Source organism: Phragmites australis, chromosome 4, assembly GCF_958298935.1.
Source record: "Phragmites australis chromosome 4, lpPhrAust1.1, whole genome shotgun sequence".
Taxonomy (NCBI): domain Eukaryota; kingdom Viridiplantae; phylum Streptophyta; class Magnoliopsida; order Poales; family Poaceae; genus Phragmites; species Phragmites australis.
Window position 1 is genome coordinate 44,487,010 of NC_084924.1, and position 72,089 is coordinate 44,559,098.

Here is a 72,089-nt window from a genome sequence, read left to right on the forward strand (position 1 = left end):
GGTCCGGTTCCCCTCTAGGCACATGGCCTAGGAATCATTGCAGGTGCCCAGAACACGGGAGCCTTCGCTACCCCTCATTGCATGAACTATCATGCAAACTTCCCATTGAGCCTCGGAGCCTTTGAACTCCAATTCGGTGTCCCATACCTAGAGCACACCAGGCTCATCTTGGTCGTATCCCATGATGAATAACTCGTGGTGACCGGGGTTCTCAGAACTGGACTCATCGGTTCCTGTGGATTCGGCCATGAGTAGCCTAATCTAATCTCCAACACTTACCAAAATGTATAAATACACCCCTTACCTGGCGCGCCAACTGTTGAGGGTTTGTGAGGAACTGTCCAAAAAATATTCTAATTAATCATTAAGTTGATCATTTACATAATCATGACTTCAATGATTAACAAAATATCATCCCGGTAGTCTCGACACGTGTTTTGTGCCCAAGATCGGAACACATGCCTTACTAACATTTAACATCACAACACAACTTAATAAAGAGCGAGTAATTAAGCTTATATTACAAGTTCTTAAGCATTTCTAAATTCTCACAATTTACAACAAAAGAGTTAGGAGGATACTAAACTAATCAACCCCTAGACAAAGAGAAACTATACAGCGGAAGCTAAAGCTATAAAAAAGAGAGGATGGAACCATATGCCCTTAGGCTCCATCACAAAAGCACAATCTCTGAGTAGTTTCCTACTCATTACCGCCACCCACCTCGGCAGGCATGAAGTAGCCAAAGGCTAACTCCTCCATGTCGGTAGCACCTGAAAGAGCAGCGTGAGTACGGAAGTACTCGCAAGAATTAATCCATAATGGATACTTATATATAACCCGACTTCAAGGATTATGCATTTGGATGTTAGCAAGTAAACGACCGCATGGCTAAGTAGATTCATATGTGAAAGCAATTTGATATAAACATGTGAGCAGCTATACTATACTAAAAGTATCATTCTATCATGTAACTAATATCATGAACATGTAAGTAATTGGAACCATATTAGCGTAGCTGAACAGAACCACCTTGACCATACCAACCCACAATCGTGACTCTACGATCGATGCAGATGGACAAAAGCATACTCATGATCGAGAACGTGGCAATTTGAATTGATTTTATACCTTGCAGGGGATACTCCTTTACGCACATGCCCCAGGTCCATCCTCTTGGCCCCTGAGGCAACCTTTCTCATACCCGGAACTACCCACTCGCACATGCTCCTATGGCACTGGAGTTACCACGAGCGTGTACCGGACACCTCCGGCTCCCCACCACATTACTTCTCCTCATTCATTTTCATACGCGTCATAGGGTCGCAAGGGGAGCGTTAGCATGAGTATGGTACTAGGCTTACCTTACCATTAGATCAAGATCAACATGTGATGAGTACGGGAAGTGCTAAAGCTAACGACACCAACATATGGTGCTTAACCGATGTAAGCGGTCTATAGCATTTGGGTTCCTTTTCTGACCTACCTCTAGCACTGCCCACATCTCGCCTCATCCTCACACTCCAACATCCCAACATCTTAGTTATATCCTTTGTGAACAAGTAAGTAAGCCCTAAGCTCGCGAACGGGGATTGAACCACCGCTTGACTTCTACCTAAAGATCTATCTATTCTAAGCATTTCGAACGACTCTTAAGTTAGACGCCAACAATATTACCAATGCTACAAGGATATAGGTTACCAACAATATAAGGAAAGATAATACATCAACATAGGTTTTACCCATATCAACCCGACACTCGACTCATTCCCATGCAAACATACATAAAGCATAGTTGATCACAATAGACATATTGATCCAAAGTACTGAAAAGAGTATGCTTAGATGCTTACCTTACTGCTCTGGTGACTGCCTAATGCTACCCATGCAACACTTGTAGAACTCTGGTAGATTGGCATCGCCTTTGCCCACGCTCGTGTCTTGTTCCAATTATTTGGTCACTAAAAAAGAACACATGCAATGATGAGCATGAATGAGGTGCAACAATGTATGCTACAATATGTATAACAATATATTAAGAGTGCAAGATATGCAAAAGAATAACAAACTTTGCGATTGAAACAATGCCAAAAAACTAACATGAGGCTGGAGATTCCGGGTTAAACTCGGAGCATCCGGGTTCCGGAACCTCCGGGGTGTACTCTAGACCGGGGTTCCTAGTTAGCCATTTTTGGATTAACTTGGAAGTTCTGGGCTGAGTCCGGAACCTCTGGGTTAGGTCAGAATGTCCGGGTGAAGCTCTGAGCAAGGGTGCTTAGTTAAAAGCACTGCAAAATACCCAGACCCTCCGGGTTCAACCCACAATATTCGGGTTGGGTAGACTTGAACTTTTCGATGACTTTCCTCGGTCGAATTGATTCACATGTTAAATTTATCCTATATAGATATGCATGCACACTATACAAAGATTTCTAGACCCAAAATGCACCCTAAACCCTAACGATTAACGAGTACAAAACTGGGAGGCTTTCCAAGTTGCTGCAGAGAGGTCTTTTCATGGGAAAAAATTACCAATTTCATTTGCAAGCTTCCTCGATCCAAGGAGAAATTTTTTTGCACTAGTTCATAGGGTCTAGAAATCACTCACTAAGTAGCAACTCGATTTCCTAGCTCAAAACTTATCCAAAATTCTCAAATTCGTTCCAAGGCTCAAGAACATGAGGCGCTTCACAACTTTACAACCGAAGGTCCAGACTCGGATTTCAACCAACAAAACCACGTATTCTTGCAATGGGAGCCTAGGAGACTCACCCAAGATGCTTTGCCAAGGTTGGTGACCATCGGTGGAAGGTGAAAAAGCTCAAAAAGAGGAAGAACGTCGGTACTCCTCGTGCTTCAACCAAGAACACCAAAAGACACCAAAACTGGCTTGAATCCTTCAGGAAAACAAAAATGAATTGGATGGATGAGAAGCTTAGGAGCTAAGGAACGCGTGAGTACCACATGCATAGCTCGATTTGGCTTCTAAAAGCCAGATTCGAATAAGAGAGAGAGAGAGAGAGAGAGAGAGAGAGAGAGAGAGAGAGAGAGACCGGTTGGAGAGAGCGTGGGGGAGTGAGGAGAGAGAGGGAGCAGGTGGGTCTGTTGCCCAAGGGAGAGAGGGAGTGGTTGGCCGCCCATGTGGACCCCACATACTAGAAAAAGAAGCTCGTTTTAACTGCGAATTCTATTCTTTACTCTCCCGAATTACTTTCTCTCAACCGACTTGACTCTAAATGAAATACTCTAGCATTCCAAAATAAAAATTACACAAAATTAAATATAATGCTTATGAAGTATAATTATGCTTAATTACATGATTATGGTTTCGGGACATGATAGGGTTAGTCCCTGACAATGATTCCAGAGTGTACCGACTAATGGGCACGCGAACAATGCTTGTGGTGTGCGTATGTTTCTGATGAACTCAAGAATATAGGGATTATCTAGGTTCAGACCTTCCGAAGGATAACAACCCTGCGTTCTGTGTATTTTGTTATCGGTGTTTGTGAACAAGTTACAGATGAGTCCCTCCCTTAAGCTAGACCAGCTCTTCTATTTATATATAAGAGAAGAAGAACTTACAAATAGGCTAAAAACAATCGACCAATCCCATCTAAGCCTTCCACTCTTAGGCTATTATAATGGACGACGCATGTGCTCCTTTTACCCTAATGAAGTTGCTGACTTCGTTCCATCTGCTGGACACCTCCACGGTTACCTCATCTCGGTCAGTCGGTCTGCCCTGTCCAATCATCGGTCTCGCACGAGCGTGTGTGAAGCAGCTTGACACGCCTGTTGGCCCGTCCTGTAGCGTTTAAAGCTACAGGATGAGGAATGAAACCTCTCCGCTGACCACGACCTGTCCGCTGGAGAGGAGTGACTAAGGAAGAAAAAAACATTTGAGTGGAAAATATTTAATGAGAATGGACAGGTTTGTTGAGTTGGTCACGGGATCTTCTTATGTGATAAGGATATTGATCGCGAAGGCACATTCCCATAACCAGCTTATCAAACCAATCTATTCTCATTAAATATTTTTTTACTCAAGTATTTTTCCTTACCTATATACTCTTCCTCAGCGAACAGACCGTGACTGCACCGAGGTGCCATGCCGCGCCCCCATACCATTAAACGCTACTGTGAGTATAAAAAAGAATCGTCCACGTGAGCTTTAGGAAGGTGACTGTAAAAAAGAAGAGTGGAGAGCAATGGGTGCACGTTCACTATCGCCACTTCAGATAATGTATTCTAATTGGGCTGAGGTTTTTTGTTTTTTGTTTTTTGAAAAACTGCCTTCTACCTTCTTAGTTGATGGCTGATAATATTTTGCTATTAGCTTTGGTAATAAATTTTTAGTTTCTTCGCACGTTAAAAATCAGAAAAACTCCTTTCTACCAGTTTCTCAACTTTTAATTTATTTTCTCGTAAACTAGTTTTTCAGTTTTTTAAAAATCCGCTCCTCAACAGTCTGTTTAGTTAAACTTCTAATTTTGAGAAACAAAAGCTAGAAAAAATCGAAACAAGGCCTTAGTCCTATGACACTCGACTCCGTGCCTCACATCATCGATCGACCGCGCTGGTCCTCAGTGCTCCGAGGAGCGAGCGCAGAAACCTTCTCGTCCGACTTCACATCGCGAGCGCGGGCGCGTTGCACCGATCCACTGCGTCAACCTGCCATCACCCTTGCATCCTCCGGCACTAGGGCACCTCCCTCACGTGCCGCCACCATCTCGTCGCTGTCCGACTCCCGGCTCGTCGATACCGGCATCTAGATCACCCTCCTGAGCTTGTTTTTTGCCACTACAGGCTCTCTGTTTTTGAGGTCGCCGTCTTTTCAGCACTTGGCACCAGGCTGCTTCTTCTGCCGTTTACAGCTGTTTTCGAGATAAAACGTTGCTACTTTATACATAACTAACTTTTACAGATCGATTTTCCATGTGACCGGGACTCTACAGATTTTCAAGTACTTACTTTGTGATGGAGACTGCTGCCGTTTTTTTACTCATCGTTACGCTGATTTTGACATTGCAACACACCCTAACCTAGCCTGTTCCAGCTAGCTTGTTGCTACCACGGCTTGTATCTATGCTACATCGACCGATCACTACGTGAAAAAAATAGATATAGGTGACGGTGATGGATTTGTTATCTGTCACTTTGAACATGTTAATGATGATTAGTTATTAGTAACGGGTAAGAAATCGTAATTAATGAGGTTATCAGTGATGAGTTATAACCTCGATCCATCATTTTTTAGCGTCTCTCATGTGCTTTGGTGATAAACATAAGTGTCAGGTAAACTTTTAACTTGTCACTTATGTCCTAATATAAGTGACGGATAACTAGGTTACCCGTCACTTATGCCCATCACTTATGTCAACACACATGTGCTGGGAGAAATATATAAGTGACAGATAAGCTAAGTTACACGTCATTTATGTTTATTCCTGCTAGATTGGCTTGCTTCCTGGTTGCAGCCTGGAGCGTAGTCAAGATTTGGCAGCCGTCTTCTCCCTGCAAACAACAGCAATGCATCCAAATTCATTACGACAAACACATTTATAAAAGAACTCACTTCATCACAAAATCGTAAATGTTACAAAATTCTAATCTATTCATTACAGAATCACAAATATTATAAAGTTCCGATCACTCATATTACACAAGACATCATAAACTAGGGATTATATAGTGAAACTTGTCGTATGGGCTAATGACTTTAGACACCATGAACTTGACGATCCGTTATCGAATCTCCAGGATTGCACCGTTGTCGAAAAAAGAGCGTCAAATCCCTAGCATAATTTGACACGTAACCAATGTCATGTTGCCATATAATTAAACTAATTACTAAACTTAGTTAAGAATCATCTCGTTACATCGGGGGATTTGAGATCCTTTATGCGGAGCGTGAGGAGCATGTTCCAAGTAAGATAGAATCCGCAGACGTTGCCTGGTGGTTGTTAGTGGCACTGCTGAACATAAAATTTAGTGATAGATCAAAAGGAAAAAACAGCAACAGAGAGTTTGCTAATCTGTTAGGTAGTACTTACTGCAAACCCAGTCTTATGTGTCAGTCTGCGGTCATCTTTCTCGTTGTAGTTAGGTTGAGTTTGAATGTACTTATAAAAAACCATGCATAAAGAAGGATTGATTAGGGAGCATTTGAATGTTAGAAAAGTTAAATATGTAAACTAAGACATGCAGAAATTACGCGTCGAGAAGTCCTTTTACAGTGTTGTAATCACACTCTCCAAGTTTGCCTTTTCATCCTATTGGTTTTGACGAGTCGAGGTACCACACCAAGTTCCATTTGAGGCAAATAACCAGTGAGATCCAATAGCCACCGGTGTTGTGGGCACCCAACATGTAGTGTATTTTAGAATATTGTTGCATCCCTGGCCACTTGGTCTATTGTGAAGTTAGGGTAAAGTTTGATGACCAATATTGTAATGGTCTCAGTGTCAAGAAATACGATGGAGTCATTGCTCTTCTTTATTTCTTTCATCAAGTGTCTACAGATAAGAACACGGTTGAATTCAAGATTTAGTGGTATTAATTAATGAATATCTAGTTTCAAAGGACTTACAATATGAAGACTCGTAATAACGATACGTCCATACCATCAAGGTTGAAGATGTCGTATAAGTCATTGAAACCCGTAGTGAAGTAGCTGCCGTATTTACTTAAGAAGTGTATTGATCTAGCTCTGCATACTCTCCACAAAACAAGATACAATCCAGCTAACATACATATATTTTTTCTATTTCCAATCCTAAAGGACAAATTATCTTCTTCACGTCGTAGATGCCCTTAGGCACCAAGTTTCCTTCCTGTAGCATGTCCCTTAGCAGATCCAGCAATGTTTTGAAACTCTTGTCAGTCCAACCATGGGTCGCTTTCAACTGTAGAAGCTTTAGGTTCCCAAATATCCACGTGTACTTCTCCTTATAGTTGGGATAAAGGGGCGTCTTGGAATCCCGCATAAATTCCTCGAATTTAGCAAACTCGTCATTGTTATACTCGCCGTGCCGCTCGACATCCCGCACCATCTGGTCCACAGTCTTCACAAAATCCTCGAGATCATTATCATTCAAACCTAATATGTCATCATTCCTGATATCATGATACATTTTACTAGGTGTAAATCATTGATCCACACTATCAGCATGGAGGGTCCGATCCACCTCTCCTTATTAAGGCCTTTATCGTCATGTTTGTTTCAATATATATAATTCTCTTTAAATCCACTTATGACCAAATGTGTATGGATATTATCTAGTTCAGAAACTTTTTTCATTCCTACATTCGCGATATGGACAATACATTGCCGTTTTACTACGATCTTTCATATCCGTCAAGGCAGCACTCATGAAATACTTCACCCCGCTCATGTACTCCGGACAAGTCTAGATCTCAGGGTACATTCAACTTCTATCCGTCATCTACAATTAATATAAAAATATTCATTCTTCATTAACAATTACCTTAATTTTATAGTTAAGCATGTGATTAAAAATTCTTTATAGATATATTAGATCTGTGGCATGTCGTGGTAGATCGGGCAAACCTAGTATCGAATCTAACATAAATACAACTCACTTGTACTAAGATTTTTAATAAAGATACAAAATGAATGATTACCACTCAAAGCACAACAAATTCACCAAATAGGGATTAGAGAAGGAGGAAAAGAGTAGAAAAGGAGGAGATACAAACCTTTAAAGATCTAGCACCAATTCAAACTTCAAATCAACAAGATATTAGAAAATCTCTAGCGGATCCAGTAGAAATCGCTAGCACTATGCGGACGGAGCTGTTGAGTAATTGTTCGCCCGTACAGTGGCTGGCCAGGTCTTAAAACAGATCTAGGTAATAAGTGACAAGTGATAATATCATCCATCAATTATTATTTGTTATAAATGACAGGTCATATTACGACCTGTCACTTATGATTGGTCCAGGAAGACCTATCACCTTTGCTAAGTCATAAATGACGAGTCATATTATGACTCGTCACTTATGACCGGTGCAGAGAGATTCGTTACTTATGACTTGGTCATAAATGACGGGTTGAGTCACTACCTGTCACTAATATTATAGGTGATGTATCACTTATGACCAAGTCACTAAAGCAAATTATCAGCTTTCACCCATGTTATGACTTGTCACTTATGACTGGTGCAGAGAGATCCGTCACTTATAATCAAATCATAAGTGACGGGTTTAGTCATTACCCGTCACTAATGTTATAGATAATAGGTAATATTATGAACCGTCACCTATTACATGTTATCTATAACGGGTAAATACCCGGTCCCACCTAAGACAACTTAAGTGACATATCGTGTAATTACTCGTCACTTATATATCTCTTTTATCTATTTTTACGCAGATCTATATGAAGCCCGTACCTCCAAGCGTAATCCTCACGCCATTATTGTGTCCATACAAGTGATGAGAATGTGGGGGCAATCTGATCAGATCACTGCTTGTGTCCATTGTTCAGCCAGATCTCCATGGAACGCATGACTCCCAGCGATGCCACGCGCTCTAACAATGCGGAGCACCTATAGCAGACGGCACAAGCATATGTTTTCTGATCCATTGTTCATCAGCGGCAAGGCTCTTCTGCACCGTGATGTCCACATGAGGCTCTTCTAGCACTCTTTAACTACTCATATTTGGACAGTTTTCGTCATAGTTACTAGTTACTTTCTTGAGCGCAACTGAATCAAAGTAACTGTCACCGACACATAATCTTGTTAAGAAAGGTAAAAGCAAACGTAAATGTAATCGGAATGGTCGAAACCACATTTTGTTTGGTGCAACCAGGAATGGAATGAGAATCCATTACAATGTTCGGTTAGATTCATCAGTATCATCTATCAAGAAACATGTAGCAAATATCTTTACACAAGGACTGTATTAACCAATTTAATCAGAAATTAAGACGAACACAATCTAATTAACTCACATAAAAAATTTGGCGATCTAGCATCGAATTCACAAACCAAATCAACAAATTGCTTGCCACACACTTGAGATTGCCGCAAGAGAACCACCATCCATGGCACTCACATTCCACTTCCCAAGCTCCTCTATCATGGTTCCATCTTGTTGCTCCCGCCGCCGTTGTAGGACAAGCTGTGGCCAATACACCTCACTTCCACACTTGACTTCGATGCTGCCACACAGCTTTCTTCGCGCGCCCTAACAGAAGTGTGCGTCGTGTGGTCATTGAAGGTGGGGAGCTTGCCTCCAACAAGGCTGCCACCGTGGCGATTTAGTTTGAGCAAGCAATCGAGAACTCATTTTCAAGTGTGGTGGGAAGCGAGTTGAGGCAAGGCGAGTGGAGGCGAAAGGGGGTTAGGCTCACTCGGTGGAGGCGACGAATGCAACAATGAGAGATGAGTATTGTTAACATATTACGCTTGGATGGGAAGGATATCAAGCTTCCACATGCCCATATCCTATTACACGGTAATGTATTACAACATGCATGAAACAAACATGGTATAACAGAATCAATTAACGCTATGATCTGATTACATTACAGAAACTTGAACCAAACACTAAGCTACTAGAACTGAATCAAACAGTTCGCTTCTAGAAATAACTTTCAAGAAGTAAAAAGTGAAAAAAAAACTGTAATTATTACTTGAAGTCAGAAATTGATATAGAGTAGCTTTTGTAACTTTTAAAAATGATGTTCTAAGAAGTATTACACATATTATATATTTTATCTTCATCAAAAACCAATTTAAAAATAATTTTTCTATAAACAACATTTCAATAACAGTTTTAAAAAAATATTATCCCAACCAAACAGCCCCGGAGACTTTTTCCCAAGAACCTGACCAAGTTTTCAATTCAGTTTTGTCAGGAATTATTTCTGTGACAAACGCCCCTGTCCTGTGTGGTCGGAGAGGGGCCCAGCCGCGCCAAATTGGTGAAGAGGCCGCGATGGAACAGAGGAGGGTGGTCCATGAAAGCGCAGCGACGCGTGTGTGGCGTCCAGCCTCTCCATATCAGGCACGGTGGACTTGCCGTGCCGGGCGAGAGGGACGCTCCCAGCCTGGCGACCCGGCCGTGCCGAGTCGCAGGGAAAGGACATGGGGGAGGAGCTAGCCTGCCCGTTTCAGCCTGTCCATTTGCCATTACTGATGCTTGACCCATATTCCACTGATTTTACTCCCGTTTCATGGCGATCTCACATTCTCACCGGATCGCGATCACACGGTTCCATCTGGTCGCCTATCTGGTGTACTAGCTGCGCTACTCATTTGACCCGCGGGGATTCAGAATCTTGCCACTGAATTCAACAGTCCAGCCTACCTTGCCTCGGGGACTGCAGGATCACGACGCTATTTTTTCCTTCTTCTACAGTAACGTTAGAAAATCGACGCTTACGTTGAGCCTGCCACTAAGTTCGCACCAGTTACTTCCGTCCACGTTGTCAAAAAATTCACTATCAGCGTTAGTTTTTCAAGGTAGTAGATTGAAACCATTGATATCTAAATTTAAATTTGCTATCTAATGCTTGAGCTTTGACACCATGCTACTCCACCCACATTGTGCCATAGTTTTTCTTATCCAAATCTAAGCATGGAGCTCCAGTAGCAAGATAAATATAATATGGTAGTTAACTAGTTATAGATGATTTGTATTAAGTCTTATGGGTTGTTTATATAGAGTACATGATGACTTGAATCTCAAGCAATCCTAGATATGAGATGAAAATTAATCCTACCATATTATAACAGTCGGATCCTTATGGATCATTTACCATATACTCTAACAAACCTGCAGTTGTATCGTGAGTAATACGGACGCTCAGACTGGAGTGAAAGCTGATAATTTTCTCAAAATGATAATAACCCTTTTGGTGCTGAGGTAACCGAGAGCAAGGTGACCGAAGTCGTAATCATGGAGGAGGATGCAGGCCTAAAGCATCAACATGAGCACATGCATACATAAAGTTAGGTTGATCTACCCGAGTACCTCGATGGGGTGGCGGTGGCGGCCTGAAGGTGTCAGAGGAAGGCGTTAACTCGAAGCGATATCTGGTGTGGTGATGAGGACAAGCAGCATGGAGTGGAATCACTGCTTGGGGAGACGGCGACCGCGACGATGATGGCGTGACTATGAGCGCCGGCCCTACAACCATGATGGGTGATGCAGCGATAGACTCGTTCTCGGTGGTGTGACATGCTTGTGCTTGCGGACGATGGGTCGGCAACGATGATTCGACGTGATGACGATGATAGAAGGGGAGCTCGAAAGGCCATGGATAAGAGCCATGTCAACGAAGGAGAGGATGACGATGAAGGCATGTCACATCTAGTTGTGGCGCCATCGAAGGAGAGGATACGCCAGAGTGGGTGACACAAATTGATCTATTGATCGGGAGAAAAAAAGTATAGAAAGTCCAATCTAAATATGATTAGGGAAAACTCTAATTGGTGGTGATTTATGGATCGACAACACAACTAAACTACGAGTTGTGCAGCCCTTGGAAGAGATCATGGAGATCACATCGCGACAGAAGCTATGGAGAAGACGACTTAGGAGATGCGTCGCCTTAATATCATGTAGAAAGATAAATATACTATGATAATTATGGATGATTTATATTGAGTCTCATGAGCTATTTATATAGAGTACATGGTGATCTTGTTCTCAAATAATTATAGAGATATGATGGAAACTAATTCTACCCTACCCTACCAACCGAATACTTACATATCATTTATCATATACTCTAACTGTAACATCATGAGTTTTAGCATATTAATTTATAGCAAAATTCACTCTAAATTAAAAAAAATTCTAATCAATTAAACCAAATAAAATCAAGTATATATATATATATATATATATATATATATATATATATATATACACACATACTTGTATGTATGTATGTGTGTGTGTATGTATATATATATATATATATATATATATATATATATATATATATATACACATACTTGTATGTATGTATGTGTGTGTGTATGTATATATATATATATATATATATATATATATATATATATATATATATATATATTCATATATATTAAATTGGCTAAGTATTCCAAATGCACTACATTAATTTCTAAACCTATCCATGCATTAATTGATTCATGTGCTTGGTTTATTGTCTTATGGTTCTTTGAGTGGAGGTTTGAATTTGAATGTCTCTCAAATTTGAATCTACTCTTAATTTCCATTCAGCTCAAATCCATTTTCAATTCAAATATTTTGGATTCAAATCTTCTTCCAAATCTCAGAGCTTTACTCCCATTTCATAATTCAAATATCCCTATTTGAATTTATACCAAGTCCAAAATCAAATCCAAATTCAAATGTCTCCGTTTGAATTTAAACCCAAACCCTTTTCTTTTCTTTTCTCCCCAGGCCTAATCTCTCCCCCTCTTCCCTTTTTGCGTGGCCCAGCCAACCGGTCAACCTAGCCGGTCGGTTTCTTTGCCCGTATCTTGCACTTGGGCCGCAAACGCGCCGCCGGCCTAGCCTCCCTCGTGCGCGCACGCCAGCCGCCCACTCTATCGGTCTCCTGCCGACGCCGTCATCTCCCTCGTCCCACACCATCGCACTGGCTGGTGCATTAAATGCACCGGCAATTTGCCTCTCTCGCGTGCGCGCTCTCCTGCTCTTTCTCCCCCTCTCAGCTCTCTCTCTCTCTCCCACAGCCTGAGCTCCTGACACCACTTGACATCCACAACCCCGCCCGTGTGTCACCGCTACAGCCCTGTCACCACCATAGAGCCACCATACCATGAGAAATATCGCCACTACCGCTGTTCAGTTCACCGAGGACAGCACAACGCGCAGTACCGCCTCTTTATTCACACCCTCCTTTTATAAATAGAGCAGTCAGTCCCCTCCATTCCCCTTTCTTCCAATCCACCCCCCACCTATCGCTTCCACCATTCCTCTCTGTTGCGACCTTGTCATCGTTGTTCCAACCCCACGAGCTGCCGAAGAGGACTAGGAGGTCACCACTGTCCCTATGCACTATCCATCGACCAGAAACCCGACAGGAGCGCGCCCGCACCAGAAGCCGAGCCACTCCGCCACCACTGCTATGTCGCTTCAACGGCCACCATCCTACCATCACCATTTTCGAGCTCAGTGAGCATCCTAGTCCCCTCGCGCAACCTCCTAGCTAGCATGTCAACGTCCTAGCGCTCTCTCTTTGTGTAGCAGTGTGCAACCTCGTGTTTTTGCTCCACCGTCATGCTATGGTTGTCGCTGGCATGCTTATGCCCTCAATGTGTGGTCTGGCTGTGTGCCGTGTAGCTAAGGAGCACTAGAGTCCTTTTTCCTGCAGGTTGACAACACATATTGTAGGGGTGTGCTGCCCAAATTCTTGCCACCGCCTAGACCTACTCTGGCCGTCGTTTGGTGCCACTCCAGGCACAACCCACTGTTAATAAGCCCATAGGCAAGTTCACCGTCGAGAGGAGAGGTCTGGCGACCATTCATTCCCCTAGCGAGAACGTGATTCCGATGAGCTCACTGGCGCGGCTCCGCCGTGATTTCTTGCCGCCCTTCCCCCTTCGACACGCAATCATGCGCCCGCGCGCGCATGGCCGGGCCCGACTGCACCACGCGGCCTGGCCGAGTGGACCGTGACTCAATCGTAGGTGGGCCAGCCTGCTAGGCCAGTTCAGTCCCGCATCACGCAACTAGCCGGCTCGACTTGAGTGGGCCAGATATTGTGCAGTCCAACACTGTGCGGCCTAGGCCCAATTCGAGCCCATTTTAACCCTACCGATTACTGTGCATGTGGGTCCCACTAGTTATTGTTCAGTGGGTCCCAGTTACTATTCATTGGATACCACTCGTGGGTCCCACCTATGAATAGTATATTTTCATATTTTTCATATATAATTTTGTGTTAAATCTTCTGGGAGTCATAACTTCTCTGTTCAGGTTCCGATTTCGACGATTCTTTCATCAAAATTCATCTAAATTCAAGATCTACCTATCTATAATGGTATGATATCTATTAGGCCTCATTTGGTTTTACATTTGGTGTTATTTGATTCTTCTCTAGTATAGTTTATTATTGATCGTAGTCGTGTTTGCAGAACCACCAGAGTTTTGTGAGTGCTGTGCAAGAAGCATCAGGAGTCTGGAGGATCCTGAATGCGACAAAGGCTTAGAGGAGAACTTAAAAGAAGGCAAGTCCTATCTACTTGATCATATTGAAACTATGCTTTCAAATAATCTACATGATCAATTAAAACTGGACTTATTATCGTATATATTATGTATTACGTTTTCTTTCAAACTACTTGTAGTAGTTAATCCTATCAAGCAATTGCCGTGCCTTAAATGTTATCATTCAAAATACATACCACCCTAGGATTTACCTACCATTTTCTATATTAACATCGGATGACGCTATGATATCTAGCAGGCTTAAGATTGAATACGTCTCCTCGGAGACGTTGCCTTGAAATGCATCTCTTCGGAGATATTGTTTCACTATTTATCAAATTAACTCATATACCATGAATCATTAATGGTTGTGAATTCCGTGATGGTTGTCGAAATCATTGATTTTGTGTGGGATATGGAAGGTGATGTGTAAAAATGGGTGAAAATTATTTTGACGGGGGCAGGTAGAGTAGTACTCTGGATGAAGATGCTCTTGGGGGCTTGAGTTACCTTTATGGTATTCATTGCCAGAAGGTGCATGTCCTGGTCGCTTAAGGACTGAGTCATTGCGTCGTCATGCTTAGCTATCTCGATGCAACCATGCATCCTGTATGAGCAGGATTTGACTTTTCTTTCACCGGACTAGGTTGGGCATCATACTTGGAGGCTGATGGAACAACGAGGGGTTAAGCGACCATCTGTCCCTCTATTTGAATGTTTCGAGAATTGGCCAATAGCTTAAAAGGGGGCTGACATTTAGTACAAGGCCTCTGCTACTTGGGTATCTCGTAGAAAAGCCTGACATGAAAGGTGATTGAAGTGCCTCGGGATGATTCGCTCTTCCACTCGCAAAGGATGAAGGCTGAGTATATCATGTGGGTACAATATACAACCTCTGCAGAGTGTCAAATTATTCGAATAGTCGTGTCCAGGCTCATGGACATACAAAAACAGTAACTTTCTTGATTAGACTCCGAGTGTGTCTTGATGAGTGAGTGTGTAGACTAGATGTCCATGTGATAAGGTTTTTGGCTTAATCTGCTAGGATCCGTGTGGTACTAGAGGTACACCAGATGTGATGATAGAGACTGCAGAGTGAGGTGTAGCCCCTCTTAGTATCAAAACCACCGGATATGACTTGTTACCTAGTTTTGAACTATTTCAAAATGTTTTAAAGTTAACAGTAGAGTATACAACTGAATCCCAACATAAACTGCTTTGCGTTTAAAACTAATCCGTAAAGCCTTATCCTTGAAATACCCTTTATACATCTATCAACTATTTGAATTAGTATAGGGCTTATTGGGTACCTTTCATACTCACTCTTGTTGTCATTCAGATGAGGAAACTGAAGCCGGCTTCGCTGGAGGAGAAGGCAAGGATGAAGAGTAGACTTAGAAGTCGTGTCCACACCCTAGCTGCTTGTAGCTTTGGGTTTTTGTCTTCCCTGTGCTTTTATTGGCCGTTAGACCAGGTTTGTAATTTACCATATAGTTTGTAACCTTTTGTGCTCTGAACCTTAATATTTATGTTCGAAGTTTGATTGTAATATTACAATTGTTATACTATACATATTAGCTACTTGATATATGGACTGATACAAGAAACATAGGAGATTCCGGGTTCGGTGTCTTACACTAACACTCTCAATCAACAATGTTACAAGACTATAACTTTACTCAATGAAACATTGATATATGAAGATGTTGTTCTGGCTTCTTACATCATCATACATTGTAGGACAGAGAATGATGACTAGAGGAGGTGAATAGGTGTCTTACCAAATTCTTTCAAGTCAGATAGTCTTCTCCTTTGTTTTTCAGCAAACGCACCTCAAAACTCAAGCGAAAGCGAAAGCTGGAGAGAATCAAGTTGCAATTAAGAACACAAAGGAAATCACAGCTCTCATGTTTGTATGTGAACTCTAGGTTCCAATAAAACTCAATCCATGAGTCATCTTCATAAAAGATCACAACTTGATTAAAAAAACACTTCGACCCAAAGAGAGGAATATCGGAAGAAGAAACTCTCTAAGTTGATGATCTAGAGTCAAGAGAGATTAAGACCCAATTGTATACATTTGTATATGAATTTTATGTCTCTAGTAACAAGAAGAACAACTTCATACGGAGGATAAAAATTTAGCCCAAAAACTTAAACGAAAATCTCACCCAACAAAGAAAAACTTTCAACAAAACAACGGATCCAATAGAAGGAAACTAGAAGGAGATGAATATAAGCATCGGAGGAAATATGCACTTCATTTCTTCAAAAGGATAGCCCTATTTTAAACAGATTACAAAGTATTTTCCTCAAAAAAGCTCTCACCTATTACAAAAACTAAGCTCTCTTCTCTCGTTCTGTAAAAACTCAACCACACAACTCTCTAATGGCTGACACCAACCTCCCACACAGCTCTACCCCTCTACTTATAGGTCTAGAGAGATAGCTTAGCCCTTAAATTTTCTTGTTCCTAAAATACAACTTCCTTCTAATGTCTCATACCTACCATCGGGGTATTATAGTCTATTTTTCGCTCTGTTCATTGAATGGCCGTGGCTTCTTCACGACTTAGCTTTATCTCGATGCAAGCTTCGCGATGATGCCACGTGGACCCCGTCTTGTGATCTTGACAGCTGGCAAGTCTCTCTCACTCCCGATCCCTCGGGCCACCTTGTCACTTGCACCGACATCCCTTTCACTTGATTTTGTCAATATGTCGACTTCATTCATCCTTCATGCTTTGCTTGACCTACACGTGTACTCCTAGGATCACCCTTGACTTCGTCCAACATTCTTGATCGTCCGGCACTAATCATCCCATTTAGCCCTAATCCCGTCGTCGACCGTCAAGTTGCATCCATCACCAGTACACAATAAGATAACCAAACATATATCTCCAAACCATCTCCAATTAATCCAACTTGAGAATCTTTATTTGTCAATACAACCCGCAGAAATTGTGAACACTGGAAATTGTGAACCCGCAGAGGAGGTTACATCCGGTGTGTAACCTCCTCTGTTGTCTATGTTCTTCATCGAAGTACTCACTGAAACTTTCGATGTTCAGTACAACATATAACCCTAAAAAAATACTTCTCTACAAGAAATGGTTTGGTGTCATCACCGGAATTTCCGATGTTCAACGCTACATTTTTTCCCCGAAAATTTCTTTTCTATCAGAAATGGTCTGACGTGCACAAAACTCTAACACCGGATCTTCCGGTAAGGACCAAAACTTCCGGTGTGCACACAAGAACTTTCAATGTGTACAATTTTCTTAAAATCAGAGATAAAAATTCCAATACATTTTTTCTCCGACTTTGATTAGATATGGTCACAATTACAGTACATAGATCGCTCTTATATAAATCTAAAAATCATCAAACCAAAATAACAATTTTATCAATCACTTATCATAAATAAAATAAATCATATTTTAATTTAGTTTCTCATACATAAGTTAGTGAGTAAAGAAGTCAGTCCTAACTCCCACGGACCCGTAGTTCCCACTTCGCACCAGTGGCTCCCGTGCACGTCGTCTCAAAATTCACTACCAGCATAAGCTTTTAGGCTACCAGATTAACACCATTGGTATTTAAAATTGTTATCTAATGTTTCAGCTTCAACATCATCTTACTCCACCCACGTTATATACTTACTTTCTTTTTCTAATGATGCAGCTCACAAGCAACCTTTTTACACGGTTACTGCTTTACTCGATAAAACTTCGATATCTGAAGATGATGCTCTGCTAACTTACACCATCATCATCATACATCGCTGCTTTACTCGAGAAGTAGGTCCCATCTCTGAGTAGATTGACGACGAGGGTGACAATTAGGCTTATGCTGTGCCAAATTGCAGGGAGCAGCATCCAAAATATCTTGGATTGATCCAATCTCGTTTGAGAGAACACCCTGAATTCAGTAGCGAGATTCTGAAAATATCAGCCGAACAGCCACAGTAAACTCCTTTTCTTAGTTTGAGAAGCACAGTGAACATCTTTTCGTTGGGGACTAGGAAAAGATTGGCAGGAGACCAGGGCACAACAGTGATCTTCTTTCCAATGGGAGCTGAACTGTTTTGATCTTTAACCGATTCAATAGATCAACTGTATATGACTTTGTCCAATATAGGCTTCTTCGAGATGTCTGAGTGGTGTAACAACAGAGTTGCGAAGCTGAAAGGCAGCTTGAGGGGTAAGGATAGTGTAAAATTCTGGTTTATTAGTAGTGTTATGTTTTTAGCATATGTGATCTAAGTATCTTGATGTGGTAGGGCTATCTAATTTGATAGCTTAGGTAGGTTGGATCAGATAACAAATTTTTATATTCTAAACAAATCTCCTATTTAACTTTCTTTTTATAAAATAAAAAAGAAAGTTAAAGAGATGCGTTATGTATATACGGATCCGGCTCATGTGGGCACTCAACTAAAGTGAATTTTGGATGTAGTATTAAATGTGGTATCAAAGCTATCAACACTCGTTGCACGGGTGTGTGCGCGTGTTGGTGGTGGAGGAGGCACAACATGGCAGTGGCACCGAGGGGAATCGAGAGGAGATTATAGGTATTTTTCTATCACATATGCAGTAAGCTGACAAGTATATCAACTCTGAAGGGGAGGAGGAGAGAGAGTAATACCATAATACATTAGTAGTGTTCTGGTATATGACTCAGGATCATCATTACCGAATACCAGGATACCCATCTTTTCATAGATAACTTTTTAATTAGGAATTTGATTAATCCAGGACTCTGGAGGGTAGTTCCAGCGATACTAATTCGCGCAAATGACATGACGGCATAATAGTTCCAGCAATTGCACAAACTACCCTTTCCAACTCCACGATTTGGGGCCTCTGGATACCGAGAAACAACACCGTTTTTCTTTCATCAGTCTATAGCTTATCAGACGTGGCATGGTGTAGAGCACGTGTGAGAGCTTCAGGGTCGCGCGTGCAAAAGCATCAAGATGCACCACAAGGACAGTTCTGATCGCTTAACGCTTTTGCTATTTTGATCATGCCTTTTCAGCCCTACGATCCTTTTGCTCTGATGTATACATGGACCCATGCCTCTTTGATGCAGAACTGATCAATATGCCTCCTTCGCCTGATCTGCGCGTGTTGTTCGATCGGTAACAAGCTGCTTGTGTCTCCGGTCTCCACTGCAATCAGGCAGAAAAAGAGACTAAACAAAGAAAGGTACAGGATTGCTGAGCTGCCCTTACCTGCAAAGGAAGTAAGAGGGTAAGCAGAAAAATCTGAAGGTTTCGCTGAACATCACCATATGTTTCATTCATATGTGCTACGATATCTACCGTTCTGGTACTAAAACACAGTGATTGGACGTGCTGCGAATTTTCTTTGTTTACTTCATCAGTGCAGAAAGCACATAGATGGGGACCATGATCACTCCAAAAGTTACAGGAAAAGAGGGCAGCTCGCAGCCAACGCTGGACCCCTCACCATTCGCACTTAGCCGAGAAGATTGTACGGACTAAATGCGCCTCGCACCTAATAATGCCGGAGCGATTAAGAGTTGTTGTTTTAGTTTTAGATTGTAAAAATCTAGCTAGTCTGTAGAATCCGTAGAAATTTATTCTCAGTAAATTGTGAATTGCGAAATTTTATAATATAATTTGATTTGTAAATTATAAGAATCAGTTTTTATAGTATAACTGTTTGTTTTTTACTTTTAAGACTAGAATTCATGCCTAATAGCTATCGGAATCAGACCAACGGGAGCTTGTTACTACGCGGCGGATATGACATGCGCCTCAATCCTCCACCGTGGAAAGCCTAAAGCGTAACGTCTAGGAGTTGGGATAAGCGGCCACTCCGCGTGCGGATTAAAAGAGGAAGAAAATTGGCGACAGAGCCGCCCATCCAATTGCATCAATGAACCGTTGCCATCAACAATCACGTCTAACACCTTTGGATCCTCTAGTTGCAGGCAGGCAGGGAAAAGTCTCCAGCGAGAGGGATCGCTGACTCAGTGGCGCCTGCACTAAGCTGGTGCTGCATCACATCAGATGATCAGAACATTTTTTCCCATCTGGGGAGGCCCAACTGAGTAAGGCGTGCTACCTTAGCTCCTGCACCTGCCATCAGATCAACTATGTAACTTCCCTTGGGTTCATATTCTTCTTGAGAGGAAAGGAAAAGGGAGGAAAATGTTACGTTGCATTCTGGGTATTGAATGCCAGGTGAGGTAGCAGTACATCTAGTTTCGTAGTTCACTCACCACCGCTGCTTAAGATGTCCCCTCGTCTTAATTCTGCAGCAGTGAAATTCAAGATGCTGGAAATGACACCTTTTGTACTGTTACAGCAACCATTGTCCCCTTACGTCGGTGTCTTCCGTTGGGATGTCCTCAGTGGGAGCACTTTTAAACCATGAAAGAGCTGCATCCAATTTCATAGCATGATATTATGTCGAGTAGAACCATGTTACACCTAAAAAAACTGCCATTCTCTCCCGTTCAAACTTGAAAAATATCTCCTGATGAAAGCCTGAAAAGTACTAGTACCGAACTGCCTTGGCAAAACTTCTTCAGGAAATTCAGATTGCAATCGTGATTTCCGACCAGCACAGTTCTTCTGGCCAAAGTTTTTTCATTGTGCATTACGCTTTTCGGAAAGGCCATGACTGATAGACATACCAGTAGGTTCAGTTTTGTACCATACTATGTTCGAAGATGTGCATGCTGCAGTAGAAAGGAGAGCTGTCATTCTTAAAACTTTGTTTCTCTTGATTGTGCAGGTGCACGCACTGTGCTTTTTGACGAAATACATGGCTGATACATATACGTCGTTTTTTTTTTTTTGGTTTGAAGATGTGCGAAATGCAGAAGAAAGGAGCAATATTCTCTAAAAACTATACTTTTCATAGGAAAAAAATCAAAATAGCTTTGTATCTTAGTGTGCAGAACCACATCATCAATAGGGTAGAACCGTAGAAGACTGATATGGTGGGGCCGTGGGGGTGCATGATACTGTATTTCAAGATGGGAATATCTAATCAAGACAGGAATATCTCAATAACCCCATTATTGCGATAATGGGATCGATACTAGGTCCACTAATATGCGAAACTAGCAATACTGAGGCGAACACGAATGAAAACGTGATCACGACGTGCACATACATTCTTGAGACGGAGCACTGCAGGGTTGTCTTATTTGTCACAAGATGTGTCAATGATAGACAGATTCAGACTCATATATCATTGGCACATCAAGGAATTGAAAGGTTTTTCAGTGACACAAAAGGAATTTATTCTAATTTGACACCACTCTTGTACCACATCGGGATCAGATTCATCCTCTTCAAACTGATGTTTCTGACTGAAAATTCTAAAACTTTTTTTTAGAGAAGAAACTTTTTTGTACAACTAAACACTGTGGAATCATCTCTGCTATTTTTGCTGGTTTGTATATTTTTTAATAAAAAATTGAAAATACATGTGCTCGCTATGAAAAGTTGCAAATATACTCCCATTTGAAAAAATTAAAAATATATGTGCCCTTCAAACAGGCGACAAGTTTAAAAAGAAAAATATTGCATTTCAATGCTCTCAAAATTCCACTATCAAAATAGTCATGAAACATTCTAATTTGTTTTTAGAGAATGGTATAATCTATCTCTCTCAAAAAAAAATCAGGAGTCTAGATTTACAATTTTTCAAAATAAGCGTATATATTTGCAAATTTATTTTAAAAATATATAATATGAAATTTTTTTTGTTTTACCGATAGGGAGTTTTTTGTTTTTTATGTTTTAAAAATAAAAATTACAAAAATAGGTATCCTTTTGAAAAAATTGTAAAAATAGGCTAATGTCGCTCGATGGAAGGACGACATGCACCTGTCGCTTATCCAACGGACAATAGGTTTGAAAAATAAACCAGTAGACATTTCCAACGGGTGACAGGTTAAAAAATAAAATAAAAAATCGTTCCATTGCCCTGTTCAAAACACTGTCGAAATAGTAAAGAAAAATTCTAAAAAAAATTGGTGGTACAGAGGATACCATAATCTAGCTCTAAAAGAAATTCAAATCAAATAATTACTTTTACAATGAGAAACCAAAAATACAAACTTCATTAGTAGCCTATTTTTGCAATGTTTTGATTTTTTATTTTCGAAATATAGAAATAAAAAAAATCTACCGATAGGTAGCTGGTTGGCCCGTTTTAGGCATGGGCCAGCCCAAAACGGCCCAAACCAATGTCATGCGGGATTTGCTTGTGTTTGAGAATTAGGCCCATAGGCCGCCAGTTGGGCCTTCAGGCCCAAACCAGCTGCATTCCAGAGACCAAACCAATCATCAGCAGTTCTGGCCCACAGGTTGGTGACTTGGTGTCCTCTCTCTAAATAAAATTAAAGGTGGGAGACTTGGTGTAATCTCCGTCAAAATCTGGTGGTCTCAGCTCCAGCTTTCGACTTCGGGAGTCCAGATCGCTCGCGACTCCCCTAGTCGTAAGCCGTGACTCCTTCCGCCTCCGCGCCCGATGCCGACGTGGCCGTGATTCCCCCGAGCCCGGGGGAAGCGCGCAGCACCGGGCGTCGCTCGCCTCGCCCGTTGGCAGGTCTCGCTCACCCTTCGCCTTCCCTCTCCGTGAAAAAGCTTCCGTTTGCTGCTCAATGGCTAAAGCAAACAAACAAGAGTTTCGCTAGTGCTTGCGCATATGTGGATACCGCTCAATGGCTAAAGCATTTTAGAAAGGAAGAAAAATAATAATTAGAGAACCTCCGAAAACAAAGGGAGAAGGGAATTCTGTGAAGCGTCTAGTCTTTAGCAAACAAACAAGGGAGGTCAACACTCAACAGGGCAATCAGTACACATGATGTGATATGACACAACAACTCATGAGCTTTCTGTGGTTACAGCCACAAAATCGTTTCTCCAATTTGATTGCATACTCCTTTTGGTGCTTCCGCTGTTTCCTACTTTCCTGCTCATCTCGCTCAGCTCAGCTGCGACTGCCATGGATCCCCAAGCCACGTTAGATTCGTTTGCTTGCCTGTGCTTGTATCTTCACTTTCTTTTTCCTTGTATCAGTGTATTCCTTTCTCTTTCGTTCCCCTGTGCCATTTGTTAGCTTCTCTTTTTGTATCAATGTTACTGTAATCCCTTGTTGAGAAAACAAGGAGAAAGGGTGAATGATTCACATAGCTGATTGGGTGTATGATTCATTTTTTCCTTGTATTGAGAAATAATAATCCTGTGGTTCTTGTGCAGTGATGCATTTGTCGCCAGTGAGGTCCTCCCCATCTTCATGAACCAGCCTCCTCCACATGTATGTATGGTGATGAATTGAGCTCCTTTGCAGCTATTCCTACACTTTTATCTCTTATTTATAGTGACTGATTTAGGAGAGATCTAAATCTTGTGAGTGAATGCGCTCTGTGAACAAGGTTTTGGATATATTCTATGATCCTTGATAATGCATTCTGTGGGAGAGCATGACAAGTTGTATTTTCTCCCTGTATGTGCAGATGCCCAGACCATCAATTATTGCCAAGCTCATTTTGGGGTTGCTGTGGGGCAACATCCACTTGGCAATCAGCTTTTTAAATTTACGGTCTCATCTGATTTATAATCTAGATTGCTATCTTATTTCATATTGGCTGTTGCGGAGGTATCAAAATCTCCACCTGGGTAGACTGAAGTACTTGGCTATTGTGGTAGATAGCAAAGAAGCTAAAAGTACTGCAAAGATCAAGCAACTATTATGCTGGCTCTCATCTATTGGTGTGAAGTATGTATATGTCTCTACGACATTGAGGGTAAGGCAACGTGTTCATCATTTGAATTTCTAGGATGTGGTTGTTTTCAGTCTGAAGTTCGTCGTAAACTACTTATCTACCTATATCATCGTTCCTTTTGCGTAAATGGACATGGTTTATTAGAAATCAAGTGACTTTAAGTAACAATACAGGGCTGTGATAATACTTGGGGCAGTGGCAGAACAAAACAAACTAACTGCCCTGTTGCCCTTTACGCATCATCTTCTGATGTTTTTAGTCTATAGATGCACTGATGCTATCTAGCAGTAGCACACATATGATTACCTTACTATTCTATGTTGCACCATAGGAGTCCTGAAGAAATCATTGGAACCTGCTATGAATGGTCCAAGAGATGGGAATTCAGGAGAGTATTTGGTAAGTTACACTATTGAGCTTTCTATTGCTCCATTTTGTCATAGAGTCTTACTTTATGTATATTATCTGCTGGTTAGCTTGTTCATTGTTGTTTATAATAAATATGTATCATGGTTCATGGCAACGTGTAGGGTATTGGTGCAAACATCAAATATTTAAACTGTAGCCACAGAGAGATGGTGACTGATTGTCTTTCTGGTTCTGATGGCAAGGAGGGTATTGCTAAAGCAGCCAGTTTACTTTGCTCAACTTACTTCAATGGCGATACTCATGGAAATGGCAAAAGGAAGCCAGTATTTGGCGAAGATGACATGGCCAGTGCACTGAAAACTGTAGGTATGCTTGAAAAAGTTTCTCCTTTTCATGCATGCTCTTTTCTATACACTTATTTATCAATTGTTAGTGGTTTTTAATTATATCATCATAACTCTAGAAGAGAACTAAGAGCATGTTTGTTTGTGCTTCTGCTTTTGGGTTTTTCTGAAAAACTGTGTTTTTGACTTGTCTGAAAAGTTGCTTTTGAAAATAGTTTGTTGATTTTTACAACAAATTTTTAGTTTCTCAGCACATAGCTTCTCAGAAAAACGTCTCTCAGCGAGCTTCTCAACTTTAAGTTTTTCATCAACATATTAATTTTCCTAATTGAGAAATTGTTATATCTTTATCATCATCATGATAAATCCATCTTCTATTTCCACAATAAAAAAATCTCTAATATTTCCTGTTCCAGGCATATGGGACCACTGAATTCAATGAAATATGGTGCCATTGTGAAAGCCTTCTATAACTTCTCAAAGAAATATCAGAACTATGGTAAGCTTGGTTTTTCAACTTTGCATTCTACTACAGCGAAACCAACCTTATTACCATTATCTATGATTTGACGCCAACATTTTAGCCAGTGATATTTATCCTGGCTCTATGTCATAAACGCTTTCAAAAGGAGTCAAGCTATCCTTGCCTTGAATGTCCTTTGTTATCATTTTTGCAGATAGGTTACACTACGGTTGCACATGTAAATTGTTATGTCTGTTCTGCTTTTTAAAATGTGCTGGCAAAAGTAGTATGCTCTCACTTCTCAATGGTTCCTACACGTCACCGTCTTGTGAGATCTAATGCGTTGATGTGTAAAAAAGAACTGATATGCACCAGTGTCCCTGAATATGGTAGCACGATTTGATGCTTGAGTAGAAACAAATTTGACTCATTTTGGTTGACTCTAAACTTTTGTTCATGTCAGGTAAATGAGAGCTGATACTTTTATAAAGATGACCAGTTAATCATGTATTTCCTTTTAACAAGATCAGAAGTGTCTTGATAGAACATACGGGATTATATCTCATTGTACAAGTTCCGTCCATTATGATGATTAATGAAGCTGCCCTCGAGCACACAAGCGATTTCGAATTGGGATCAGTATGGTTTGTGCCTGAATCACCAACTCTTCTCTTGTTATGCTGCAACTGCCGACACAATTTGTTGTAGTGAGAACCTTTAGGAAGTGCCTATTTTGACCTCTCCGATTTCTACTGTTCTGTACCTGATCGTAATCGTAATCGCTCACTTTCATCTAATCTCAATGCTCTTGTAGTCTTGCTATACTCACTTTGATTGATCTTCTGTTGTTGTCCTATAATTGCCAAAGTTTTGTCTGCTGTTTGTGGTGCACGGCACTTATTTACCTCTAGCATAACAATGCAACAGCAGGGCAGGAATACGGTGTGTTACGCATAGTTGATTTCTCTTTTACTGTATGTAAAATAAAAAAGGGTAAAAGATCAAAATACCAGCTGGATCGGCATAGCAAAACAAACAGAGGACGAATATAGGAGATGCTGTACCTCAGTCGATTGAAAATACAACAATTTATACTCCACGCATCTGAGTCATAAGATCAGGATCCAACTTCTTCCTCCTGTCGTTTGTCCCGCCCCGCCCTCCTTTCCTCATAGGATCAGCCATTTCATTAACCCGGTACTGTTGGGCTATTGCTTTGTCTCCTCACAACCGGCGTCTCACTACATTTTTATCATGGCCATCTCTCTATACATGAGGGATACCACCCGAATGGTAACCCTCCAAACAAGTCCGGTCTTGACATTTCGGTAACCCATGGCGAGGTTAAAAATAGGGTCCCATTATTAAATATAAATCGTCCAGATTTAATTTCTTTTCAGTTTACTTTTGAACTGATATACACAGTATACATATACATATGGGGCTTTTGAATTTTGGAGGCCCGGGGCGACCGCACCGCTCGACCCCCTCTGGACCGGCCCTGCCTCTAAAGCTAAGTCCCAACGACTGTCGTATGACTATTTGCGGTCGATTGACGCATAGAAAAATTTGATAAAAAGTTAGGACATAGTCGGAACTTGACCGGTGGGAGAAGGGTCATCGTATGTCCTAAAGTTGATTGATCTTCGGATAATATATCCGAAGTTGATCATATTTTGATCATATATTTTATATAAACTAATTTATAATAAATATTAATCTTTACCTCTCTTATTTAATATAAATTTTTATTATAAACTAGTTTATGTAAAATATATGATTAAATAATAATAAATTTCGAACTTAGTATAAAAAATTCGACCAACTGGGGATGTATAATCAATTTTCCTTCACCTAAAGCCCACCAAACCGAAAACCCAGGCGAGGCCTCTCCGCAGTCCGCACGCGCGGCGCCTCAGCCTCCATTTCCATCGTCATGTCGTCGTCGCAGTCGCAGGCGGCGCAGTGCCCCTACTGCCGCGCGTCGGGCCCGGCGCGCGGCACAACGACGCAGCTGCCGCACGCGCGCGCCGTCTCCGAGTGCTCCTCCTGCGCCCGCATCGTCCTCGAGCGACATCTCCACTCGCACCCCGTCTTCCCCCTCCTCCCCTCCCTCCACCCGCTCCCCCTCGTCACCCCCGACCTCGCCGCCGTCGAGCCCTCCCCGTCCCCCGACGTCCACGACGACGAAGACCCCTTCCTCCCCGCGGGTTTCGTCTCCGCCTTCTCGGCCTTCTCCCTCGAGCGCCACCCCGTCGTCGCCCGCTCCTCCTCCGCCTTCTCCGGTCTCCTTGCCGAGCTCGAGCGCGCGCTTGTCAATGACTCTTCCGCATACTGCGCCCTGGACCCCGCCGGGCCCATGGTCTCCGTCGACAGCCTCCGCGCTTACCTCCAGATCGTCGACGTCGCGTCCATACTCAAGCTGGACCGGGACATAGTCGACCACGCCTTCGATCTCTTCAAGGACTGCTCGTCCGCGACGTGCCTCAGGAACCGGAGTGTCGAGGCGCTCGCGACCGCCGCGCTCGTGCAGGCCATCCGCGAGGCGCAGGAGCCCAGGACGCTGCAGGTTTGTGACACGCACACCATGTGTTTATTCTAATGCTCGAGTGCAGAGATGGATAGGCATAGCGGTATAAGCATGCGTTTCTCCAAGAAATTAGGATCTAGGACTACTTAGTTAGGCAATTGTAGTTTAGTTTCTGAAACGGGAAATTTACGTGGTTGCAAGATTTGATTGCCTGGGAATTAGGTATTGCATTTGTCAATTCAAATCAGCTTGTGCTTTCATTTTCCTGGAACATGCTGCTTTCCATTGAAATAGTGGACCTAAGTCACCATATCAATCTACCTTTTTTAGCCCTCACAAAAACACATTCACAATTTTTTTTTGTAGCAAAGCATCTAATCTTGTTGATTTGAACCTATGGGAGTTACAAGAATTCTATATGTTGCTTGATCATTAACATTGATGAAAGAGAAAAAGAGCACATTTGCTTTTTTCCATCGAGTCTTATACTTAGTTGTCCTTAGTTACCTCGCTGTGTGCAACCTTGTGCTGTAGCTGTTATAGATTAGGATAACTTTAGCCATGTTGAGAATACCTGGAATGGATTCAACCTCCACATTAAACATTTAGGCTAGGCAAATGACTGAACCAATGTTGAGCCAGCTGTGTTATATGCAATCTGCATTTCTGTGTTGCACTTTATCGATTAGTACTGAACTACGATTCACTTTCTGTTTACTAAATGGCCAGGAAATCTCTACTGCTAGCAATCTTCCTCAGAAAGAGATCGGAAAATACATCAAAATACTTGGCGAATCTCTGAAACTGAGCCAACCCCTTAACAGTAACTCAATAGCTGTTCATATGCCTCGGTTTTGCAGCCTGCTCCAGCTGAATAAATCTGCTCAGGTATCAGTTGAGCCGAAAACTTAAACTGAAACATTATACCAAATAACTATATTTGCTTCTAACATATCACATGTCAACTTCTCAGGAACTTGCAGCCCATATTGGCGAGGTAGTTGTTAATAAATGCTTCTGCACGCGGCGGAATCCCATAAGTATATCTGCTGCTGCTATCTATCTTGCATGTCAGCTTGAAGACAAGCGCAAAACTCAGGCAGAGATCTGTAAGGTAACAGGCCTTACAGAGGTCACTCTACGCAAAGTGTATAAAGAGCTATTGGAGAATTGGGATGATTTACTCCCACCTGGCTATACACCGGCCACACCACCAGAGAAAGCTTTCCCAATGACCACCATTTACTCGGGGCGCTCGTCAAGTGGCAAGGATCTGTATCAGGATAAGATATTGGATAGTATTAAGCAAAAAGGCCCTGAGGCTGCAGAGCCTGATCACATGGTCATCGTAAAAGAAGAGGAAGACAAGAAAATTAGTGCACTCGGTCGACCACCTGCAAAACTTGAACATCATGACTCGAACAAGGCATTCTGGCCACTGAATGCCGCATTCTCAACATCTTCAAAATGTGATCGTGATAAGATGGAAGCTAGTGTTCACGGGTTCAACCTTAACGAGGCAACTTGCGCAGTGGATTCTGATAGAGCAGATATAACACTGAAGCCAACTGTCGGTGATCGATTGTTAAGTGAATCAAAGGTGCTCCCATCTCCTCCCAATAGGCAGCCTACACCATGGCAGCTTAAGCAGGCGGCACCTGCAACTGGTTCATCATATTCTAGGCTTCATGAGCAGCAGCTGGGACTGGACCTTGTGGCTGCACTGAAGGGGATTGGGAAAAGGAGTGCTGGGGATGGTGGTGATGGCTCGGATAAGGAAGGGAAATGAATAGTTGCAGCTGTTTATCCCCTTAATCGAAAAACAATGAAAATTACGGTGCATTGTAAATATAGACGTTTGTCTGTAGTAGAGTTAAATTCGACAGCCCCTGTCATTCTATATTTCTGTTGCATCATACCAAGGCTGTGAAATGTCACTCCAGACTCTGTAGCTTCTACGCTGAATTTTTTACTGATGCTTCCAAATTATTTATCGCCTGAGCTGACTTGGTTCTCACCATGTTTCGTGCAATGAAATGTTTTTCCTTTTCATTTGAGCACTGGTATGGACAGTCTATACAAGCAACTGTTTGCTGATTCAAACGATGAAGTTTATGCCCGATCAACACGGTGATTTTCATGATTTTAGCTGAAGTTATTCTACCTAGTTCTGGTAAATGCTATCGATTTCACGAGCTCTTTGTAAATGTATTGTAACCGGGTATTACATTCGTATAAAGTTTGCCAGAAACCGGCAAAAGATCAGACAGGTCTCGCCTTGCACTCCAGCTGGAGTGTTATGTAAACTTACCAAGCTGGAGGGTCTCAAACGCAAAATCTGCCCCAAACCGGATAATATACTACGATAGCGAAGCAGAGGCCTTCCAGAACCCAACGCGCTTCCAGGGCTCCTCATCCTCTCCCCCTCCCTCTCCTCGCCATGGCCGTCTCCACCTCCACCTCCTCCTCGCTCTCGCTTCTCTTCCTCCACCGCGGCGGCGCAAACCCTACCCCCGCCACCCTTTCCTTCCCCTCCCCCCTCCGCACGTCCTCCCTCCGCTCCCGCGCCGCCGCAGCTCCGCCCGCCGAGACCCTCTCCGACGACGGCATCCCTGACGCGCCTCCGGTACGTGACTATGCTGATGTGTTAGCATGAGCATTTAAGTATTTTCCGTCCCGAACCTGCTCAAATTGTTGGGTGTTAGCTGGTGGAGTAGATATGTGCGGTTCTAGGAATTCCCGCATGGGACGTGCCATACATGGCGGCTTTGGGCCAGTTCGTATCCTTTGGAGCTTGTTTATTCCGTGACTGAAATTGTTACTCTCGTGCTTTCAGGAAGGGGAGGGAACTGGAATTCCGATTCCATCGTCGATTGGGGATGATGGCGATCAGGTACCTTATCTATTAGCTAAAAGTTTCCCAGATTATGTTGTCGAACATTTTGGTGGGATCGTATTGCAGAATGTCAGTTGCTGCATACTGCATACTTTGTTTGTATAACCGTAATAAATGAAAAGGACGACTTAAGTATGTTAGTAAGTTGAGCTAAAATTAGTCCGGCCAATGTTGTCACCATGCTACTTGACATGGTGACGTTAGTGGAGTGCATAAATTCTCTATGACTTGATGCCCAAACTCAAACAAATAATGGGCAGTATCGCAGTTGCGCACATGTTAAGCTGTTTGTCTTATAGTAAAGTATCGCCGTAATGAGCATGATTTGAGTTTCAGAGATTAATTTTGGTAAGTGGCGGTGTCAACTTATAGATAGTTCAACCTCATGCTTGAGAGTTGCCTAGTTACTAGCACATTATCTAAGGGATTATACTTGAAATGTCGTGCATTCTATCCTTCAAAACCTGTCCTGTTCAACTGGAGTTATTATATTCAAGTCGCATCTGACAAAATGATGTACATTGTTTGATTCTCTATCTTTTTGTGTGGTTTTTCAGATTCAACTTGTTTCTAGAAAGCTTCCTGGATGAAAGTTTCATTGTTTTCTGTCCATTCCTGTTATGTTCCTCCTTGGAAGTACTCTTGATACTACAGGAAAAAAAAGTTGACCCGAGTGTTTATTTATGAAAAGAAGATATCAAATGGCTTATGTTCTAAATGAGTAGAGAACCAGAGCGAGGACAAAAACAATGCCTTCTTATTTGAGAGCTCTTTTTTCAAAATGGTACCATGTTTATCTTAGCGTGGAGGTTGACCATTTGATTTTTTGATTTGAATAGACTATAGAGTAACTAAAATTTTGTTTTGGCCCTTCAGCTCTCCGCTATGTTTGGTTCAACATCCTATCCCCTCATTCTTGTAGGTTTATCCATGTCTTTTGACTGTTGAGTTCCACAATTTTTTTTGGGGGGGGGGGGGGGGGCATTATGTTGCTTCTGTTCTGTAGTTATTCTTTCATTCTTGGTGCACGCTGCATTTATCTATATTGATATAATCAATAAATCATACATGGGATCCAGGGCACCTCCTTTGTCTATGCACTAGAAATCCCCATATTAATTTGTGAATGGTGAAAAATAGAAATGCTCTGATCTCCTGCTGTATCTTTGGTCTAAGGATGGTTTTAATGGGATCTGTGGGTTAATAGATTATGGAGAGAAACTTGTTGGTGTTGTGCACGAAGCTGGATCTAAGGATATTGTAGTGTTGTGCCATGGGATTTAGATCATCAAAGGAAAGTAGAACCATATTGAGTCTCACTGATGCATTGACGTCAGAAAAGATTAGCATATTTCGTTTTGATTTTTCTGGCAATGGAGAAAGTGAAGGAACATTTCAATATGGCAACTACTACAGAGAGGTGGACAACTTGATGTGATCCTACATTTCAAGAAACACAAACATGACACCCATGCTATTGCTGGCCACAGTAAGGGAGGAAATGTGGTTATCATCTATGCATCCATGTATCGAGAGATACCTAATGTTATTAACATGTCTGGTAGATTTAATCTGGAACATGGAATTGGAGATCGCTTTGGAAGTGATTATATGGAAAGGATTAACCAGCATGGTTTCATTGATGTGGAAGACAAAACAGGATGTTTCAGCTACCGTGTGACCAAGGAGAGTCTGATGGATTGTCTTAAGACAGATATGCAGAGTGCTGTCAACACCCTATTGCACGTCTATTGACCCTAACTGCAGGGTGTTGACAGTACATGGTGCTAATGATAGTGTTGTACCATCGGAGTATGCTCTAGAGTTTAATAAATATATAAGCAACCATGAATTGCATATCATAGAAGGAGCTGATCATAGCTATACATCACATCGGCCTGAATTAGCTGACATTGTACTGAAATTTCTTAAATCTGAATAAAGAGAAGTTGGAAACAAATGTAGTCATGACATTTGTTTTGTCCCAATATTCTTTTTCTGCCAATATAGTGGAGTGATTCTAGTGGAGAACTGCCTTATTTGCCATTTATATTTTCAGTTACTATACTTGCCCCTTTTATTAGAAATTTAGAATACACAGGACATGTCCTTGTTGATTTTTTTGTTTAATTAACTTGATAAAGTCAAGGTGTCCATATTTTAGAACTTTTAATTGTATGCCTTTTTATGGAAAAGTATATGCATATGTCGACCTGCCATACAGAAAATTGAAGGTGTTTAAGCTTTCCCTTTTCGTATTGGCAACTTGTTTTCTCATACTATCATGATTCTTAACCCTAAATGACTAAATCAACTGCATGTTTTTACGAAGTTAGTCTTAAATTCGCCTGCAGAAGTTGCTAATACATGTTTAGGACTAACAACAGTTAGTGTAAATGTTATCTGCTCTCAGCTTGCACCCAAGCAGAAGATCAGAATCAAGTTGAGGTCTTACTGGGTGCCGTTGGTGGAGGACTCCTGCAAGAAGATCATTGAAGCTGCCAAAACAACCAACGCAAAGACCATGGGTCCTGTTCCTCTGCCAACCAAGCGGAGAATATATTGTGTGCTCAATTCTCCCCACGTTCACAAAGATTCAAGGTTCCATTTTGAGATCCGGACACACCAGCGACTGATTGATATCATGTATCCAACTGCCCAAACAATTGATTCGTTGATGCAGCTCCAGCTCCCTGCCGGTGTCGATGTCGAGGTCAAGCTATGATTCCGTTGGAGCTAAACTTTTTCAAAGTTTGATGTACTGTAATGCTCGTTTCTGCAGACTTTCTAGTTGATCATTTTGCTGTCTGAGACGGAAACAAATATAGAGCCTGTCATAGGGAGAAAAATGTTCAGATGTGAATGATTTTGCATTTGAAGTATATTGAATGAGATGGTTTACATTAAGTTTTTTCTAAACCATATGGTTGATATTAAGTCGTACAGATGTTCTGTTCCACCAAAAATTCGTTGAGGAAGTTAAAACAGGCGAGATGATTATACAGACTGACGAAGTTTATCATCTTCCTTGTAGAGTTTCTCTTTCTTTAAAAGTGTCATTTCTCCTGAGCTCAAGCTTATTATTTAAGCCAATTTTGTTGTTGGCGTACCTAGATCAGTTAAATTACTGCTCTTGTAAAAACTCTTCTTTGTTTTTGCGAGAAGTTCTAAACCAACTGTTTTTCTCTGGCTTGAACTTTTAAAAACTACAGCAAAAAGTTTAAGCGCTCTTTGAAGCGAGGCACAACATTTGTGCTTGTCAGAAAAGCTAAGACCTTGTCAGGAAAGAGCCCAGTTGAATGAGAGAGCTCCTAGCCAAACTTCTTCGAAAGACACTTCACGATAAGTCCATTTTCGATAGACGGGATGTTATTTTTGTATGGATCAATGGGTCTTCGTTTTCCTTTTTTGAAGAAAAAAATATAAATTTGGTCTTTAGCAGCCTGCAGTAGCTGCACCTGCACGCAGCCCCAGCCTCCATAGTTCATGAAAGTGTTGTTTCTAGTGCCATACGCCGTCCTTTTTCTCCGTCCGAAAACGAACCAAACATTGCGGAGACTCGGGACGAGCGTTGGTCGGCGAGCAAATCCATAATCTATGCTTGGTGATGGCCCGTATGATCTTGTCTGCATGTTTCAGTGCTTTAGCCTTATTTTTTTCTTAGTCTCGGCTGCTGGCCTCTCACTCGATGGGTCAGACGCTACCTTGGACCAGTGTACTGAAACAAACAGCATATGCTACTCGACCTCATCACAATCAGATTGCTCATTTCACTACGCCATCATTCTAATTTTGTTTGAGACCATATACCATTTTATTTGAGCTCGATAACTCGACCTCGTCGTGTTAAAGATAACTCGACCTCGTCGTGTTAAAGATGCTTCTACCTTTTCCTCTCTTTTTTGGAGATCTTCAACCATTTTCTGTTTGTAGTCATGATGACACGGTAGAGCAGTCCACTAATAGATAAGATTACTAACTGTTCCAATAAAAAACAAGCTACTCTCTGTCAAATATCTCTCAGAGAACAGTAGGTAAAATTGCCATCATGCATGTACAGATTAAAACCAGCGAAATTGCACCATCCTGTTTCGACAGCGAGATCTTCTATCTCTACAGAACGGAAAAGACAGCATGATGCTCACTTCTGTGCTGTAGGCTATAGCCAATGCTACTGTTCACTGTTCTGTTTGCGTGCTGCAAATTGCAATGCATATTTTTGGGTGAAATTCTCCGTTTCCTTTTACGAAAAGAGAGCAGAGCATTTCGACTTCGAGTGCGGCGGCTATGGTGGCAGCCCTTTGATCCTACCACCACTCGACGTTGCTATCAGTGGCGTCACTTGTTAGCGGCAATAATCGTGAGGCTGGATCTGTTGTAGCGCAGTAGTTTTGGGATCCCCGTGCTAGGTATAAACAGTAAAAATCCAAAATTAGACAATATATATAATCGTATTTATCGAAATAGGTAATATATCGTCGTATTTACAATTTTAGTATTCGTATTCAGCATTTTATTTACCGAAAATTGACTTTCGGTACACCATACCCAGAAAATGCCATATTTGGCACTGTAGCACCGTATTTAGCATACGGTGTACCGAAAATGGGCTAGTGTCATATTCGGTACACCGTGATATTTTATATAAATGGAGCATTACAGATGAATTCACTTTTTCATCATATAACTTAAGGCTAAGAATAATTTTAGAAATTAGTCTATCACATAAGAAGAATATTAGTGAATTTTTCTAGATTTTTGGAATTTATTTGAGACACTAACAATTGTTACAAGTTATAAAAGTAGCTATTTTTGGAGAATTTTAGTTTAAAATATACAAAGGATTTTTTGGTGAATCCAATTAAAATAGGTTGCACATGGATTATGGAACACGTAAAAAACGTTTTAAAATTTTTGGAGTAACAGAATACCACCGTTTTGAAGAAGAGGAAAAGCGAAATTCAAACGCGCTGATGTTACTGTTCATGTCACATGATGTGCCGAATATGGCATTGTAGCCCATTTTCGATACATTGTGTGCCGAATACGGTGCTACAGTTCCATATTCAGTGCACCGTATGCCGAATATGGTATTTTCGGGGTACGATGTATTGAAAATCAATTTTCGGTAAATGAAGTGCCGAATATGAATGCTAAAATTATAAATACGATGATATATTGTCTATTTCAGTAAATACGGTCACGTATATTATCTAATTTTGGATATTTCAGTAAATACGGTCACGTATATTATCTAATTTTCGGATGAAGCTCGGCCGCCGTGATTTCTGCGAGTTTGGGCCGGCTACATGCTCTTATCTCCTCCTGTGGGGACCCCGGGCCACCTCTATAAAAGGTAGGGAGGGGGTGCCCGGGAGGGAGAAGGAATTTTTTTTGAGTTCGGCGGAAGCCCTGCTGCGCCAAAGTTTTGCCGTCGTTGGTGTTCGCCGAACCACCGTGCGAACTCATCGCCAGGGCTCGCCGTCGCCGGATTCGTGTCACCGTCGCACGGGCCCATCGCTGCCATCGTCAAGTTCGGCATCATCGGCCTTCATCCTGCTCTCCATCAACCATGCCGATTGGCCGGAGGCCCGTGGCCGATCCCTCCCTCTCTGGTGAGCCTTAACCTCAATCCTCTCCCTCTGGTCCGTTTGCTTTGTGGTGCGCCGACTGGCCATCGTGCCGTCCTGATGAGCCTTCAGTTTATGCCGGATCCGTGTGCTTGTGCCATGCGCCGGACCGCGTTGCAGTCGTGCTTGCGCTTGTCCCCGGCCATCGTGCCGTGGTGCTACCGCCCGTCGCTGGCCGATTGCTGCACCATGCTTAGCCTGACCCCTTGTTTGCCCCTTGGGCAGTAAAGCAAAGTCGGGGAGCCTCTGACAGTGCTGCCATCGTACCGCTATGATCATGATTTAGATTTGGACGCCGTTGTGCTCGTCCTAAAGCCCGGCCGCTGTGATTCTTCTCTCTGTTTTGGCCGTCGTGCCCCTCGCCGTGGTGTCCTGCTTATGCCCGGCCGGTTGACTCTCTGTGTGCTCAGCCTTCGTGCTGGTGCCTCACTTGTGCTCGCCGTATGTCTATGATTGTCGTTCACCGATGATGCTAAAACTGAGGCTCTCCTTTCCTCCTCCTGTTCTTAGCCGAGTGGTGGTGGCCTGGTGCTACCCTTCTCTACGATGGTGATGCTATGCACTGATGTCTAGCTGTCGTGCCATGAGGCTTGCGTTCACATGGCTACTGCTTGTCAGTGATCGTGTGTTGCAGAAAATTCAGAGTGTAGGTATTCTTTTGGTTGCCCCAATACCGATTTATGCTATTGCCAGAGACCTAATCCTTTTTAAGGATGTTCGGTGCTATGGCTTTCGCCTTTGCGGCATGTTGCCTTCGGAATGGCCGATGAGGACAAGTCCGAGGCCCAAAGAGGAGCTAGTGAGTCAAGCACGGCGTCAGAGCTCCCGGTTGTGGCCATGCTGCTGCTTTCGGTCGAAGCTACGCGTCGTGCCGCGCTCCTAGCCCACCTCTTCATAAAAACACAATTCTGAGGCCTATGTGGCCGATGATGATCCGGGATACATAAACAGTCCAAAAAGCTTATGCCAGACTGTTGTCCTGTACTTTACCGCATTTTATTGCTAACGCTTACTTTGCTTGGTCTTTGTTGCGTGTGACTACAGCCTTGCAGACTCGGAAACGACCTCGGTATGACGACCGCCAGCGCACTTAATCGGAGGTAGCCCGAAGACGGGCGTAATTAACCGGAGAGCTTCACGAAGCCCCGGGAACCAAGACAAAGCAATCGCCAGATCGTGAAGATAGTCAGATAGCGTGTGCGTTATGGAGTAAAATGTATATGAGAAACTGTACTTTATGATTTCGACATGAATGAATAAAGTTACATGTTTTCAATTATTACATTCTCCTGTCTTTTGTATACTCTGTATACTGGCACGCCCGCAATATTACATACACAGTTTCAAATACAAATTCAAACGCGAGACGTTTCGAATCCGCGAAACAAAATGGCACGCCCGGTGGGACATGGTTCTCCTCCCATCTTTGCTGCGTTGCGCTGGTCGTCAAGATGGTCTCCCGAGTCTACAAGTGCTGCTTGCAAAAAATCGTCGGGAAAATACTAACCGAGAGACGCTGTGGCTGTAGGTGGATTCGTCCCTGCCCGCGACCCGATTCCCATGATCCTACAGTTCGGAACACTCCCACCGGTGGTCATCATCCAGCACGAGGGTGCCATCTACTCCAAAATGACGAAAGAGCCAGCTCAGGCTCCTATAACAAACAGGGCTCAAAAGAGAGCCTTTTCACAAATCAAGGATGAGTGCCACAACGTTGTCGCTGAGGCCAAAGCTATGCTGAAGGATTTACCCCACGCTGAGAAAACCGAAGCTGAGTTGGTCGTGGCACTAGACGCGGTTTGCGAGAACTTGCGTCGGATCATCACCCTTGCTCGTCTAGATGGGAAAGAACATGCACGCCGGAATTGCCGGCGTAAGATCATTAAAGTTCGGAGGCTCCGACAGCGGATTGCCTCCCGTTTCATTCCAAATTGCACCATCGAAGAAGAAGCGTCTTCAAATGAGCTCATGCCCCGCGCATGGACTCATCATGCGACACGAGCCAGACTCCCCGCTCGAGAGGCCATAGTAGAGGAGTTTTTGTCTCAATGCCTTGGAAGGAGGCGCACGCTCTACAACCCCAGTCTTGCTGGTTGCCAGCACTGGATGCCTTGTTTTCACGTCGGTGTAACGTCTGACCCTTCTTCGTCTAAAGACACAAACCAGTTCGCCGTGCTTCCAAGTGAAGTGCCGGCGCCTCGACCTGATGAGCTACAACGACAACTACAGCAACTTAGAGACCAAATGAACGGTCTCGAAAGACAGCTTCGCAGTACAACTGCGTTAGAAACTCCACGGACTGGGGGCAATCCCCGTCCTACAAATCATCATGAACATCAAGATCGCCGCGCCGAGGTTCCTCGACAAAGAGGCCCTCCGCCAACAACATATCGGCCACGTCAAATGCAGCCACCCACTCGTTGGGATCAAGAGTCACATAACCAAGACTACGCAAATCCAAGAAGGCCCTTTCGGCGCGATCGGAGACTTCCCTACGAGGTGGCTTCCTCCAGTCACGAAGCCCCGAGGCACGAGGCTCCTACACGACCGGCACGTCGTCTCGCTTCACCGGCTAGATACTCAGCCCCGTATATTCTCAACGAGAATCAACGTAGGCGCGAGCGAAGAAAGAGAAACCGGCAAGCCTGGTTCCGTGAATTACAAGACCTCGTTCTACGTCATGTACAAGTCCGCGTTCGGGCAGACGGCCAAGTCCACCCGGAGGATGGAAGAGTTAGCGTTCGGGTAACGCCGAATCTCGAACAAAACCCGAGATACAATTTCCTCTTAGAACGCCTGGCTCCAAAGCCACGTCAAACACAAGACAATGGCGTTATCCCTGTTTCAACAGGGCCTGTCGTGCAGCAGCAAAGGGTTGAGCCACCTCAACCCTCTCAAGTCATCGCTACTAAAGAAAATGAAAAGCCAGTAACGGAGGACAAACCTGCAACTGTCCCTGAGGAAACGATACCGCCATGTACTACTAAAAGGTCCCAACAGCCTGAAGAACCAAGCTCGGATGCTTCGACAAACTATGATACTACGTCCGAGAGCTCTAAAAAGTCCAATGACGGAGACGTCATGATGTGCAGCACCATCGGGGTCTTGAACCCCAAAGAATCAGACTCCGACTGGGAACCCCTTCCTATCACACACGAGCTAGCATACTCCTCCGAGGAGGAAATTTTGCCAAACCCAAAGGCTTGCTTCGGCAGGTCCTCACAAACTACTGCAAGACTGCAGAAGGAGGCCATAGTCGCCCCTTGTTTCCCCGTGTCCGGGAAATGCAAATCATTTGAAGGGGGGTCTTTTTCGTATGACCACCCTGATACCTACAGAAGTATTTCTTCGCGTTTACCGCGAGATCAAGATCAATTACACACGGTGGCTACGCGTCCTGGCCCCGACACACGCTTGAAGATGACTGCTCGACATCGAATAGAAAGTAGCCCCGTCACATCCGAGGATGAAGGACAATACAGTCCCGGGGCTCATACATCAGACTCGCTTGAAGCACGCTCTCAGTCGCCACATTACTCCCGGCTAGCACCTTCGGCGTTGTCCGAAGACGAAAAAGATCCAGAAGGCCTAAACGTTGCGCCTGTAAATATGGCCAATGAAAATGAAGGCATTTGCGAAGAACCACCCCCAGGCGCAGGTGCAATACCATCTATAGTACCCCTAGGGGGTACAAGCAGTCAACATCAGCAAGTACCTCTACCACATCTGGGCACTCAAAATGAGCATAATAGCGCTCTTGAAAGACAAGTAAGCCAGTTGTCCGCGAGAGTAGACCAGCTCTGCTCCATGATGCTACACTTTACATCAGGAGGTGCACCGCCACCACCATCTAACGTACTACGGGTCCCTCAAGTTGACCCGCAGTTTGCTGAGTTCGAAGCTGCGTCTCAGTTGCGCAATCCTCCTCCGATAGGGGCAGGGGGCACGCATACTCATCAAACGGGCGCCACTCCTCCACATGTCATGGCCGTGCCGACAAATTTGGCCACACATGTTGCGCCGGCCGTGACGCTAAGAGACTACCACAGCATCGCAGAAGACGTAGTCAACAGAAGAATGCGTCAATTGGCGGCCGAGCAGGCTCCAAGACCATTAGAGAGTGAGCTCGACAAGCCATATGAAGCGTGGCACGATCGAGTCGCATTCCCTGCAGGTTGGCATCCGCCGAAGTTCCGTTTGTTTGACGGGACCGGTGATGCCACTGAACATCTTGTTTACTTTGAGTCAGTGTGTGGAGACACTGCAAATAACCCATCACTACTACTGCGCCAATTCTCAGCTTCCTTGACAGGAGCTGCCTTCCACTGGTATAGCCGTCTGCCTGCGGGTTCGGTGCCCAGTTGGGTTACTATGAAAGAGCTATTCAAGTCACATTTCATCACTATGAGAAAGGACATCTCGATTCTAGAGTTGTCCCAAATTAAACAAAGACGGGATGAGAGGATTGAAGATTACATCGTCCGTTTTAGAAACAACTACGTTCGTCTCGCAAGAGAGATGCATCCAGAAGATGCCGTGCAAATGTGCATCCACGGCATGCTACAACACTGGTTGGTCGGAGTTTCAAGACGAGATCCCAAGACATTCAGTTCACTTGGAGATGCCGTTGCGGCTACCAAGCTTGAGTTCGAGAAGGTACCACACATCATGGAGATGTACAAGAACGCAGGCTCCACCGACAACACTAGACGGTTCGGGTCTTCGAGTAAGCCGGCCGGAAATGGCAACAAGGCGAAGGCATCCGCTGAGGCAAATGCTACAAGTGCCGTTACAGTCTTCGGCCCGAAGAATGAACGGCCAAGACCAACTGTGCATCCTAATATCCGGGAGATGCTGAATAAGCAATATGTCTTCCGACGAGACCTCATCAAAAGTCTCTTTGAACAGATGAACGAGCAAAAGCTTGTGAATTTACCTACTCCGGCAAGACCTGAGCAAGTCGCCATGATTGAAAATCCTTTGTATTGCCCGTACCATCGGTACGTAGGGCATGCCATTGAAGATTGCATCGCTTTCAAAGAGTGGTTGCAAAGAGCGGTCAACGAGAAGAGGTTGGCCCTAAAGCCTGAAGCCATGAACCCAGATTACCATACCGCTAATGTGGTAACAGTAAGACATAATGGCTCATCACCTATTCATATAAATGAAGAAGAGGAGTATTGGGTGCCATTCGCCCAAGTAGAAGAGCAGTTCGAGAGGCTTCGGCTCACGCCCGTCACTCATTGTGTGAAGGAGCAACGGTGGCAGCAGGTACCGCAAAGGCATCCTCCAAGAGCTCGACAATCAAGCTATCAAGTTAATCCTCCTTCAGCGCTGGTGCAAATTGTACGTCGTGATTCAAGTCAACGACGTATGCCTCCCCGATTCATTCCTGAGTCGGAGGGAGATGAGGCTTTCCCGCGGAGAATTACCATTTTGCCTACACTAGGTCAATTCTTCCCTAGGACCTGGGGACAGCCAACGACGTCAAGAGATGAGCACGTTCTCGATACTACTCTGTCCTCCGAGATGGCGCAATGTAATGCCATCGCCGCAAGTGAAGATGATGACGACTCAAATTTAGGAGTCGCTATTACTCCCGAGGAACGTAAAGCCCTCGAGGCGGAAGCTACATCCGCCGAAGAGGGAGAGATTGAAGAAGTAAATATGAATCTGAGAAATGGTAGAGAACTTCCTGAGCCAGTGAAGCCTCGACAGCCTCGCGCTGACAAAACCGATGGGTTACAACGCTCAAAGCTCCCCATTCAGGAATCCAAGCCATCATCGTCAAAGATGCAGGCTAAAGAAGATGACATAGAATATAACGTCATTGCTCATTTAAAGCGCATTCCAGCGCTATTAAGCGTCTATGATGCACTGACGCTAATGCCAGACTTGCGAGAGGCCTTAATCAAGGCTCTACAGACTCCTCACATATACGAGACGGCTATGGCCAAACACCGGCTCCTTAGCACTCTTGCTGAAGCCAATGAGATATCATTCTCCGAGGAAGATAAGATGATTGAAACCGATAACCATAATCGACCACTCTACATTGAAGGAAACATTGGGAGCGCACATCTTCGTCGTGTGCTCATAGACCCTGGCTCGGCAGTCAACCTTCTGCCTATTCGCAGTTTGACACGAGCCGGGTATACGATGGATGATCTCGAGCCAACCAGCGTGGTCATATGTGGCTACGACAGCAACGGGAGCAAGGCGTTGGGCTCCATCACCGTGAGGTTACAAATGTCCACCTTTAGCTTTAAGGTGAAGTTCTTCGTCATCGAGTTTGTGACGTCATACTCGGCGCTATTGGGTAGACCTTGGATACACAAATACCAGGTTGTTCCCTCTACGTTGCACCAATGCTTCAAGTTCGTGGATAATAAAGGAGAACAACATCGAATCATCGGTAATTTGTCCCCATACACGGTGCAAGAAGTGCACCATGCAGATGCTAAGTACTTCTTCCCTAGCACCGGTGGAGAAGAGCGTTTGGGTCGCTCGACCCCAGCAGTGGATGTCATGGTCACACCCGACCCAACATCCTCCAGTTCCGAGATGGAGTTCCTAATCACACCATGCTCAAGACAACGAAGCTCTTTCCCTCGCGTTCGTGGCAGTAGGGACCGAGGAAAGCTTCGATCGTACGCTCCCGTGTCTCGACGACAACAAGGACCGGGGGCAATCAAAGAGGACAATTCAGGCACGTTCTGGAGTTGGAACTCCGCATCGCCCACCTCCACGACGCCCTTAATCATGGGGAACTTGGAGGCCTCTTCGTCAGCGCCATCAATGACTACTACCCTGACAAGGTCAAAAGCAAGGCCCTGGATAGAGATGCCTTTCGTTAAAGATGAAGGGAATACACCTTCCCCGATACTTTTCGAGTATAATGCTAATATAGAAAAGCCTCTTATAACAGTGCATGAGGGCTCAACAGATGCCCCTCCAGCCACTGCGCAAACACTTCAGGTGACTAATAAAGCGGCCACCTCTACATCCCCCGAGCATAAAGAGGGGAGAGTGAAGAAGATAGTCGCTAAAATAGAGAAGGTGGCCTCGAGCTCCCCTCTTCTTCCGCTTCCATCACTTTACACTTCAGTTGCTACACCATTAGAAGTCTGGGTTGTTCCTGATCCTCAGGGATACACAAGCCCGACCCTTTTCTATAAGGTTCCACATACTCAGTGCTGTAACCTTGTGTTGAATTTTCCAGATACTGAATCGGATAAGGAGGAGATCATCGGGACTTTGAGGGTGGAACCAAACATGGTCCCCTTACTCGAGAGGTCCGGAATAAAGCTCCGAAGGAATCAGCGATTACCATCTCCGCCCAACGTGTGTGAAGAGTGGTGGAGCCAGTCAGAACGACTCGTGAAAAAGGGTCGTCTCCCTCGTACTAGGTACGGACTCGGCTACCGTCCCTTCGCCTCGTGTGAGAGCGATGAAGAGTATGAAGATGATTCCGAATTTGTTATGTGTAATACTACTTGTGCAGGTGAAGACTGGGGGCACGAGGATGATGAAGAAATGCCATCCGATGAAGAGGACTTGATCGAGACATATGAAGTCCCTCATCAGCCTCGATCATTCTGCGCTGCTGCAAACGCGCGACATGGCTTGAGAGATGAGCAATACCTCTTGGCCAAGATACATGAAGCGATGCCAATTCATCATGGAGAAATCCTCAATGCTGCCCCGGCTCCTTACCAGTTGGAGGACGGCGGGCAGCAAACTGTAGATGAGCTTCTAGAGATTAATCTCGGGAGTGAGGATGATCCTCGCCCCACTTTTGTAAGTGCTACGCTCTCACCCAAAGAGCACGAAGATTATAAGCAATTTTTAATGAAATATCGAGACTGTTTCGCATGGTCGTATAAAGAAATGCCGGGTCTTGACCCGTGTGTTGCTACCCATAAACTAGCGATAGATCCGCAATTTCGTCCCATTAAACAGCATCCGTGGCGTTTCCACCCGGAATTACAAGATGACATTATTGCCGAAGTCGATAAGTTGATTAAAGCGGGATTCATCAAAGAGGTGCAATATCCTCGATGGCTCGCTAATATCGTTCCGGTAATGAAGAAGAACGGGCAAGTCCAGGTTTGCGTAGACTTCCGTGACCTAAATCGCACTTGCCCGAAAGACGACTTCCCTATTCCGATCACCGAGTTAGTGATCGATTCTACTACAGGTTTTGGAGCCCTCTCTTTCATGGACGGGTTCTCCGGCTATAACCAAATCAAGATGGATCCACACGACGCCATCGACACAGCATTCAGGACCCCGAAGGGTAATTTTTACTATACAGTAATGCCCTTTGGTTTGAAAAATGCAGGTGCTACATACCAGCGCGCTATGACAGTCATCTTTGATGAACTCATCCACCAGTCCGTAGAATGCTACATCGATGACTTGGTGGTCAAGACCCGAGAGCGTGAGCGTCATCAAGAAGATTTGCGCGTCGTATTCGAGCGACTGCGTAAGTACCAACTCAAGATGAACCCGCTCAAATGTGCCTTCGCCGTACAATCCGGCGTTTTCCTAGGCTTCATCGTCCGCTACCGAGGCATTGAAATCGAGCCTAATAAGATAACGGCGATCCTCAAGATGCCTCCGCCAAAAAATTTAAAAGAACTCAAGTCCTTGTAAGGAAAACTAGCGTACATAAGACGCTTTATCTCTAATTTGTCCGGGCGAATTCAGCCCTTTTCCAAACTCATGAAGAAAGGTGCGCCGTTCATTTGGGACGAGCAATGCCAAAATGCCTTCGACAGCATTAAGCAATATTTGCTTCATCCACCGGTGCTGATGGCCCCCATCAAAGGGCGGCCTCTCATTTTATACATTGCAGCACAACATGCTTCCGTCGGTGCCCTTCTTGGGCAGATTAACGACGAAGGAAAAGAAGTTGCATGCTACTACTTGAGTAGAACCATGGTGGGAGCTGAATGTAATTACTCCCCCATTGAAAAACTTTGCTTAGCACTAATCTTTGCACTCAAGAAGCTACGGCATTACCTGCTAGCGCATGAGGTCCAGCTTATTGCGAGAGCGGACCCTGTGAGGTACATCCTCAGTCAACCCGCCCTTATAGGCAGGGTCGGAAAATGGGCATTATTGATGATGGAGTACGACATCACGTACGTTCCTCAGAAAGCCGTTAAAGGACAAGCTTTGGCTGACTTCCTAGCGGCGCATCCCGTTCCGGATGATTCGCCCTTAGTCACAGAATTGCCCGACGAGGAAGTATTCACAATTGACATGGAGGCTCCATGGGAACTCTACTTCGACGGCGCTTCACGCACGGAGTACGACCCCGACGGGACTCCTCGTAGGAGAGCCGGTGCAGGAATAGTGTTCAAAAGCCCCAAAGGAAAAACTTTATACCATTCTTTTTCCTTGCTTAAGGAGGAATGTTCCAATAATGAAGCCGAGTACGAGGCCCTCATCTTTGGGCTTCTTCTCACATTATCCATGGAGATACATATTCTTCACGCGTACGGAGATTCTCAGCTCATTGTGAGACAGGTTAATGGAGTCTATGAAGTGCGCAAACCCGAGTTGGTCCCATATTGGGAAGCCACTCACAAACTCATGGAGAAATTTGAACTCATACAAATTAGACACGTCCCTCGAAGCAAGAACGCCTCAGCGGACGCTCTAGCAAAGCTAGCCGCAGCCCTCGTATTACCTGATGGGCAAGCAGAAGTGAAAATTGAAGAAAGATGGCTTCTACCAGCCGTACTCGAGCTCATTCCCGAAGACCACGAAGTGAACACCGTGGTGACTACTGAAGTTGATAAACAAGATTGGCGCAAGCCTTTCTTAGATTATTTTAAGCACGGCAGTCTGCCGAGTGACCCCGTCACAAGACGTCAATTGCAAAGGCGACTCCCCTCATACATATACAAAGCGGGAGTCCTGTATCGACGCTCTTATGGGCATGAGATGCCTCTTCGATGCCTGTCCCGAAGCGAAGCAGATAAAGCCCTGAAAGAGGTACACGCAGGTGTTTGTGGTGGACATCAGAGCGGGCCAAAGATGTACCATAGCCTAAAGCTTTCAGGAGGCTATTGGCCCGGTATGATGACCGATTGCATTCAAGTGGCACGATCTTGCTATGACTGCCAGATACACGGGGACTTCAAGCATCGTCCCCCAGTTCCGTTACACCCGACTATACCCTCTTGGCCTTTTGACTCTTGGGGTATCGACGTAATTGGAAAAATTGAGCCGCCCTCTTCTAAAGGGAAGCAATTCATTCTCGCCGCCGCTGATTACTTCTCCAGGTGGGCGGAAGCAGTTCCTTTGAGGGAGGTGAAATCCGACAACGTCATAAACTTCCTCGAGCGCAACATCATATACCGTTTCGGAGCTCCTCATCGCATCACCTCCGACAACGGACTGTCTTTCAAGTCAAGTAAGATCTACAAGTTCGCTGAAAAATACAAGATTCAATGGAACTATTCCACAGGGTATTACCCTCAGGCCAACGGCTTGGCTGAAGCTTTTAATAAGACCCTCGTGGGCATTCTGAAAAAGACAGTCACAAAAAATAAGAGGGATTGGCATGACCGTCTCTTTGAAGCATTATGGGCGTATCGGGTCACCATCCGTACCCCCACACAATCGACGCCCTACTCACTTGTCTTTGGTACGGAGGCTGTTTTACCACTAGAGCTGGAGCTTCCCGCGCTCCGGATTGCCATACACAATGAAATCACACAAGACGAAAAAGTTCACCTTCGGCTCCAAGAACTGGATGCCCTTGAAGAAGAGCGCCTCAACTCTCTCCAAAATTTACAATTCTATCGACAAAACATGATTCGAGCGTATGACAAGCTTGTCAAACCTCGCGTATTCAGGAAGGGCGAGCTAGTACTCGTTTTGAGGCGCCCGATTATACTCACCGGCAAAAGCAAAGGCAAATTTGAGCCAAAATGGGAAGGGCCTTATGTTGTAGAACAAGTCTACGATGGAGGTGCCTACCAACTCATTAACCAGGAGGGCGTTCGTCCAATGCCCCCTATTAATGGTCGCTTTCTTAAAAAGTATTTCGCTTAAAACCGTCCTCCATTCCCCTTGGATCAACATTGAAAAGGGAGAACTTCAAGGCTCGGTATAAGTCTTTCAAAATAAAGGGTGTCGATCCACCCAACAGTGATCATGGCCTTTCTACCTGTCGCCGAGTTGCGGTTTCAAGGTATGGCTACTTGCATGTCTCGCCTCCAGAGATGTACGAAGTGTCATGACAGTTTTAAGCTGAGATAATAAACACACACTGCACAAAAGACACATGTTCCTCTGTCTACGCTTGGGCGTCAAGGCTGACTCATTCTGCCTCTGAAGCGACTAACCGTTGTTAATCCTGTACTCTTCTACCCCAACATAAGTTCACCCGGGGACGACTATAGGAAAAGAGCAAGAGAGGGCTACCTTCCCGACACAAGTCGTGGGTATGTGTGAAGCTTCTTGCCACCCCGGCGTGATCAAAACAAGGGCCTTGCTACACCAAAAGTTGCCCGTGAGGTTTAGTACCACAGAGCGTGGATGATGGGATCTCAAAGGCATTCGCAATCCCAAGATCAAGCTCAAGTACAAGCAAATTTAAAGGCCCAACGAAGGTCAACCATTGTTCAAAACACCCATTTGAAGGTGTCATCCAATCAAAGCCCTCCCAAATTTAAGGGAGAACTACCAGCAATGTGCAAGTAAAGTCACCATCAATGGGTGGCATGAAGACCGCGAATGCCGGCGAGTGACCATCATTCACCACCCTCGCAGAAAATAGAGGCAACAATGCCACATCTTGCTTTCTACCCATCTTTGATCCATGCCATGCACAAATTCAGTTTCCAAGGAGTACAGGATTGTTAACGTGCTTTAGCCAACGAGGTAGTTTTGGGGAACCCCCATCGTTTTCAGAAGCACTTTCAGACATGTGTGCCTCACACGTACACGGATGTGTCGTACAATTAAATACAACTGTCACGACTCTTCGTCGTCTCCTGAGGAAGGAGTCTCTTGTGGCTGTATCTTGGGGTCACATCATAGCTTGGTGACATAAGAAAAGCCTATATTTCAAAACATCAAATGCATCAAACAGGGTTGTTAGTATGCATTTCCCTTTCATTATTAGTTAACCATTTTTTTCATAGCTATTGCAGCTTGATGATGTAGAGAAGTACACCACATGTGTGTTTACGGATCTGTGAAGTCTTCGCCTTCACTGGCTGGCACCTCCCAAGGTCGCAGTGGAGTCTTTAATCATTCTCTGCCTTCACTGGCTGGCACCTCTCAAGGTCGCAGTGGGATTTTCAATCATATTCTACAATTTCACTGGCTGGCACCTCCCAAGGTCACAGTGGAATTTTCAATCATTTTATACACCTACACTGACTGACACCTCCCAAGGTCACAGTGGCATCGAGGATCCCCTCGGAAGTGGCGCCGAGTTTCGTCGCAACTGAGGATTATCGGGAGCAGTGAAGCGTGCCAGTGCGGTTCACGCGGAACTGTAAAACCCTTCAACGCTATTAGCTGGCACCATGGCTGCTAAATGGTCGTAATAGAGTTGATAAAAACCTCTCTTCAGAGGTCTTCACTGGCTGGCACCTCCTAAGGTCGCAGTGGAGTTCTCTGTCGTTTATGACAACGCTGGCTGGCACCTCCCAAGGTCGCAGCGGGGTCGAATCCTTTTCAACGATATTGGCTGGCGCCTCCCAAGGCCGCAGTAAAGTTGAGATGTTCCCTTTTGGGAGTGGTGCGTCTGTCCGCCACAACTAAAAAAAATGTTCGTAGCTGGTTGGCTCCGCAAAGCGGACACAGCGAAAGCCTCCGGGGTGATACTCGGCGGCTGTTTAATCCTTCAAGTTTATGAGCACCAAGTCGAGCCCTCGCTCTTTTTTCCTCGCATGAGCTCAACTTGGTGGGGGGCATTTGTAGAACGATATTTTGGCATCAAATATATACAACAGCATATAAAAAAAAAGAAAGAAAAAAAAACAGAGAGAGGAAGAGAGTGGCCCGGCCGGCCTCTCTCCTTTTGGGCCGGCCCGGCTCTCTTCTTTTCTCCCGGACTAAGCCGGCCCGGCCCACTCCGGGCCACCTTATCCCCTCTCGCCCTAGGAGCCCCCGGCCGCTCCTGTTCCTCTTCCTCCTCCCTCTCTCGCGCCGCCTCTCTCCCTGGCATGCGCGCCGCCTTTCTCGCGCTCGCCGGTTCGGCTGCGCCCGCGCCTGGCCAAGTCGGCCCGTCTTCTCCTCCCCTCCTCCCTCTCTTATCCACACGCCCCGGCTCCTATTCCTCTGCCCGCCGCTCGCTCGCACCGCACCAAGCCGAGCCGCCTCCACATCAATCAAAATCGAGCCCGCCCGAGCTGCGCTGCCCCCAAGCCAAGCCTCACCCTCTGATCCTCAACGGATTGAGGCGAGTTCGGTTGGACTCTATCTCTATCTCTTCCCCCGATTTCAAATCGGTTTGGGGATTGCTTCGGATGAAGCTCGGCCGCCGTGATTTCTGCGAGTTTGGGTCGGCTACATGCTCTTATCTCCTCCTGTGGGGACCCCGGGCCACCTCTATAAAAGGTAGGGAGGGGGTGCCCGGGAGGGAGAAGGAATTTTTTTTGAGTTCGGCGGAAGCCCTGCTGCGCCAAAGTTTTGCCGTCGTTGGTGTTCGCCGAACCACCGTGCGAACTCATCGCCAGGGCTCGCCGTCGCTGGATTCGTGTCACCGTCGCACGGGCCCATCGCTGCCATCGTCGAGTTCGGCATCATCGGCCTTCATCCTGCTCTCCATCAACCATGCCGATTGGCCGGAGGCCCGTGGCCGATCCCTCCCTCTCTGGTGAGCCTTAACCTCAATCCTCTCCCTCTGGTCCGTTTGCTTTGTGGTGCGCCGACTGGCCATCGTGCCGTCCTGATGAGCCTTCAGTTTATGCCGGATCCGTGTGCTTGTGCCATGCGCCGGACCGCGTTGCAGTCGTGCTTGCGCTTGTCCCCGGCCATCGTGCCGTGGTGCTACCGCCCGTCGCCGGCCGATTGCTGCACCATGCTTAGCCTGACCCCTTGTTTGCCCCTTGGGCAGTAAAGCAAAGTCGGGGAGCCTCTGACAGTGCTGCCATCGTACCGCTATGATCATGATTTAGATTTGGACGCCGTTGTGCTCGTCCTGAAGACCGGCCGCTGTGATTCTTCTCTCTGTTTTGGCCGTCGTGCCCCTCGCCGTGGTGTCCTGCTTATGCCCGGCCGATTGACTCTCTGTGTGCTCAGCCTTCGTGCTGGTGCCTCACTTGTGCTCGCCGTATGTCTATGATTGTCGTTCGCCGATGATGCTAAAACTGAGGCTCTCCTTTCCTCCTCCTGTTCTTAGCCGAGTGGTGGTGGCCTGGTGCTACCCTTCTCTACGATGGTGATGCTATGCACTGATGTCTGGCTGTCGTGCCATGAGGCTTGCGTTCACATGGCTACTGCTTGTCAGTAATCGTGTGTTGCAGAAAATTCAGAGTGTGGGTATTCTTTTGGTTGCCCCAATACCGATTTATGCTATTGCCAGAGACCTAATCCTTTTTAAGGATGTTCGGTGCTATGGCTTTCGCCTTTGCGGCATGTTGCCTTCGGAATGGCCGATGAGGACAAGTCCGAGGCCCAAAGAGGAGCTAGTGAGTCAAGCACGGCGTCGGAGCTCCCGGTTGTGGCCATGCTGCTGCTTTCGGTCGAAGCTACGCGTCGTGCCGCGCTCCTAGCCCACCTCTTCATAAAAACACAATTCTGAGGCCTATGTGGCCGATGATGATCCGGGATACATAAACAGTCCAAAAAGCTTATGCCAGACTGTTGTCCTGTACTTTACCGCATTTTATTGCTAACGCTTACTTTGCTTGGTCTTTGTTGCGTGTGACTACAGCCTTGCAGACTCGGAGACGACCTCGGTATGACGACCGCCAGAGCACTTAATCGGAGGTAGCCCGAAGACGGGCGTAATTAACCGGAGAGCTTCACGAAGCCCCGGGAACCAAGACAAAGCAATCGCCAGATCGTGAAGATAGTCAGATAGCGTGTGCGTTATGGAGTAAAATGTATATGAGAAACTGTACTTTATGATTTCGACATGAATGAATAAAGTTACATGTTTTCAATTATTACATTCTCCTGTCTTTTGTATACTCTGTATACTGGCACGCCCGCAATATTACATACACAGTTTCAAATACAAATTCAAACGCGAGACGTTTCGAATCCGCGAAACACCAGAAAGGGAAACAAACATGACCTTAGAGTAGAGGAGGGTAGCATCGAGAAGGGGAGAAGAATGGCATGGTGGGAGGAAACACCTCGGCATGCTCACTGCAAGTCCAACCTTGCGTCCCTCAATGTGTTGGCTGCTGCATGTGCCGCCGCAATGTCCTCGACTGCCTCCACCTCCACATCTATCCACCAACGCGACCTATAGACTTGGAGCTCCACTGAGTCAATTGCGCAGGGGACATCTTGCGCGAAGGGGGTGGGGAGAGAGACTCGGGAAAAAGGGTGAGAGGGGAGGTGGGGAGGACGGCGATGGTGGGTGAAGGCTAGTCGCAGAATAATCATGGACGAATGGATGCTATGGGAGGTAAGAGGAGGAAAATGACAATGTCGTCATGCACATGTGGAACCAGATGTAAGAGTTTAGAGTGACAGACTAGCAAAGTGTCGCTGTTTTAGGTTTTAGGTGACATTTTATCGAGAATTACGTTTTGGATGACGAATCCTAGAAGTCCACTCCTTTGAGTAGCAAATCCTTAAATTTCTCCTAAATAGAACAAAACAATGAATGGTTAGAACAAAAGAATCAATTTCTACTTAGGGTGTTGATTAGGCGTATTCAGATATAATTAACATGATGCAATCATTCATACATCTTGCAAAACAATCACAAATATTTTAAACCGGAAGTAAACAATTAGTAAGGTGTATGTCCGTCAGTAGTTTGTATGGTTTGATTGATGTAAAGTTTAAAGCCTTGCATCACTGCCATCCATGTCCTAATTTCGCCACGTATGTCCTTGCATCATCACTTCCGGAGAGATGTATCCCTCAGCAGTGGGCCAATAAGCCTTCGGCCCTCAACATCGTGATTCTTTCCTTGCCTCTCAAGGAGGAGGTTGGGGAAGACCTTGGTCAAAAGTCCAAGATTTATTCTCTCACTCCCATGTGGATGTGGCGCCAATATTATTTCTGCTAGGAAGCTCAAGTTACAGACTCTGACTTTTCCATCGTCTCGTCACTCCAAACGTCACCGCTCACCGCTGGACCGGATCCTCTGCGGCATCCGTCGTAGTCTCTGGGTGCTTTGTCGTACGCGGCGTGCGCAATGGATCCCACGTGAGTAGGTTGACATAAAATGTGCTACTTAACCGCCCCTTTTATGGTCAAGACTGAGACTGAGACTGGGTTCAGGACCACCATGCATGCACCTGAATCTTCGAACTACTGTGGATAATCTTGGCTTTCACGTTTGCTTCTATTGTCTTGCTTGTCACAACTCACGGACAAAATTGTGAATTTGTAGCACAATTTAGTACTTATTGAGAATCAGTAGAGAAGATACTCCCTAGAACCACACAAACGGAAAACGAACATCAGCAGCAGCAGAAGTCATTTTGCAGCAAAAGACGTGACTTGAGCATGATAATGTGGGTCGGTACTCGGCTGATCGCATGTCTCGCCGGATTTGATACAAGTGGTCTCAGATAAAAACACAAGAAGGAGAAGCACAAAGCGCAGCCAGCCCCTGGACGATAATCGAGAGCAGCGACTGCACGGAACCCACTTGCCCAGGGACGATCGAATATGTGACGGGGAGCCGGCGCGCCGCAGCTCTTTTTGACGCGAAACGCCGTGCGCCGCGGGCCCGCGCTCGGGGGGGAACCGCAGCCACGCGAACTGCAGTGCGTGCACAGCGCGCGCGTCTCCAAGTTGGGGGCACGCTCTATCCTCGATCCGCTCGACGCCGAAAATGTTTCGTGCGCCTCACGAAGAGGTTCGCCTGGTGCAGGAGCAACCGAGGTGACTAGTACGCGTGACAGTGTCGCTGGGCCGCACCGTGTGATGTAACCGTCTTCTTTTAGCTGGGCTAATCCCCTCGGGCATTATTGCCTTTTTCTGGTTGCTTTCGGAATCTTTTTGTTGGTGCAGGCTAGGCTGCGTTGGTCCGGGTGGATTTTAATTGTCAGATATTCTTGTGGCATATGCTCGATCAGGTTCCACCGATCAAGGCTTTCCGTTTTCGTGTCCGTCACTCCGTCTTGTTCATCATCGGCCGCTACAAAGATTTCCCGGTGTCTTGTGTACCTGCTTCTCCTGCAGAGAGCATGTGAACATTGCTTTGGAGGTTGAGTTTTAGCGTGATGCTGATGCCTGATGCACATCGACCTCGGCACGTACGCAGTGACGAATTGACGCGGCGTCGCACCACAAAATATTGTGTTCAGGGCTTAAGGCACACGGTTTACAGTCAGCAGGTAGCAAGCTTGCTACGAAATAAAGTTGGATTCAAAAAACAAATGTGAGCAAGCCTTCGTCTCACTGATCACGTACCTGTTGCCAAGCACGCTTCTTCTTTGAAGCTTCCCCTCCCTCCCTCGCCGGTAGACACTTATATATAGGAGTGCAAACATTTGACGCCTTGAGTAACCGTAGCCTCCTCGCATCAACAGCAAGATCTCCTCCTCTGCCCGCGCGCCGCACACATGGCTGCCTGCGTCGACAAGTGGCATCCGATGCACCCCGGCCGCCTCTCGAGCGCCATCTACCGTTTCTTGCCGGACTGCACCACGGACCGCCTGGTGGCCGCCGCATCGGCAGGCGCGGCCGCGAGTGGGAGCGGCGGCAACTGCTGCGTCAGCGGCGACGACGTCTGGGACGAGCTGCGCGCGGAGGCTCAGGCCGACGCGGACGCCGAGCCAGTCCTCCGCAAGTTCTACGCCGACCTCGTCCTGTCACGGCCGTCGCTGGAGGCCGCCCTCGCCGAGCACCTGGCCGCCAAGCTCTGCGTCACCGGCGCGCTGCCGCAGGACGCGCTCCGGGACCTCCTCGCCGGCGCGCTCGCGGCGCACCCGGAGGCCGGCTGCGCTGCGCGCGCCGACCTCCTCGCGGCGCGCGACCGCGACCCTGCCTGCAACAGTATGGTGCACTGCTTCCTCTACTACAAGGGGTTCCTCGCCCTGCAGGCCCACCGCGCGGCGCACGGGCTCTGGTCCGACGGTCGCGCGGCGGCGGCGCTCCTCCTCCAGAGCCGCGCGTCCGAGGTGTTCGGCGTGGACATCCATCCCGGTGCGTGCATTGGCTGCGGCATCCTGTTCGACCACGCCACGGGCATCGTCATCGGCGAGACGGCCGTCATTGGCAACGACGTGTCCATACTGCACGGCGTGACGCTTGGTGGCACCGGGAAGGATTCAGGCGACCGGCACCCGAAGGTCGGGGACGGGGTGCTGATCGGCGCCGGTGCCAGCGTTCTCGGCAATGTGCACATTGGAACCGGGGCGAAGATCGGAGCGGGGGCCGTCGTGCTCCGAGACGTGCCGGAGGGAACCACGGCCGTTGGAAATCCCGCGAAGGAGATCGGGAAGAAGGCGGCGCCGCAGCGGCGGCCGGATGAGCAGCCCGGGGTGACCATGGAGCAGAGATGGTTGGATTACGTGAATTGAAGGCTCTAGAGGGGTCTGAGTGCAAATATTTAGTGCAGGAGAGTTTCCCTCCAAAATATATTTGTGGTTGATGACCACTATTACTCTGCTATATAGAGCTCCATTGCATAAGAGGGAGCTCAATTAGACATTGAACCCTAGTGCAAGTCCATACTATTTTTTATGTTCCTTTTTTCTGTTGTTTCTGGATGGAATAACGAAATATGCATCTGATCAATTACTGGTTGCTTGCAAATATATTCTATTTTATTCTACCGTCGATATATTTAACTTCTTTTCTAATTTGAAAATAGATGCTTTCCTACATAGGACTTCATAGGTTACACTGCCAAGTACTTGCTTTGACTAAGTACAGGTTCGACATTATCCTGTTTTATAGGTGGTCAACCGGTGAATCAACGGATTCTGTAAGCAAATCTTTGCAGGGCTACTTTGACTGTTTGTTTTTATTCAAACAAATCAGCAAAAAAAAAATGCAGTAGCAGTTTCGCATTTGAATTGGAGGAACAAATAATTGGCATGAGGTCCGTTAGGAGATAATTAAGCAGAGAGATAGTTCAGAATCTTTGTGAAATAGGTCAGCCCAGCGCAAGTGCACTGCCCTTAAATCTTGATGATCCGAAGTCCGAAGGAATCGAGCTCGTTCCTCTCGCTGACAAGGTCCATGGAATAGATAGACTACTTCAGAATTCAGATTGGACGGCCGCCGGAGAGGAATCTCGTCGCTAGCCAAGTAGGCGTCTCCGTGACTCCGTGAGTATAGTTGGGATGACAAAACCAACTTGGAAACATGCACAATGGATCCCAGTGCAAGTTCGACATATCCCGATATGTATACTGCGGGCAAAGAGTCGAGATCGATGACATAAATTCACACACGTGTGAATATTAGACGGCATCTGCATACAAAGCGCAATTTCAGGGCTCCATAGAAACGGACTTTCAATATCTCTTATGGAAAGCTTGGACACCACTAAATTGCAAATTCTTCACGTGGCTTGCAGTGCAGAACATACTTTGAACTACGGCTTATAGAGAATGGCCTCACAATTCGCTGTGCTCACTCTACGGATGAGCACAGACTGGCTTCTAGAGAATGGCCTCACAGTTCGCTATGCTCACTCTACGGATGTTTGTTTACAACCAAACTCATGGCCACCTTCAATGACTACACACCAAATCCACAACTTCATTTTTATAAATGCTTGCTATATTAAAAGGTAGAAGTCAATTACAAATTTGAGGAAACCAAAAAAAGAAGGGTCGTCAAACCCAGACGACAAGCCTACTCTCCTTTAAAAAGACACCCTATAGAGATTTGCCTCCTCTTTAATCTTTTGGGCAATTTGGTGTGTAGGCCGTTCCATTCTCTCAAATATCCTAGCGTTGTGCTCCTTCCATATTTCCCAGCAGGTTAGAATGACGAGAGTTTGCAACCCCTTTTTCCGAACGCTATAAGGGCGGGTTAGACTGTAATTTGATGGGCCAAATGAGTTGGGTGAACTAAAGACGTAACGGCGCACCGATGCCAGCCCGGGCGAAACGAATGCTTCTTGTGATATGGGCCCTTTTCCGCTGCCTACCCAAGACACGCGTAGGACGGAAAGGTTGCCTAGTAGCAGTGCCTTCAAAATGGGCCACAATTGGGCAATTCATCCTTCGACTCAGAAATCCAAACGATACATGGCCCATCTGCGCTACAATTACGGACCCAAGCTATTCTCCATCTGTTGGTGGAAAAAAAAAACACTATCTCCATCTGCTCCTCTCAGAAGCAGCAGCTGCTATGTCCATGTCCATCTGATTCGGGGCGGCACTTCTTCCTCAAAATGTAAAACGGCGGACTGGTCTCTTCTCGGCCGGCGGTCGATGCCCCTCCGACGATCTAGGTTGCCGCGTCGACGCTTCGTCCAAGACCACCTCTGTGCATGCGTCCTCGATTCTCTGCCGTGTCCTGGGAAGGAGCAAGAGCTACTCCATGATCGACTAGCGAACTGGATGGTACCCAACGTTCCTAACGTTCAACCAGAATCATCAAACAAAACCATCCGATTTCTCGCAGGTCTGCCCGTCGTTTTATCCGTCCGACAGCCAACTCATTTCCCCCCTTCCATCACAGCCTCATCGCCTCTTGGGTCGATCTCTCCCATCATTCACAATCACACATTCACACGTACTTGCCGCCGGCCGTTCGCCGATGCCGTGGAAGCAACGTCCCCCACCGTGTGCGGCCAAGAGTGCGCTCCCAAGCTGAACGCCACCAAACGCCGCACCACGGCACACCCTTCGATTTCACGCCCCCCCCCCGCCCCCCGTCACACACGCAACAAAGCCCACGACGCGAGGCGCAGAGCCAGGACACAAGGTACCGCATCGGGGCGTGAGCCAAGGTGCTCGCGTTCAAGAGCTACGGCCCAACGACGACGACGCGTCCCGTCCCCTCTCCAACCTAAACACGCACCACGTACAGTAGAGCTCTAAGCCGCTGTAGTTTGTCGCTGTGTTTCTTTTTTTTTTAAGAACGCGTTATTCATTAAGAGGATGGAAAGAAAACTTTGTAACGTACACAGCAGACGCTAAAAAAAAACTGTAGCGACAGGCGCTAAGAAGAACTGTAGCTCTCGCTGTGTTTCTGTCCTGTCATCCGCCGCAAGTTGCGACACTGATTTCAGACACAGTTCGTCTTTCAGAAAACTGAAACCAGCTCGCTATATACGAGCATACGGGCCGCGTTGGTTTTGCACGACGAACCACCGCTCAGGCGCTCACTCGTTCACGTCGAGAAGCAATCAGTTGCTTGAACGCTCTGGCTTCTTTGGATCGGCCCTCTTCTCCTTGTTGCGAGCCTCCTTGTTGTCTTGTGAGCACACTTACCTGCGTGAAGGGTCGCTGTTGGTCGTAAAGTTCACTCATGGCTACGTAGCCTGCTCATTTTCAGCCTGGGTCCATCGTGCACATAGCTCCACGTTACACACACTTTTTTTTTCTTTTTTGAGGAAGAAGTAGCTCGTGGGGAAGACGGCGAGCAGTTCTGTTCTCGTGAGGTGGTGGTGTCTGTGTAAGTGTACCCATGCCTTCGCATTCCTCTGGAAAGCTGGCTCGGCAGCTGGCTGGCCTAGCTTCTTTGACTCCGCCGAGCAGGTGATCCATACGTAACCGGCGGCAGTGGCGCCGTGTTTAGGGGCCTCCCACGTGACGGCTGCCTTGGATGCATCTCCCTGCTCTCTCCTGCGCTCTGAATTAATTACCCTAGGATTTCGCGTTTGTGCTGGGAATCTCTGTTGCTGCGACATGCCTGCCTCGCCAGCGTCTGCACTATTGTTGTTTATTCATCTGCGCCGTCGGTTTCAGGATTCACCGCTAGTGTTTGGAAGGGTTAGTGCTAAGAGTCAACTGAATAGTAGAGTGGTTAGGTGAAGTGAGGTGTACGCTTCTTCTGGGAACTAAAAAAACTCGGTTATTCAGATTAACTCTTCTTTCTACTGGTAGCTTAGAGAGTACTCTCTGTTTGCTCTTGCAAAAAATATTGCCGAGCAGCTGAATGCCATTTGTTCTGAAGTAGTGGAGGTACGAACTCTCACAATCAATGCTCTCTAAGCATGTAACGCATCGCTGCCTCTGCTTGTGCGTGAGCTGTTGCTGTTCCTGCATGCATGCATGAGCTTGCAAGTGCAGTGCCGGCTAGCTAGCTACTCCTATCACGATTCTGAGGGATGGGGGCATGCAACGTACGTATAGAAAAGCTGGCTCGGCGAGAAGGCCACGTTGCCTTTCGTGGGACGAGCAGCAAGTAAAGAAGCCGGAAATGGCTGCTCATAACGACCCAAACTGTCTGCAGCTGCTGGTAGCTAATGGCAGCAGCCAGAACCCAAGTTACGGCCATGCGTGTACAACGGAGTGCTGAATTTCGTTCCCAAGTATTACCTGTCTACATTGTTACTTTATTTGAGCATTATAGAACGAAGTCTACAAGTACTACTCGAAGATCTTGAAGTACTTTATTAGTCTGATGCGACAAGAGGGGTGACAGGGGCGGATGTTGTTGTCGCGTCCGTCACGGCTAGATCGCGCCGGACTTTGTAGATTCGAGAATGACTACTAGATTATGTGAATAGTTATTTATAATTTTTTTAAATAGATGATTTACTTCTTATACACTTAAAGCTTCTAAAAACGTATAAATAGAAACATAAATTTTAGAGAGGCAATGAGAATGAAAATTTAATGATAATATGACTTCACGGATGAAATATAAACTATATACTTTATTCAAGATCATTACATGTCTTTGAGCATAAAAGTTTGAAACTTGAACGAAGAAGGACAGTCACGGAAAGAAACAACTCTCTAAGTTGATGGTCTAGAGACAAGATAATTCAAGAACCACTCAAATATATAATTATATGAACGTTTATGTCTTTAGCAACAAGAAGAATAACTTTCTAAGGTTGAAAAATCACAACTCAAAGTCAAAAATGAAACTCAACAAGAAAATCACAACCAAAAAAGAAAAACTTGCAAACTTGCAAGAAAACCAATAGAGAAACTAGAAAGAGAGGAGTTCAAACATATAAAAAATATAAAATTCATTACTCAAAAATATCAGCCCTATTTTAGACGGATTATAAGAATTTTTCTCATTAAAACTCTCACCTATATTACATAGGCTAAGCACTTATTTTACTCTATTCTAAAACTCTAGCACTAGATTCTCAAATGGGTGGCATAAGGGCTTAAATGGCTCATTCAAACTCTCTCATATCTCCACCCTTTATTTATAGGCATAGAAAACTTGACTCTTAAGTCTTTTTAGCTTGTTATCAAAATACCCCTCTTTTGTAATACACTCCTATCAACCACCGAGAGTATTTTGGTCTATTTCTTGCTCTATACATCGAACGGTGCAAGCTTCATGATGGTGTCACATACTCTTTTAATCCTCCCACGGTTTTGAGCCCAACCGTGGAACCCATGCACGCTTCTCAAAGCGTGACTCGACACGTGTATTCCGTCTTGCGATCCTGACCACCGGGAAGTCTCTTCTACTCCCGATCCCTTGCGTCGCCTTGTCACTTGAACCAGCATCCCTTTCACTTGACTTTGTTAACATATTATCTCCATCCTCCGTTTCATATTTTACTCTACCTTTACGTGCATAGCTAGGATTACCCTTGACTCCGTCCAGCCTCCTTGATCGTTTGGCACCAAGCACCCGCTTAGCCCCGATCACCCACCGTTGACCGCCAAGTTGCATTCGTCACCTGCATACCATGAGACAAGCAAACATATTTCTTCAACTCTAACTCCAGTTAATCCATAATAAAAAATGCTCAAACCAAACTCAAGCAATCCAAAACTCGACAAACCAAATCGATAACATTGTTAATCACTCATTACTTATAAATCAAGGTATAATTCAACTTGTTTTCTCAATCTTCCCCTTGATGAGTGCAGTAACAACACCTCAAAGCACAAAGATTTTGGTTTGAAGAAGATAGGTTCATCCAAGTGACCAAAAATTTAAGGAAGAGCAAAAATATGTCACTTGACATAAGAAAGATTATATGAGACCTAAGAGAGGCAAAGACAATCCAAAAACCTCGAAATAGCAATAAAATCTCAAAAACAAAAAATCAAATGCTCCCCCTCGATGAATGCATTTTTTTTATTTATGCAAGATTCTTCTTTGTGATTTAGTGCATATTTTTTATTTCTCCCATTTTTTATTCATTTCTTGAGAGACCACTCAACCAAACAGGATATCGATACTAGCTGATATTCTCACCAAGCCACTAGGCGAACAAACGTTTTGTGAATTGAGAAGTGAACTAGATATCCTAGATTCTCACAATGTGGCTTGACTTATTGCATACGATTGGTTGTTGTAGATTTCTAGCTTATTGGATAGGATGTCTCTAAAAGATAGACTTAGAGTTATGTGTTTTTAATAAAATTTGGATCTTTGATCTTTGATCGCATCATGTCACTTATGGTTATACCTTTGATTGGTTGATTGCTGGCTAATCACAAGTGATATGATCTCTCATGTCAATCGAAACACATCTCTTTCATTTCCTCCTCATAATCTATCTCGAATCTATCTTTTCCCTCCTGTTGGTCGAAGTGCGGAGAGTCCACAAAATTCTGCGTAGAGTCTGCATATTTGTGGAGACTCCGCATAATTCCGCGGAGACTCTGCAGTTTGATAATTCTTCTTTTACTCCTTTTAATCTATCCATTGGGTTAAAACTTCTCTCTCTCCAATAATCATTCAGTATTTTACACTCTCTCTAGAGCTTTCACCCTCTCTCTCAGGTTCTTCCACTCAAATCTAAATCTTTGATGATTTGGAGGCCCAATCTTCGGTTACTCCACATCTTTATCGAGACTAGCCCTTCGAGTGCGTATTCTCCGTGAAATTCAACGAATCGACTTCAAGTTCACCTCTCTTCTCTCTCTCGAGGTATAAAACAAGTTTTTGTGTGATCTCTCTATTGAATGCCCTAGAGTGATATTCCTTTGGTAGATATTCTCCTAGATGTCTTTGATTTCATATCTCTAGTGATATTTGCATCCCTTGGCAAAATCTTTCAAAATCACGATTTAGGGTTTGGTCTGCAATCTGCGGAGAGTCCGCATATTTGCAGAGACTCCACAGTTTGTAGAACAAAGTCTAAACCATGATATCATTCTTGAATCTTGTTCCAACCTCTTTCATAGCTTATACGATATCTTATCTTTTAGTGGTGATGGAGCATCCAGATTCAAGGAATCTAACAACACAAGCTCACATCAAGTGCTGCCATGATCCTCAAGCCCAATATTATAAACCTCCTCCCTTCGATGAGTCATATGAAGATGTTGTTATTTTTGGGGCAGGAGAACAGATAGGTGAAGGCAGTAGTTCTCGCACAACAAGGGGTCATGTTAAAATTGTCTCAAGAAAGCAAGTGGTCAAGCGAGGTGGAAGAAGCAGCAGTCAAGGTATTCACATTGAACAGCCTCATGATGGTGGTGATGCTGCTGCTGCTAGAAAAGCTAGTGGTCATAAGACCCAAGCTGAAAGGGATGAAGATCGATTGGCAAGCGGATTGATCCAAGGACGTGTGCTCATAGTTCTCCACATATTGATCTCAATTTTGGAAGGGATCAAGTAGCTTACAATAAATTTCCGAAGATGCATTCTCCTCAAGTCAATTAACCCTATGATCCTCGGCTACCCAAGAACTACAAGAATAAAGGATTAATGGTCAAAAAAGAAAGGAAAAATGGCCCCTATTTGTGGCCTAGAGACAAGTCTTTGGATGGACGTTTTTGTTGCCAATTTCATTTTAACTTCTATCTACCTATCATCCACCGAAGCAAGATCAAGCCTATTGTCTCTAAGCAATACATTGATTGAAAATACACGGAAGACACCAATGATCCCATCTTTGATGAAGTCATCGATACTTGCACGGAGAAAGGAATGAAAGATGTCACGGGTTTCGAGTATAATTGGAATGAAGAAATCATTTCTCAATTACATGCCTCATTCTTTTTCAGTGTCCGCAAGAACAAGATTTATTGGACAACACTTGGAATTCACTATTGCATAGACTACATGACTTTTTTCTCGTCTTCTTCCCTTGGATCACAAGACCATGAACATGGTACAATTTTTGTTGAGAAGAAGATCAAGGAATATGACTTGGGTGAAATTTATAAGGATCCTAGAATGGTCGATGGCTCTACTTATGGTTTGAAGCCGTATTATCACTATCTAAATCTTCTTTTTCGCCAAACCATCAATCGAAAGAAGGGAGATGGGTCTAAGCTCTATGCCATGTTAAGAAACATCCTTCTTAGGATGGCACCCAGTGGAAGACCCTTTAGTGTTGGTGATTTCATTTGGGTCGAGCTTTGTGACAGCATGGTTGATGTAAGAAAAAGCCTTCCATATGTTTTGTACATCATGTATATCATTGAGAAGATTACAAAGATCTCGTTTCCAAAAGATTGCATTCGTGAGTCCTATCATGTGAAAAACAAGGCATCCTCTATGCTATCTCGTGGTGCAAGCTCGTCCCGTGCAGCCTCACCTCTATCTCGTGCACCCTCCTCTTCACAATCTCGTGGTGGTGGCTCTCGTGGTCGTGGCAAGTATATCAAAAATGTACTTCGATCAATCTTCTCTATGTGCAAGTACAATACCACAGAAGTAAATGAGTTTAGAAGAGAAGTAAAAGAAATCGAAGGGCATTTAGAGCTTCCCACTTCCTCTCATCAAGAAGTGCTTGATTTTGGAGATACGTTTGCTGAGTGAGAGGCAGCGGATCAAGAATAATAATAAGAAGAAGAGGCTCCTCCTCCGACTCCCCGCTCTCGCCGTACTTGCTTTGTTTATGGTGAGATACAACAAGAAGAAAGCAAACAAGAGGATGAGTATCAAGATGATGGTGATGATGAAGAGGACGAGGACGAGGATGATAACGAGTAGATGTTGATCTTAATAGTATTTCCTTTTCTCCCTTTTTGACACTTGATGTCAAAGGGGGAGTGAAAGCTTATCGTGCATTTTTGAGCTTTTCAGGTTCTTGGCTAAGTCTCTGCCTCTCTTCGGGTATTTGCAATCTCTCTTATGTCAAGTGACATGTTTTACTCTTTCTCGAGTTTTTTTTCACTTAGATGAGCTTCTCTTGTTGGTGTTGTTCAATTCAAATTCTTTATGTATAGAGGATAGTCAATGCACTCATCAAGAGGAAGATTAAGAAACCAAGTAGATAATATGTCTTGGTTCATGTGTTATGAGTGATTGACAAGTTTGTGTGAATTTGGTTCGATAATTTTGGATTGCTTGATCATGTATATGTACTGTAATGATAATCATGACTAATCAAAATTGAAAAGAAATATAGTTGAGAGTTTTGTCTCCGTCTCATGAAATTTACACATGCCAGAAGGCCCAGTGTAGAGAAGGTTATGCACACTGGATGGTCCGGCGATGAGGCATTAAGAACGTTGGATTATTCCAGGAGGTGGAGCTCAAAAGATGAGAATATCGGATGGTCCGGCGATGTACCCTTGTGAACGCCAGACTAATTCTTGCATAGAAGAAGTTTTTGAAGTAAATCAAGCTTCGAACAACAGATAGTTCGGCGATGGAAGTATTGAACATCGGATGCTTTGTTGGAGCAATTCTTGCAGAGATATTGCAAGATTGCTGGCCTAGAGGAATTGCATACACTGGATGGTCCGGTGATTGGAAGTGTGCACGCTAGAGAATACACCAGACCAATTCTTGTAGAGAGTTTGCAAGATTGCTGGTCCGGAAGAATTGTATATGTCGGATGATCCAACGATTAAAAGTGTGCATACCGGAGAATACACCGGAGCATTTAGTGCAGAGAGGTTAAAGAAGTTGCTGGCTTGATGGTTTGCACACGCCGGATGGTCTGACGCTCAGGAGATGTGCACGTCGGACTATCTGGCGTTCATGATTTCTCTGAGAAGTGTTTTAACTAAGGATTTTGATTATGGACTAATCTATAATAGAATTGGAGATATGTGTTTGCTTATCTAAAGTTGTGCAGGTGATGGATGCAACTTGGCGACTGACGGCGGGATGATTGGTGCCAAATGGGGTGCTTAGTGCTAGACGATCGAGGAGGTCGAATAGAGGCTAATGTGGTTCTAACTGTGCACATGAAAGTCAAACAAAGTTTGGAAGGAAGGATGAAGATGGCGTGCTGACAAAGTCAAACGAAGAGGGTGCTGGTGCAAGTGACAAGGCGGTCCGAGGGATCGGGATAAACTTGCCAACGGTTAAGATCGCAAGACGAAGTACACGTGTCGACATTAAGATGCTTGCTTGTGGTTAAAGCAAGCAGCAATGAGTCACGATTTGAGAAGCGTGCGATGCGGTTTCGCGGTTTGGCCTCAAAACCGTGGAGGCATATAGTGCACGTGGTATCATCGCGAAGCAAGCGTCGAGACAAGTTAAGTCATGAAGGTGTTGCAGCCGTTCGATGGACATAACAAAAAATAGACCAAAATGCCCCGATGATAGGTTGGAGGTCATTGTAAGCGAGGGGTATTTTGGGAACAAATAAACTTAAGTGCTAATGCACCTCCCTAGACATATAAATAGATGGGTAGAGCTATAGTGGAGTCTTGAGCTAGCCATTTGAGAGTCTGGTGATTGGTTTTAGGGGAGATAAGAGGATATGTTTAGCCTTTGTAATAGGTTATTGCTTTTGTGAGAGAAAAATACCTTGTAATTTGCCTAAAAAAGGGCTGACCCCTGTGCTTAATGAAATTAATTTTCTCGTATGAGCTTGTGTTCATATCCTTTTAGTCTTATGCTTTTAGTTCCATTGTTTATCTTGCAAGTTTTTCTTTTTCGGTTGTGATTTTTGTTTTCCTTTTTGAGTTGTAATTTTTCAACCCTTGTGAAGTGGATCTCTTTGTTGCTATGGGCATAAGATATGTGTACAATAGTATAAATTTGGATCTTGTATTCTCTTTCCTCTAAGTTATCAACTTAGAGAATTTCTTCACCTAATGACCATCTTCTTGAGTTTCTATTAAAGTTGCGGACTTTTTTTTTGACTAGGGACATAGAATGATCTTAAATACAATCTTATATTTATATCTCATCCATAGAGTCATATGTTATCGATTCTTTTATTTATTTCTATTTATTTGCTTCCACTTGAGTTTTTGAGGTACGTTGAGTGAAATAAATGAGAAAGTCATCCGATTTGAAAGAATTTGATGAGACATTTATTCAACCATCTCTAGTTATTAATCTTGGTCTTATATAGTTTATCATACTTTTTCTTATTAATACAACAGATAGCTCTCCAACCAGTTTAGTTTAAAAAAATCTTGAAACTAATATTCTGGCGATCTCTATCTGCCATCCAGAGTAAGAGAAACAGGAGCAGAATTCAGTTGGCAAACGTACCCTGCATTCTGGCATCAACATTATCAACTGAGTGCAGTATCATCACCTTGTTCGGTCCCAGAAATTCCTGTAGAATCTTGCAGGGCACCTACTAAGTGTTTGAATGCATTCTTTAGACGCTCTGCAAAATTGTGCAGGGCGGACCCAGAGCGCTTATATATACGTGTAGACCAGTGCATTTACACCGCCCCTGCAACCTCTGTTCCTTGGTTATTTTTAAGGTGACTCATAATATATAGTAGATAGTTTAGCAGGTGTCGCAGACTCACAGTACGATTTTTTAATATTATTTTTTGTACGGTAATTTAAAAAATTACAAAAATAACACACTGTCCTAAGATGGTTCCACGAAAATTGGAGTAAAAATATATATATTTATGGATTGGTTTAACGTAAATTTAATTTTCATGTTTGAAAGTACAAAAATATTTTCACGTCTTAAGAGCGTGAAAATACGAAATTTGTTGTAAGACTGAAATGCGAAAACTAGTTTCCCTGAGACGAGTGCGTGAAAACTGTCAGTTTTTTAAGAACCGAGGTCACGAGGCTAGGAGGAGGCTGAGAAAATGAAGCGGTAAGAGGAGTAACACATCAGGAATGCCATGATCTAGCTCACCGTGGCTTAAGCACGTAAAGTAGAGAGAGAAAGAAAACGGGAGAGGGCTCGTCGCGCTAAGGCGCAGGACCCCGATACCCTGAGGAAGAGTAAATATCCTAAGTACACTTAGTATAGAGCATTTATTTTAACCCAAGCTACTTTTATTCCCTAAGCCATGTTAATTTTAGCATCAGTATACTATTAGGTTAGTTTTTAGGTGTACTATACATGGTAATATTTATTATCGTTATCTCTGTATGGTTAGAGTTCATTCGTGCTACGATAAATTTACATCGAACAAAAATTTAAGAAAAAATAAAACACTTCGTGCTGCTATTCGGACAACTATTTGCACAACAAACATTTTTCGCCAAACTAGTCCAAGGAATATAAACTAATTTTTCCATGCATAAAAAATAAACTATTTTTCGTATTTTCGATACTAGAAATAAGATAAAAAACGCTCTTTCCGGAAAAACTAGGTTTCACGCGGCCGTCCTGGGAAAACTAGTTTTTGCATTTGGGTCTCATGACAACTTTCATATTTTCATGCTCTCAAGATGTAAAAATATTTTCACACTTCCAAACCGTGAAAATTAAATTTTTGCTAAACCAATCCGCAAAAATATATTTTCGTTACTCTAACTCGTGAAAATTGATTTTTGCGGAAACATCTCATGACTGTGTGTTATTTTTATAATTTTTTGAATTGGTACAATATTTTTAAAATTCTTGTAAAAATAATATTAAAAAATCCCACGCAGTACAACCTCAAGATTTTGTTTCCCACTTCATTCCCTTCTGTTTTTGGGTGCGTATATCCAGCTTGAGATCCAAATATATTTGCCGAATGCGCAGTGAACAAATATATTGATGGTGATGCTCTCTTGTCTGTATTGCATACAGGACACGCAAGATTACTAAATGGTCGACAGCATCTACCATCATATCTATTCCGCAGCTGCCGTGATTGCATGCGTGAAAACATATCCTGTCGTCGCTACAAAAACTTCATATCAAAGAACTAATGATTTGCATGCCATGGCACCAGGAACCACAACAAGATCGTGATCGTCAAACGCAAGGTTGCCAAACACATGCAACTCCCACGGAACAGGGGAAAAGCTGAAAAGCAGGCTGATCATGCAGAGAAAGAGAGAGAGAGAGGCAACTGAGCAAGTAAACAAACGGAAGATTCCACGGCTAGTTCTTTTTTATTACAAAATCTCGCTCGTGACTTTACGCAGCCCGTGAATGGTCACGGACTCATGTGCGGCCGCGAGCAGAGTCGCAGCACGGCACAGCACAACACAGCGCCACCGCCGTTGCGCCCCACATGGCCACATCTCCCGAACACTGAGAAGAACAAGGGGCCGGCCGGGGAAGCAGAGGCGCGCAGGACAAGTGCTCACGTCCATGGCTTTGGATTCAGAAGGCGAGCAGGCCGAGCCCACACGCTGCCATTTATCACCGGCAATGATCACTTTGTGCGGGGGCTGATCAGGTCGCTTCCACGTTCACGCAGATCATTGCCATGGTCGCAATTGCATTGCGCACGTAGGTAGATGCAGAACCGTAGAAGCAACGCTGAATTTTCCGCGCACTTTTATCCCAATCATTACTCACCGATTGGATGCTAGCACGATCAAGTGTTCCTTCGCTGGATTTAGAATTTTAGCTTCTTCATCGACAAAAACTCAAAGATGTTACATGAATTGATGTATATAGGGGATCGAATCAGGCAGATAGGGCACCATGCGTTGCGAGAGCGATCGATGGCCGGTAGAGGAGACGAATTCGCGTCCTGCAGCATCTGCGGCAAGGACTGGGCTGTTGGTTTTAAATCAAAGAAAAAGAAAAACATGGACCGGCTTTGCCAAACTCGCTATAGTACCGTTCATCATACACAGTGCTAGGATCAGCACATGCCTCGTTTCCGGGAATCCTGTCCGAGGGAGTAGCGTCCAAACCAGGAATTAATTCGAGGGCCCCATTACTCCCTGCTGCTTGCTCATGCAGAGTCGACGACGACGATGCAGGAGCTGCTCGCTACATCGGCGAAGAGAGGCGTACGTGCAGCGGCAGCGCATTGGGTGGCGGCGGCCGGAAACAGATCAACTGTTCATCGGAGGCTCGTCATGGCGCGCCGCTGCAGGACCCGGTCCATCGGTTGGCCGGCCGGTTGGTTTGCCGTTGCAGCGGCTAGCCCTGCATGGATTCCTAGCTAGATCAGACCGGCAAATTAAATTCTTCTGGTCCGGCTAGCCTAGCCCGGCCTCTGTACCGGTGACGCACTGCTGCATGCATGCATGCGATGTTTGAGTGGATATCTAGGCATGGAGTAGCATCGTTTGGTACTTGGTTTGGAGACCACGACGGTCCTGCGTGCCGATCAAGACCTACTCGACCTACATATCTGGTACTCCAGCTGCGTGTATCGTCCAGATGACAGAGATGGTCCGCGTTTCACGCAGGGCATCAGACCGTCAGAGATGGCAGATGGGAGTACATGATCAATCGGATCCCACGATCAGGGCTGCCAATTGTTTGATCCAACGGTCGAAAATAACTGGCGCTTTGTGGCGCTCTTCTCAATCTGCACTCATCATATATGTATGCAGATTTGCTTTTGTTGCACATGTTGGCAAATACGATGGCGTTAATCCGATGTGTATACATACAGAGCGCCGTGATCAATTAGTTCGTGTTACGCGTTCATTTAGCTGCTATGCTTGACCCAGATTGAAACGTACGTCCACCAACAAGAAACAAGAGTGGATTATTGGCTAACACCTAGCAAAATGCATGCATCCCGAAAGCTTCCGATTTGGCAGAGTAACAGCGTTGATGTGAGTGTTCATCAACCAGAAGAGGATAACAACGAAACTTTGATGTGACACCGAATACATACTCGTTCTGTTTACAAATACTTATCATTGTCTTTTACTGTAGTAAATATGACTTTACGTTTTTTTAAAAGGTTTATAGATGTTTAAAAAATTTCTATTATTAGATTTATTATGAAATAAACTTTACTAATATTTTATATATATATATATATATTAAGTATCTATATATTTTTAAAAAATATATGAAAAAATTAGCTACAGTAAAAATCCAATGAAAGTATTTGTAAATGGAGAGTATATGCATCTGTAGTGATTGCATCGAAAAGATGTGTGCATGGGTAGTTGATGCATACATGGTTGCTTGGAGCTAGCCGTTGTGACCTCGTCCCACTTTTCTCGGGGGATCGCGGACCGAAAACCAAACAGCATCCCGAAAACCACACGAACTAGCGGTCACGAAATGTGCTTGTCGTGAGCCTAGGCATCATCGCCAGGGATTAGTTAATCAACGATGCGGTTATAAAAAAATTACTCTCAAACCAGACCCAGCTTGTAGGGTTAGGCTGTCCGCTTAATTTAAACAGTACTAATACATACTAGAACGAAAACAAAGATGGTGCTATTTGGTCAAAGATAACACAGGGCAAGACGGTAAGGGTACAAGGCTAGGACCGTGGACTGACGAGGAATAAATAATGCCCCATGGTACACGTGTTCCTAACTTAATAGGGCGTCACATTGTCATAGGTAAATAATACACGCGCTGATATTAAGACAATTTATTGTGTTCTACGTAGAAATCATCACTAGATTATAAATTTTAAATATTTAGGAGTAATATAATTTGAAAAAGTTACACTCAAAAACTTTAAGTATGGTACGACTCTCCTAAACAAACTATATAAAGAGTGAGTACGTCAACAGCATACCTAATTCCGGAAGAGAGAGTCAAAATTCCAAGCAAGAAATCAAAAAAAGCCATACAGAGCAAGTGTAATCGGATATGAGGAGAAACAAACTATTAAAATTCACAACACATTCATATTATGATGAGATTTATCCGACAAGAGCTTTAATATTTAAAATATAAGAAAAACCATCAAGTTCTGTAGGATTAGATCTAGACACACCACCATTGTACACCTATGGCCCAGTGGAAGGCGTTGGACAGGCAGGGGTGTAGCCTGATGGAGGCGAGCAGTGTGTTGACATCATTTTTGTGACCCTTGCCACGGTTGCCAGAGGAGTCGGCCAAGGGGGTGAGGGGGAGGGGCACCAGGGAAAGGGGAGTTGCCAGTGTATGCCATCGTGGAGAGGAATGCTGATATAGAAGTAGCCCATATGTCATTCGTCTCCTTCAACTCATGGAGAAGTAGCATGAACGCGCCTTGGAGAATGATGACAGGGGCTTCAAGAAGGATATGATGTCGTCAGCATGCTTGAGGCATGGACTTAGCCAACTGAGGGTGTTGAGGACCAACTTGTCATTGCCGACAGGGCGACCAACATCGCGGAAGGCATCAACGGTGGGTTTTAAATGCTGGGAGTAGTTCGTGACTGATAGTTTATCCTGCATCATGTAGTGGAACTCATGGCTAAGCTATATGGTGTGGACGTCCCAGTTGTCATGGAATAGGACTTGGACGCGTGACCATAGGTCGTGCGGTGTCTGGTCTGGCTCGAGAGTGACATCAAGGATGTCCTCATGGATGGAGTCGTATAGCCAGGTTCGGACGGTGCAGTCTTAAGCCCAAGCAATGTCGTTGGGGTTGACCGGAGTGGAGCTATTGATGTGGGAGATGAGACTGAACTTACTGACCACGGTCTTGAAGTAGGTTGATCGCTCGGTGTAGTTCGAGGCCATGTTGAAGAGAATGACTGGAACATGCATCTTGATGGAGGACACTTTCACAGCGTTCATTGCAAGAGCATGGGTTGTCACTTAACAGCGGTGGCGAGGAGAGGAACGGGCTCTGTCACGTACGTGATGGATGGGTGCTGGACGTACGATTGGTGCCATGCGCGCATGCATGAATGCTGGGCGACACCATCGTCTGCCCGTGTCTCCAGTCCATAGTACATAGCACGCGTGCACATCACAGCCGGCCACCGCGCAGCGCGTCGACATCCTAGGGAACGGTCCGTCCGTAAAGCCAAAAACGGGCCCCAGATTTCGCACGCAGCTACCCTACTACACGCGCACGAAACACGGTTAAGTAAACGGCGTTCGCCGGTGCAGGCTGCAGCGTGCCTCCGTCGCCGCTCACTGGCTGAGGACCGGACGGCCCGCCGGCCGGGGAAGCTAGCGCACCCGTCCTGGCGTCGCGTCAAAACGGCTAGGGAAATACTTAAATGGCAGCGCCTACGTACGCGCGCATCTCCACGACGCCTCTTCCCTTGGCCCCTCCCGCTTGGCCCCATCTCCCCCTTCACTCGCACACCAGATGCTCGTCTCTCTCTCCGCCTTCGGATTCTTTGCTTTACGGTGCGCTGCCCGTGTGAGTGACACGGACGATTAATTAGCCAGACGACTCGCTCCCAGCTTCCACGGAGACTGCAATTTTGGTTAGTACTTGGTTACAGAGGCAGATGGTACGGGATGATTGTATTTATATACTTTGAGTATGTTATGATTTTATTTATATATAGATGATTATTTAGTAGACAAGGTGGAATGAGATTATTTTAATATTTTAGACTCATTGTTAATGTCATATTTGAAGTGGTATGACTATGTTTCACTATTTTTAAAAATAATTCCGTATCAAATCTTTAAAGATATTCTCTAATTTCAA

General features: G+C 44.7%; 4 protein-coding genes and 1 pseudogene across 4 annotated transcripts; all 5 read left to right on the forward strand.

The window, feature by feature from the left end:
* Positions 1-22,614: 22,614 nt before the first annotated feature.
* Positions 22,615-26,015, forward strand: LOC133916727 (uncharacterized; annotated as a pseudogene).
* Positions 26,016-26,798: 783 nt separating this feature from the next.
* On the forward strand, positions 26,799-29,735 carry LOC133916728 (plant-specific TFIIB-related protein 1-like). Its single transcript, XM_062360535.1, has 3 exons — positions 26,799-27,717; positions 28,408-28,566; positions 28,652-29,735. Exons 1-3 carry the CDS (start codon positions 27,085-27,087, stop codon positions 29,465-29,467), a joined length of 1,608 nt encoding a protein of 535 aa, XP_062216519.1. The 5' UTR covers positions 26,799-27,084; the 3' UTR covers positions 29,468-29,735.
* Positions 29,736-30,051: 316 nt separating this feature from the next.
* LOC133916729 (small ribosomal subunit protein uS10c-like) lies at positions 30,052-33,481 on the forward strand. The gene is made up of 3 exons (XM_062360536.1): positions 30,052-30,304; positions 30,515-30,571; positions 32,988-33,481. The coding sequence occupies exons 1-3, from the start codon at positions 30,119-30,121 to the stop codon at positions 33,297-33,299; spliced, it is 555 nt and encodes a 184-aa protein (XP_062216520.1). The 5' UTR covers positions 30,052-30,118; the 3' UTR covers positions 33,300-33,481.
* A 9,028-nt stretch (positions 33,482-42,509) lies between these two features.
* On the forward strand, positions 42,510-43,845 carry LOC133914453 (uncharacterized). Its single transcript, XM_062357556.1, has 2 exons — positions 42,510-43,613; positions 43,709-43,845. Exons 1-2 carry the CDS (start codon positions 42,733-42,735, stop codon positions 43,710-43,712), a joined length of 885 nt encoding a protein of 294 aa, XP_062213540.1. The 5' UTR covers positions 42,510-42,732; the 3' UTR covers positions 43,713-43,845.
* A 9,879-nt stretch (positions 43,846-53,724) lies between these two features.
* On the forward strand, positions 53,725-55,116 carry LOC133916730 (probable serine acetyltransferase 4). Its single transcript, XM_062360537.1, has one exon. It carries the CDS (start codon positions 53,940-53,942, stop codon positions 54,897-54,899), a length of 960 nt encoding a protein of 319 aa, XP_062216521.1. The 5' UTR covers positions 53,725-53,939; the 3' UTR covers positions 54,900-55,116.
* The last annotated feature ends 16,973 nt before the right edge of the window (positions 55,117-72,089 follow it).

Bases quoted from the DNA above. Each gene is read 5' to 3' on its own strand.
- LOC133916729 (XM_062360536.1), top strand. From the start codon at position 30,119: ATGGCCGTCTCCACCTCCACCTCCTCCTCGCTCTCGCTTCTCTTCCTC. The intron at 30,305-30,514 runs GTACGTGACTAT...TCGTGCTTTCAG, and splicing joins GCATCCCTGACGCGCCTCCG to GAAGGGGAGGGAACTGGAAT. The intron at 30,572-32,987 runs GTACCTTATCTA...ATCTGCTCTCAG, and splicing joins TTGGGGATGATGGCGATCAG to CTTGCACCCAAGCAGAAGAT.
- LOC133916730 (XM_062360537.1), top strand. From the start codon at position 53,940: ATGGCTGCCTGCGTCGACAAGTGGCATCCGATGCACCCCGGCCGCCTC.
- LOC133916728 (XM_062360535.1), top strand. From the start codon at position 27,085: ATGTCGTCGTCGCAGTCGCAGGCGGCGCAGTGCCCCTACTGCCGCGCG. The intron at 27,718-28,407 runs GTTTGTGACACG...CTAAATGGCCAG, and splicing joins AGGAGCCCAGGACGCTGCAG to GAAATCTCTACTGCTAGCAA. The intron at 28,567-28,651 runs GTATCAGTTGAG...TCAACTTCTCAG, and splicing joins AGCTGAATAAATCTGCTCAG to GAACTTGCAGCCCATATTGG.
- LOC133914453 (XM_062357556.1), top strand. From the start codon at position 42,733: ATGGTCACACCCGACCCAACATCCTCCAGTTCCGAGATGGAGTTCCTA.